The sequence below is a fragment of the Lampetra fluviatilis genome, chromosome 64, assembly GCF_964198595.1.
Source record: "Lampetra fluviatilis chromosome 64, kcLamFluv1.1, whole genome shotgun sequence".
Classification (NCBI taxonomy): domain Eukaryota; kingdom Metazoa; phylum Chordata; class Hyperoartia; order Petromyzontiformes; family Petromyzontidae; genus Lampetra; species Lampetra fluviatilis.
In genome coordinates this window covers 2,863,457-2,923,002 of record NC_136338.1, presented here as the reverse complement: position 1 = coordinate 2,923,002, position 59,546 = coordinate 2,863,457, and the positions used below count along the sequence as shown (strand labels likewise).

The following is a 59,546-nucleotide window of genomic DNA, read 5'->3' as shown; positions in this document are numbered from 1 at the left end:
CACTTCAGGAAGACATTAAACAATAAGACAGCCAATGGGCACATTCTATAGAATTGGCTCATCATACGGAGGTAAATCTATCTAGAGTTGATTTTGTTCATTTACCCGTGAAAGCGTCAAAATCTCAGGGGTAATTTTCAAGGCAGTGCTGCATTTTGGGACGGACATGGCTTGCGATAAGTGAAACCAAAACATCCCCAGGTCTTAGGGAGTTTTGAGATCTCGGTGGGAGTAATTTTTCCTCAATACTTAATTTTCGATATGGTTATTCTGATGAAGATTGCTTGTGTTGCAATCGAAACGTCGTGATTTGTTTTATTTTATTTCTAACTACGTGACTTTACCGAAAGAATATAAACTTTTTATTTTATTTTATCAGGTATGGCCCCACTAAGCTGTGTAGCTCTTCTTCTTGGTTCTTTCGGTAAAGTCACGTAGAATGGAAATAATAAAATAATAAAAATAAAACAATAAAATAATTCTCACGACGTTTCGGCCACAACGCAAGCAGCAGTCCTCAGCCTGAAGACCAGGTCTGTCGGGGAGACAGCGTCTGAATGAACACCACCACGCTTGGAGCGTATATTTAAGCTGGGTTGGAAGGAGGGAAGTGATCGCCTTGACAAAATAATTTGCATATCAAGAGGAATTTAGCATATTTATGGGAAATGCAGGTATGTGATTAGTACTACTGTGTAGCTCTTTTTCAGGAGCGACCTGGCTATCACAAATGACAGCTCAACGAATGTCGCTTATCATCATCACGTGCACATTTATAGAGGCAGCAGCGGCAGCAGCAGCAGCCAAACACTCTGAACGCACGTTGATTCTAAATGTGAAGGGAAAAATCGGAGACAAATCCACGTGACCATGGAGAGAGACACGCAAACTCCAAATATACAGCAGCAGCAGGCGTCAAGGTCGGGATCGAACCCACGACCTCCTGTACACCAGGCGAGGTAGTTAACATCTCCTAGCCACCGTGATGATGATGAGAGACACGAAAACTCCAAATATACAGCAGCAGGCGTCAGAGTCGAACCCACGACCTCCTGTATACCTAGCGAGGTAGTTAACATCTGTGGAGAGAGATACGCAAACTCTAAAAATACAGCAGGCGTTACGGTCAGGATCGAACCCACGACCTCCTTTATACCTGGCGAGGTAGTTAACATCTCATAGCCACCGTGGCCCACCTATGGCTTGCTGGTGAACAATTAAGAGACAAAACCCACACCCCCCCCAATCAGGTCCGTTTAAAAACATCAATAATTTAATGTGGCTCAGGTAAACCGAGTGTCAATAGTAATTAAAGGAAGGGTCCAGGTTTGGTATTGGCTACTCATTGCTGATGTTTACTAAAAATCACGAAATCTCATGGGACCTCCTTTGCCAGTACCAAAATATACTAATAGGGTTTTTCCCCTTTTTTTCTGGAAACAAAACGGACACCTTTTGCAAGAAATCATGCTCACATTAACCACAATACTTGCAGTCAAATGCAAACAAAAAAACAATACTCTGATAATTTATGCATTGTCTTTGAAACTGATTGGTCCACACCAGAGACAGCTTTGCATTTGACTGCAAGTATTGTGGTTAATGTAAGCATGATTCCTTGCAAAAGGTGTCAGTTTTGTTGCCAGAAAAAAGGGGAAAAACCCTATTAGTATCACGAAACCTGTTCTGTAACCTGCAATCCACAACAGCAGTTTGAATTAGGAACATTAACCGTGATATTACAGCTGCTTTATAATTATATTCTTACTTTATAGCGCGGCAATTTTGGCACGTAACACAACACTCACTACAGAAATAAGTTGATAAAATTGCATTCATTTGCTGAATATCGCAAAACACGGCGCTTCATATTTGTAATTTGCTCAGACAAAACACAAGATAACTTCAGCGAGTCTTTTTAACAACTACTTATATTGCGCAGAATAATGTACATACTGCAGTACAGTAAATATATTCAACAAATGCATCGTACCGAGGTGGTGGCATTTTCTCATAACTTTGACACAGATCGGAAAGGTAGCCTACATATTTACCTCAAAAAACTAAATTACATTTGATTAATTCATAATATTATGTTTTTGTTATTAACGCTAATTTACTGTGCCTTGGGCCGCCCACAAGGACTGCTGTCACTTTTGGCGGGAAAACATTTGAGCGGGAAAACAGGTCCGCGGCTCCTCATCGGCTGCGTTGCACTTTCGCTCTGACGTCATCAATAATTCACCGCCATAAGAACCCCTCCCACCACCACGACCACCCGCTAACATAAGGCAACCACGCACCGCACGTTAAATGCGATAGAAAACAAACAAACAAAATATCGCCGGCGTTATCTCGCACGGACTTCGTCGTGCCGCCTGCAGAAATGACGTTAAGACGATTTTTAAACGAGCCGAATTAATTCCGCTGCGAATCCGGTGACGAATCGGCAGTGCGGCAGCGCGCGGCGATCAAGCCGCTAGTGTTTACCCGAGATCATGTGTGAGTGTCGTGTGCGCGATTTCCTGTTTACCGTAATAATTTTAACATTTAACAGATTAACAGCTACCGTTTCTTCTTTAAACGTTCTAACTCTTTCAAGTTGCACATCGTCGTTACGTCGTTAATTGCTTTGGTGCTGCAAATGTTGGACGTTGCGTTAATTGTATTAAATTAACCGCGGCTTATTGTTTATTCGCCTAACTAACGACAGCCGCGACGAGGGAGAACACGCAAGCAGTGGTCGGTTCTGTGTACGCAACCGGCCATGGCAACGTGGAATTTTACTTTCCACCGGGTCAAAGGGCAGCTGCATTAGGGATAGAACCAACCCCGGCCATGGCAACGTGGAATTTTACTTTCCACCGGGTCAAAGGGCAGCTGCATTAGGGATAGAACCAACCCCGGCCATGGCAACATGGAATTTTACTTTCCACCGGCTCAAAGGGCAGCTGCATTAGGGATAGACACGACCCCGGCCATGGTAACGTGGAATTGTACTCTCCACCGGGTCAAAGGGCAGCTGCATTAGGGATAGATAACCATTCGGTTTCGACTTGGCCAAAGTACAGTATTACTGGTAGGAACCTCCAGGTTACACCAGCCCACAGGGGATTATTGTGTCCGTCGTGCAGGGAGGGGCTGGGTGGGGAGGGGCTGGTCACCCCGTGGTGCCCTTATAAAACTCAACGTTTAACCTACTCACGCCGGCTTGTGCCCGCCCTCACAGTCGGGCATATTTGCGGAATATACCACGCCGCCGTTGACCCTGGCCATTGACCGAGCAACCCAACGTTCCTCCCAGCTCCCTCCGCAGGAATGTGTTAATGGAATACGACGTTTCGATTACAGTATAACACAAGCAACCATCATCAGGTAAGAATAAATGAGAAAAAAAACATAGTAAACTTAGAAACACAATGCAACACAACACAGAGAGTCGGTGTGGTCAGTCTGGTGGGGTGTTGGCTGTTGTGTTGGCCAGCTCTCCGTGTTGTGTTTCTATGTTTACTATGTTTTTTTCTCATTCATTCTTACCTGATCATTGTTGCTTGTGTTGCAGTCGTAACGTCGTATTCTATTATTATTTTATTTTCCACGTGACTTTACCGAAAGAACCAAAGAGTAATTCCTGCAGTCACGAAAGCTTTGAATCTAGTTTACAGAACACACTTTAGAGGCTGCTGCTGCTGCAGACACGGTGGCTAGATGTTAACTACCTCGCCCGGTATACAGGAGGTCGTGGGTTCGACCCCGACCCTGACGCCTCTAAATTTGTAGATTGCATGTTCTCGCCTCTAAATTTGTAGATTGCATGTTCTCCCCATGGTCACGTGGATTATTCTCTAGGCACTCCAGTTTTCCTCTCCACTGGAAATTTATCGCATCCAAATACTCTTAAACGCACGTGTCAAGACGATCTAGTGATGGGTAAATGTCGTTTGTGTTTCAGTCGGAAGTGAAATTAATCTGCGAGCCATGTGAAATTTAAGTAGTGGCCCGTATCCATCGCACTGCCTGTGGGTTCCCCACCCTATGTGTTGAATGGTGGTACAGTATTCCCTTGTTATTCGGGAGGGAAACTATTCAGAGATGCTCGTGAACAGCCAATGTCACGGATAATGATATTGTCCTACGAATGAATTTCCTAAAACAAAAAGTGTAAACAAGCGATTAAATACATGGAAATTATCATGACATGAATTGGTTTGAATAAACAAAGTACATAAATGAACTTAGTTAATAAATTAACTTACCTTAAATTATGCTGCTAAGCATAATCACTTTATCTCGTCACTTTCTCACATCACATTCTCTCTCATCACTGTCTCACTCGTTGAAGTCATGTCGAGTTCCAGATGCGATTCACGGATAGCCAAAATCGCAGAGATCAAGTTGGCGAATAACGGAGGCAATACTCTACTCGCATCTTTGTGTAATGTGAGGATATATCCGGCTCACTGACGTATCACAACTCGTCATGATGATTGGCTCTGCCGGTCCTGGTTTACAGCCAATGGGGGGAAGCCTAGGGGCGTGGCCCTGACGTGATGGAAAGGTAACAGCTGTAAGGATTGGTTCTGCTGGCTTGGGCCACAGCCAATGGGGAGATGAGTCAGGGGCGTGGTCCCGGGAGCCTACGAGGGAGCCTGGAAGATTCCATGGAGGCTAACGAGGATTGGCGGAAACGTACCACGGGACCCGGGTATTAAATAGGGGTGGAGACGAACGACACGTGGTCAGAACGGGAACGAACAGGAAGGGGGCCACGCGGGAGCGGGGCTCCGGGTTGCCACGTGGCAGTGCGTCTCTCTCTGTCCCTCTCACGCTGCTGACAGGCAGCGTGAAGGAAATCTGTAATACAAGTTGAATAAAAGACGGATTCCAGAAGTCGCCTCAACGAGCTTTATTACATTTGTTTATGCGTGCGTGCCGGTGCGATAGAAGCTCAACGTACGTACGTACGTACATGTGCGTGCCCCCCTCCCCGTGTGTGCGTTGGACACTTAGGGGTCGGCTACACGAGCGCCGCCATGGGGGAGGATGTGCCGGGCCCCGTGGCCGTGGTGGACTTCACGTTCGCGACGAGGGACACTCCACCGCTGAGCGTCCCGGTCGGCCTCCCGCTCGCCTGCCCCATCAGTGACCTGCACAGTCGCCTTGTGCACAGCCACGCGCTGCCCTGCTATGCCGAGGACGGTGCGTGCCGGTTGGCACGGGCGTGCGTGCGTCGTAGTCCGTGAGACCTGGGACCAGATGTTTCGCTCTTCGGTACCCGCTCGAGCGATTCCCATTTTTCCGTGTGGTCTTTGACGGTCTTCATCTTCTTGGTTCTTTCGGTAAAGTCACGTAGAAGGGAAATAATAAAATAATAAAACATAATAAAATACAATTCTCACGACGTTTCGGCCACAACGCAAGCAGCCGTCCGAACATTCAGACGCTGTCTTTCCGACAGACCTGTTCTTCACCTGAGGACGGCTGCTTGCGTTGTGGCCGAAACGTTGTGAGAATTGTATTTTATTACGTTTTCTTTGTATTATTTTATTGTTTCTCTTCTCCGTGACTTTACCGAAAGAACCAAGAAGATGAAGACCGTCAAAGACCACACGGGAAAATGGGAATCGCTCTAGCGGGTACCGCTGTTGGCATGAATGACGCTATCTAAAATGAAAGTTGTTATTATACATGGGAAGTGTAGGCCAGTTGGAACTGGCGAGTCTTTCGAGAAGGCCTAATGAAACATACGGCATCCCCATCACCTCTTGACGTCTGCGTTACGCCGCTCCCCTCCCTCTCACCCTCGGCCTCACCCCGCCCCCCCCCCCCCACCCCTATCAGAGCTGTGGAAGGCGCTGGGGGAGTTTGTGCGCGACAAGACGCAGGAGCTGTACGACCAGAGCGGAGAGCGCGCGCTCGAGGGCATCGCCCTTGCCTCCGACGAGGAGGTGGACGGCCTCGCGCGCGCCTGGGAGAAGGCCTTCCGCGAGGTGCGTCGCCGGGGCCCCGTTGCTCGCGCTCGCCATCCGCCAGAGGTCGCAACCGGGTACCCGATACCCGTACCCTACCCGAAACCCGGCTACTCGTACCCAGCCGGGTACGGGTACCTGTTTGCGACCCTGGTGCGGCCGGGTACGGGTACGGGTAGGCCGTGAGTCACTGTTGAGTAACCGTTTGTCACTCATTTCCCAACGTCTTGTCTCTTCTCACAATTCAAGTTCCTAGAATCAACCCACCCGCGCCTGCAACATGGCTTCATCCCGGAGGTCGCAATCGGGTACCCGTACCCGTACCCTACCCGATACTCGGCCGGGTACGGGTAGCCGGGTAGGGTACGGGTACCCGTTTGCGACCCTGGTGCGGCCGGGTACGGGTAAGGAATCAAAACCCGTTTGTGACCTCTGCCTCCGCACCCCCGGTTAGCACGGTTGGCTACGTACGGTGCGAAAGAAGCTCAACATGCGTACGTGCTGTGCATTCTCGCCCGTTGCGGTCACCGCTACGTTTCCGACGATTACAAAGATGGGTTTTCACATCTCGCGCTTTCAGATGCGCTTCTGCGGCCGTCTGGAATGCTCTTCCTTACGATATTTGGAAGATGCTGGAGCTATGTACCTTTACACCTCGTGTGAAAACGAATCTTTTTAGAATTGTGTTTAGTTTGTTGTCAATCCACCGCACCTCCGGTTAGCACGGTTTGCTCCGGACGGTGCGAAAGAAGTTCAATATACATTACCGATTACGCTGGATGCTAATAATTATTATTATAATGCAATAATAATAATCTTTGCATGTACAGGGCGCTTGCTGAAATGCCCCAAAGCAACGTACATCAGATCTCATCTCAACCAGTGGCAGCTGTCCCTTTGTGGCACAAGGTGACTCCAGCCTGCAAAGTAGAGGCTCCTCCACCAGCAGTGGCCTGAGCAAGCAATCACAGGGCTGCATTGTTAACCTGATAAATTCACGGACAAGCAGTTGACCTGATTGCGCTTTGTGAGTGGTGATGGTGGTGGTGGTACCGTGCGGGGAGTGGTGGCGCAGTGGTTCGTGAACCGCGCTACGAACCCGACGAACCGAGTTCGATTCCCCGCTTGCTGCTATTAAGGGTGATGAACATTTGAACTGGCCCTGGGCTCCTGGGACCGTGTTGACTCAGCCTCAAGTGAGTAGCTGTAAACATCGAAAGGCAGTCCGGCGTGGGTGACTACCACCCAGCTCCTTCATCGGTGTGCCGTGCCGGGCTTCGTAGGAGCTCGCAAACGGCACTTACCCACCGAATGTCTGTTAGAGGCTAACGCGGTGGGGGGGATCTTTGTCTACGGTAACTTGCGGCGGTGCGCAGACCACGGTGGAGCACGTGGGAGTTGAGGAGGCGCGTGCGGACGAGGAGTTCTCGCGGGCGTACAGCGCTCTCATCCACTCGCCCGTGTCGCACACGCTGCTCACGTTGGAGCACCACTACTGCGTCAGCGCCGCCGAGATGCTCGCCGAGCGGGAGATGGCCCTGCAGCAGCTGCGCGAGAGGTCGCTTGCTCGCTCTCTCGCTCACTCTCTCTCGCTCTCTGTCTCTCGCTCGTTCTCTCGCTCACTCTCTCGCTCGTTCTCTCTCTCACTCTCTCGCTTGTTCTCTCTCACTCTCTCGCTTGTTCTCTCTCGCTCTCTGTCTCTCGCTCGTTCTCTCGCTCACTCTCTCGCTTGTTCTCTCTCACTCTCTCGCTTGTTCTCTCTCGCTCTCTGTCTCTCGCTCGTTCTCTCGCTCACTCTCTCGCTTGTTCTCTCTCGCTCTCTGTCTCTCGCTCGTTCTCTCGCTCACTCTCTCGCTCGCTCTCTCTCGCTCTCTGTCTCTCAATCGTTCTCTCTCTCACTCTCTCGCTCGCTCTCTGTCTCTCAATCGTTCTCTCTCTCACTCTCTCGCTCGCTCTCTCTCTCAGTCTCTCGCTCGCTCTCTGTCTCTCGCTCATTCTCTTTCTCACTCTCGCTAATTCCCTCTCTCACTCTCTCGCTCGCTCTCTCTCGCTCTCTGTCTCTCACTCGTTCTCTTTCTCACTCTCGCTCGTTCTCTCTCGCTCTCTCACTCTCTCGCTCGTTCTCGCTCTTTCTCCCGCGCTCTCACTTTCTTGCTCGTTCACTCTCTCACTCTCTCGCATCGTTCTCCTTCTCACTCTCGCTCGTTCTCTCTCTCACTCTCTCTCACTCTCTCTCTCGCTCTCTGTCTCTCGCTCGTTCTCTCTCTCACTCTCGCTCGTTCTCTCTCTCACTCTCTCGCTCGCTCTCTCTCGCTCTCTGTCTCTCGCTCGTTCTCTTTCTCACTCTCGCTCGTTCTCTCTCTCACTCTCTCGCTCGCTCTCTCTCGCTCTCTGTCTCTCGCTCGTTCTCTCTCTCTCTCTCGCTCGTTCTCTCTCTCACTCTCTCGCTCGCTCTCTCTCGCTCTCTGTCTCTCGCTCGTTCTCTCTCTCACTCTCGCTCGTTCTCTCTCTCACTCTCTCGCTCGCTCTCTCTCGCTCTCTGTCTCTCGCTCGTTCTCTTTCTCACTCTCGCTCGTTCTCTCTCTCTCTCACTCTCTCGCTCGCTCTCTCTCGCTCTCTGTCTCTCGCTCGTTCTCTCTCTCACTCTCGCTCGCTCGCTCTCTCACTCTCGCACTCTTGCTCATTCTCTCTCTCACTCTCGCTCATTCTCTCACTCTCTCGCTCGTTCTCGCTCTTTCTCCCATGCTCTCACTTTCTCGCTCGTTCTCTCTCTCTCTCGCTCTGTCTCTCACCCTCTCGCTCGCTCTGTTTCTTGTTGGCCCTGCTTGGCCTCGAGCAAACATTCAGATGTCTAGTGAGGCCAGCGTATCATTAGAGTCAGAAGAATCAGAAGTTTATTTCCCGAGTAAAACCCATTGAGCTATGTAGCTCTTTTTCAACTGCGACTCGGCCGGTATGTCTGTGTGTACGTTGAACTTCTTTGACACCGTACATAGCCAACCGTGGCTAATTGGAGGTCCGCGGGAAGGACAAAAACGATGGGTCTCTGTGTTAGTTTATGGGTCTACGTGAGTCTACGTATGTTAAACTTCTTTCACATGTGCTAATCAGAGGTGCGGGTTGGAAGGGCAACAAACTGAACTGCAAAAAAGCATCTTCTTGGTTTTTTCGGTAAAGTCACGTAGAAGGGAAGTAATAAAATAATAAAAATAAAACAATTCTCACGACGTTTCGGCCACAACGCAAGCAGCCGTCCTCAGGTGAAAACCAGGTCTGTCGCCTCGACAGACCTGGTTTTTCGACAGACCTGGTTTTCACCTGAGGACGGCTGCTTGCGTTGTGGCCGAAACGTCGTGAGAATTGTTTTATTATGTTTTATTTGTATTATTTTATTACTTCCCTTCTACGTGACTTTACCGAAAGAACCAAGAAGATGAATCCCTGCAGTCACGAAAGCTTTAAATCGAAATCTTAGCACCTGTTTTATTGGCAGAAAGAGTAAACACCTGTCATGTTTTTTTCATACTTTCATGACTGCAGGGATTCATCTTCTTGGTTTTTTCGGTAAAGTCACGTAGAAGGGAAATAATAAAATAATAAAAATAAACCATATAAAATAATTCTCACGACGTTTCGGCCACAACGCAAGCAGCCGTCCTCAGTTGTGGCCGAAACGTCGTGAGAATTATTTTATGATGTTTTATTGTTATTATTTCCCTCCTACGTGACTTTACCGAAAGAACCAAGAAGATGAATCCCTGCAGTCACGAAAGCTTTAAATCGAAATGCAAAAAAGCAGTTGTAGAGAAATTCGTTCTCAATCGCGGTCTAGTTCCGGCTCGGCACGGTCGAAGAGCCAATGGAAAAAAAACGCACCCGTTACCACGAGTGGCCACCCGCGCCGGCCTGGCTCGGGTACGCCAGTGGAGAAAGAAAGGGAAGCGTGCGTGGTGAGCGACGGCCGCTATTGTTGATGACGTTGTCGTCGCTGTCGTTGCTTGCCACCCGCAGGCAGCGCGTGGAGATGGAGCGAGCTATGCAGGAGCTGGGCAAGTCCCTGAGGGACGAGGATGTCAACGTTCTGGCTGTGCAGCACTTCGAGACTCAGCAGGTCTCGTGGGGGGGAAGGCGAGCGTTGGGGCGGAGGGGTTCAACACATTACAGTCGAAAGACACCTCGTTTAAATGCCACGGCAGGTCAAAAAGAGACGTGCGTCGCATCTCATCTCAGCCATTCGGAAAGAAACCCCTCAGTGGCAGCTGTGCCTGAGTGGCACGAGGTTGACTCGGCACCGTCCTACAAGTGGCCATTCGCTTGGCGGCGGTGGTGGCTGAGCACGTGGCCTGTGATCCAGCTCTTTGGAGCCAGCGAGGGTTGGTGGGTCACACGCAGATTGGCTGTGACACTCCCTTCGACGTCGGCGTCGATGAGGTGCCGTGCCCCCGGCTCGCCACGAGAATGCGCTCCGGCAGAGTGCGGCCGAATATCATCCGTCTCTTCTGTGTGGGATCGAGTGTTGTTCCCTCGCACGCACCGTCTCCGGGTGATGTGCCTTTCCTCCCACATGTAAACTCTAATTGGCCCATTACACCTTGACACATAGAGGACTGGCAGAGCTTGGAGGTGGGGGGGTGGGGTAGGGATTTGGCGCGTCGGCTCAACGCCTGGCTGCTGCCCTTCCCGCTCGTCCGTGGTTCCTTGCACCTCCGAGTCGTCCTCTCTCTTTGGGAGCGAACGAGTGCAGTGCGGACAGTTCTGCCATAGCGCGCTTAATGACGCAAATTGGATAGAGCGCGATGAATGTATTGGAGAACTCCGTTATTATAATGATAATTGGTTTTTTACCCTTTTATCTGGCAACAAAACTGACACCTTTTTTTACAAGGAGTCATGTTTGCATTGACCATAATAACTGCAGTCGGAATGCAAACAAAAAACACAACTCTGATAATGTATGCACTGTCCTTGAAATTGATTGGTCCACACCCGAGACAGCTTTTCTTACAGCCTAGTCTCACATGGTGTTGGACCAGATGACGCCAAAAGGCGCACAACTCAAAGACAACGCACCATCAGAGTATGAGAGCTCGTGGTAAGCATTTACACCATTGGAACCTCCTTTTTTATAACGCGGATGCGAATTGGATATAACCTGTTATCTTGTAACGCGGTTGAGTGAACGAAACTACGTCGCGCGAGTTGGAAGGCGGGATTCTGCTTTGTTGATCACAATGAGTGGCTTCGCGATTAATGCTGCAACATGCATCTGTCACTCATTTTCATGTTTTTATTTCATTTACTAATCGACGGTTATTAAAACGCGATGTTTCTCATCACGCTGTGTTCTTCAGAAACGCGACTGCCGCGTTTAGAAGACAACGGATTTGGAACAAGTTTCAGTTATACTTTGTAGTCTTGGAACCTCATTTGCCAGTAAAAAATATGATAATTGTTTTTTTACCCTTCTATCTGGCAACAAAACTGACAACTGTTTTACAAGGAGTCATGTTTGCATAGACCACAATACCTGCAGTCATAATGCAAACAAAAACATAACTCTGATAATGTGTGCACTGTCCTTGAAGTTGATTGGTCCACACCCGAGACAGCTTTCCTTAGAGCCTAGTCTGCGCCTTTTGGCGTCATCTGGTCCAACACCACGTGAGACTAGGCTCTAAGGAAAGCTGTCTCGGGTGTGGACCAATCAACTTCAAGGACAGTGCACATTATCAAAGTTATGTTTTTTGTTTGCATTATGACTGCAGGTATTATGGTCTATGCAAACATGACTCCTTGTAAAAAAGGTGTCAGTTTTGTTGCCAGATAGAAGGGTAAAAAAACAATTATCATCTCTTTATAGTCTTATTAGTAGGGGCCGATCAGGGGGGGAGCGATCATGCTCTCGTTTGCACATTCCCACCCTGCAATGCCCTGTAACCGACTAAACCTCCGACGGCCTTGGGCTGTGATCCTTCTCGTAACAGAGAGCCGCGTAGCTCGATGGGACCCTACCGGCGGATAAATTATAATAAACATCCCGAGTCTCGAGCGAGGCTCTCCGTGGGTTCACGCGTGTGGTAACAACGCGTCGGCCGTCGCACGCCGTCCTGAAAATGCAGCGTTTGGCGCACCCGCGTTGCCCACGCAGGCGGTGGAGAGCAAGTGGAACGTGGAGCTGAAGCAGCTGATGGAGCTGCAGAGGCTCGAGTACCGCGATTGGGTCATGAAAGTGCACCAGGACTCGAGTACGCCGGACGGCAAGGCCGGCGGGTGAGTGACGAGATGTTAACTACCTCGCCTGGTATACAGGAGATCGTGGGTTCGATCCCAACCCTGACGCCTGCTGCTGTATATTTGGAGTTTGCATCTCTCATCATCATCATCACAGTGGCTAGGAGATGTTGGCTACCTCGCCTGGTATACAGGAGGTCGTAGGTTCGATCCCAACCCTGACGCCTGCTGCTGTATATTTGGAGTTTGCATCTCTCATCATCATCATCACAGTGGCTAGGAGATGTTAACTACCTCGCCTGGTATACAGGAGGTCGTGGGTTCGATCACGACCCTTTGCTTGCTGTATATTTGGAGTTTGCATCATCATCATCACGGTGGCTAGGAGATGTTGCCTACCTCGCCTGGTATACAGGAGGTCGTGGGTTCGATCACGACCCTATGCCTGCTGCTGTATATTTGGAGTTTGCATCTCATTATCACGGTGGCTAGGAGATGTTAACTACCGCGCCTGGTATACAGGAGGTCGTGGGTTCGATCCCGACCCTGACGCCTGCTGCTGTATATTTGGAGTTTGCATCTCTCATCATCATCACGGTGGCTAGGAGATGTCAACTACCGCGCCTGGTATACAGGAGGTCGTGGGTTCGATCCCAACCCTATGCTTCCTGTATATTTGGAGTTTGCATCTCATCATCACGGTGGCTAGGAGATGTTAACTACCTCGCCTCGTATGAAGGAGGTGGTGGGTTCGATCCCGACTCTACACCTGCTGTATTTTTGGAGTTTGTATATTCTCTCCATGGTCACGTGGATTTTTCTCCGGGTTCTTCGTTTTATTCCCTTCACATTTGGAATCAACGTGCGTTCAGAGTATTATGATAAGCCACTTCGTTTAGTTGTCATTTGTGGTGGCCAGCTCGTTTATGAAAAATAAGTTCATACCTCAGTGGGCATTGCCTGGTAGGATGGGGATGGTTTAATTTATTTGCATGTGTTTGGGTAATTTGTTTAGCTCTTTTATACTTTGCACTATTATCGTGTTTTTGTATTGTTTGTTGTTGCAATTTTCTCTTACCTGCCGCTACTGGCCATCTGTGAAAAAGAGCTTTACAGCTTATCGGATTCCTCCGGCATCGGTAAATATTTTCATTCTGCCTTCGTCGTCCTCGTCGCCCGCAGCGACGACGTGGCGGGGCTGGCGGGGCAGCCGCCCGACGCCGAGATGGAGGAGGGAGTGGCGTACGAGGAGCACCGGCGGCTAGAGGAGAGCTTCACCATCCACCTGGGTGTGCAGCGCTGCTCGTCATCGTGCCCCGCGGCTGCGATTTTTTAAGCGCCGCGGTCGGGGGGGGGGGGGGGGGACGGTGGTGGCGGCGGTGGTGGTGGTGACGGCATGTTGAGCCTGCCGGGCTGCGTCCCGTCTGGAACGCTCTTCCGATATCGCTGTGGGCGCCACGGTGGCCAGATGTTAACTACCTCTAGATTTGAAGCTTTCGTGACTGCAAGGATTCATACTCTTGGGTTTTTTTTTGGTAAAGTCACGTAGGTAAAAATAAGTAATAATATAATAATAATAATAATAAATGAAAATAACTACATTAATTTAGTTATTTTCATTTATTATTATGTTAACTACCTCGCCTGGTATACAGGAGGTCGTGGGTTCTATCCCGACCCTGACGCCGGCTGCTGTTTATTTGGAGTTTGCGGTGTCTCTCTCTCCCCGTGGTTGTGTGGATTTTTGTCCAGGTCCGCAGGGTTTTCCCTCCACATTTATAATCAACATCACGCGTTTAAGAGTATTTGGGGGGTGGTCGGTCTGCCGGTTTTCTCGCGACGAGTTTGACCCCCGCTCGACCTGACTCGCTTCTTTCTGGTTGGGGTCGCGTACGCAGGCGCTCAGATGAAGACGATGCACAACCTGCGGCTGCTGCGCGCCGACGTGCTGGAGCTGTGTCGCCTGCGCGCCGGCTCGCAGGGCGACACGCGGCCCCGCCGACTGCACATGGCGCTATCGCTCTACTCCGCAGCGCTCTCGGGCCTCGTGCTACTCGTGGACAACCGCATCAGCTCCTACAGCGGCATCAAGAAAGGTGGCGGTGGTGGTGGTGGCGGTGGCGGTTTGTGGCGGTGACGGTGGTGGCGGCATGTTGAGCCTGCCGGACTGCGTCCCGTCTGGAACGCTCTTCCGATGTTACCGTGGGCGCCACGGTGACCAGATGTCAACTACCTCGCCTGGTATACAGGAGGTCGTGGGTTCGGTCCCGACCCTGACGCCTGCTGCTGTATATTTGGAGTTTGCGCGTCTCTCTCTCTCTCCGTGGTCGCGTGGATTTTTCTCTGGGTCCTCCGGTTTTTCCCTCGACATTTAGAAACGTGCGTTGAGGGTATTTGGCTGCTATTAATTTCCGTGTAATGAGCCACTTCGCTGAACTATGTAGCTCAGTGGGATCTTACCTGCGAAAATAAAAAAATTAGTAAGAAAATAGTCATTAGGAAGCCACTGGAGCTCTGCAATTTTAAATTGAAAACCTTTTTTTATGACTGCTTTTTGTGTTTAATTTGTTGTCCTTCCCCCGCCCCTCCGATTAGCACGGTTGCATAACGTACGGTGCGAAAGAAGTTCTCCATACATAGGTGCTGCTCGTTAACAGCACTCGCCCCCCATCGGCTGTCTTGTTGCAGGCTAAAACGGGGTTGCCTACCTTACACCTTTGTTTTCCCGACAGAATTTGCGACGGTTTGCCAGCAGTCGACCGATTTTCACTTCTTGGAACTGGAGCAGCAGATGAACGACGTTCAGGAGGTGGTGTTGGCCGTCAACACGTTTCACGGCAAGGATAAGAAGAGCACAGGTGAGGTGGGGGTGGGCACCGTGGATTTTCTGTTTTCTATTTTCTGTTTGCACTTTTTTGTTTGTTGTAGTACGGCGTTAGACTGAGGGCTTTAATCTAAGTTGTCTTGTGGTTGTTGTTGTTTGACTTGCATTCCACTGTGATTTTTGCACACAGCGTTGGTGAACGGTGCTTATTCTGCAATATTTTGCTGTCTTTTCTTGGATTTTCTGTTCACACTCAGTCACATATTCACTTTAAGATGTTTTTTGTTCATGTTTTTGTTTTTTGTTTGTTGCGGTTGCACCCGATTCAAGAGCTGAATGGCTCACAGGGCTATACCTAATAAATGAACTTGAACTTGAACTTGAAGACAATTTGAAAAAAGTGGCTGTTTTTTCTTGCTGTGTTTTTCACGCCTGATGATGATTGCTTGTGTTGCAGTCGAAACGTCGTGAGAATTGTATTTTATATTTTTATTATTTTATTGTATCCCTTCTACGTGACTTTACCGAAAGAACCAAGAATATGAATCCCTGCAGTCACGAAAGCTTTAAATCGAAATTTAGGTGTTAAGATGTTCAAACACCAAATAGATAGCTTTTGCAAGGTATCGAGTCTGCATTAACCACAACTACCCGTGGCAAAACATGCAAACGAACATGGCCCTGATAATTCACTGGTCAACACACTTTTTCTGGCATAAGGTATTCCAACGGTTTTAGGGTAATTTTGGGGTGCTGATTCCAAATCTATCACATCAGGTTTTTGAGATATCAAATATAGCATTTTCAATCAAAACTGCAGAATAAAAATATTAAATAAATGTGGATATCTACATAAAATGATATTATAAACACACTATCCTAAAAATACAGCACCATATTTTAACACAAAAGCAGTCACTGAATCGCAACAACTTGCAATCATAAGTGACAAGAGTTAATTTCGGGTAAAATCAATGAAAATGGGGTATGCCGATAGCATAAAAATGAGATGTGATAGAGCAAATCTGAGATCAGATTTGGAATCTGCACCCTGAAATTAGTCTAAAACAGCTGCAAAAGTCCAGGCCAGAATTTTTTTTTTTGACCAGTGTAATCTCTGGGCATTGTCTCTGAAACTGATTGACCTACATCAGAGACTTCAGCCTTCTTTACGGCCTAGTCTCACCTGTGTCAAACCAGAGAATGCCAAAATGTGTCACCGACTCGTTTGTATCGCGTTCGTTCGTTTGCGAAATTCCCCCCTTTGATTGTTTTTGTTCCTTGAATTTTTATTTTTTTTATTGAACAAGAAGCCCATCACATACTATAGATACATAGACGAAGGAGACGCATTGCCTGTTTATTTTATTTTGTTACTTGCGGTCTCCGCAACGACGTTAAACGGTCGCGGATTGTGTCCGGTTGAATTTCAAGAGTCCTTTGCCCGGAACGGAGGCGCGGATGACAAGAAAATCTCGGAGAAGAATCCACAAAACATCTCGCCAGGTGCAGTCTGCCAGCAGGGGGCTGATGTTCCTGTGTCGTTTTACCTCTTCATAGAGTAATTTTTCCGTAATTATTCCGTAATTTTTACGTAATTTTTACGTAATTTTTCCATAATTTTTCCATACATTTTCCATAATTTTTCACACGGTCAGCGCAAACATTTTGACGGCGATGCCGACACGCGTAGAGTAGGCCCGCCCTCTTTAAAAAAAATAACGTCACGAGATCTTTCGCATCAGTTATTAACCGGTGGCGGCCTCCCGGTTTCGACCGCGACCCCTCGGCAACAAGCAGCGAACGACCGGCCACTGGGATTGGGAGGGGGGCCGAGTGTCGCCTCGTGCGATGCCAGTGCCCCCCCCCCCCCCCCGGTGCCTGTGCCGTCGTGATGGCGCGACCGCGAGGTGCCTCTCCTCCGCAGGGGAGTTCTACATCACGCGGCACTCCAACCTCGCCGAGGTGCAGGTGGTCTTCCACCTGTGCGTTGACGACGGCGCTCGCTGCAGCGCCATCACGGCCCGGGACCCGGCCATCATGGGCCTGCGCAACATCCTCAAGGTGAGCCGGGAGGGCGGGTGGGTGGGTGGGCGGACGGTGGAACGGCCCGCCCAACGGAGGGAACGCTTGGAGGCGTTGAAGACGCGGCATGGTTGGCTACGTACGGTGCGAAAGATGTTCAGCGTACATGCATATGTAGACTCACACAGAGACCCATAGATTCACGCAGAGACCCACAGACTCACACAGAGACCCATAGACTCACACAGAGACCCAGACTCACACAGAGACCGATAGACTCACACAAAGACCGATAGACTCACACAAAGACCCATAGACTCACACAGAGACCGATAGACTCACACAGAGACCCACAGACTCAAACAGAGACCCACAGACTCAAACAGAGATCCACAGACTCAAACAGAGACCCACAGACTCAAACAGAGACCCACAGACTCAAACAGAGATCCACAGACTCAAACAGAGACCCACAGACTCGCACAGAGACCCACAGACTCACACAGAACCCACAGACTCAAACAGAGACCCACAGACTCGCGCAGAAACCAATAGTTTGTTGTCCTTCCCCCGCACCTCCGATTAGCACGGTTAGCTACGTAGGGTGCGAAACAACTTCAACATACACACGTACATACGACGCAGGGTGCCGCGTGGATACGCATTCGCCGCTCATGTTCTGACGGCGATGCCATGCTGCCCCTCCGCTGTAGGTGTGCTGCCACAACGACATCACCAACATCACCCTGCCCCTGCTGCTCGTCCACGAGATGTCCGAGGTTAGTCTTAGCCAATGGGAGCACACAGGGATCACGGGGTGTGGCGGGGCAGGGTGCGGGCGGCGTGGGTAAAGCTAACGGTTAATACAATGAAGAAAAATAAGAATATGCTCTACCCTTTTTGGCAATAAAGCAGTAGGTGTTAAAATGCGCACGCACCAAATAGACGCACACCTGTTTCAAGGCATCAAGTCTGCATTAACCAAACATACGTGTGGCTAAGCATGCAAACAAGCACACTCTGATAATGTATGCATTGTCTTCGGAACTAATTGGCCTACACCAGAGACAGCTTTCTTTATGGCCTTGTCTCACTAGTTCGACCTGTACAATGCCACTGCAAATATCAAAGGATGAATTGCTCGGGTTGAAAAGTTAAATCATTTTGATACTGGCAAAAAATAATTTCCATACTGGCAAAAAAGGTCCCATAGGTTTATATTATGGTCGTTAAAATCTTTTTTTTTGGCATTTCCGCTAGCAGAATTGAAAAATACATCAAGAAAACGGTAAGATAACGGTTACCGGTTTTGCCGCACGCATCAGAGTGTGGTGTCAACTTGCAACGCAATGCGGGGCCGCACGCAAGCCACTCCTCGCTCTCGCAGACAGAGAGGGAGAGAGGGCGACTGAGGAGCCGGGAACGAGGAACCACGGACGAACGTGAAGGCAGCAGCAGAAGCTGCTACTCGCTAACAGCCCTTGCCCCAACAGTCTGTTAATGTCTTTTGTGTGCGTCGCGGCTTAGGAAATGACCGTCTCGTGGTGCCTGAAGAAGGCGGAGCTGGTCTTCAAATGTGTGAAAGGTGACACGGATGCACTCGGCATGCGGAATCGTTGGGACATTTGTTTTTATTTTATTTTATTCGAGAACCCAGAATGCAAAGTAGATTTCGAAAAGGACAGGAGGTGGGGATGGGGTGGGAACAAACCCAGGCGCTGATGAATTTCCACGTGGTGATGATTCTCTCTCTTGAGCAGTGGTTCTTAACCTTTACAGCAGCCTTGCATCACTTTGGTTTTCAATCGTAAATAAAAGTACAATTCTAGACTTGAAGTTTTCGTGACTGCAAGCTCTTGCCCACTCCAGCAAATTATTTCTTGCTGTGGCTGTCCTACCTGATGACGGAGGCTTGTGTTGCTTCCGAAACGTCGTGATTTAATTTAGTTATTTTATTTTCACCTACGTGACTTTACAGAAAGAACCAAAGAGTATAAAAAGTACATTGTTAATAACTACAAAGGGTTTCATCTTCTTGGTTCTTTCGGTAAAGTCACGTAGAAGGGAAATAATAAAATAATAAAAATAAAACATAATAAAATAATTCTCACGACGTTTCGGCCACAACTAAATTTCTTCTACTTCGAATGACCCCGTTTGTCGCGCTGTTGCTCTGCTGCCCTGCAGGGTTCATGATGGAGATGGCCTCGTGGGACGGGGGCGTCTCGCGCACGGTGCAGTTCATTGTGCCGCAGGTAACCACACCGATCGGTTTATGCCGCGCTTCAGCGTTGACCGCGTCGATTGCCGTCACGTATTTGCCCGCCAATACGTTTTACTGTCAAATGTTTTTATTTGTACCAGGTAATAATGCCCACTGAGCTATAGTACGAGCTCTTTCTCAGAAGCGACCCGGCTATCACAAATGATAGCTCGACAAAGTGGCTTTTCATCTGGAAATGTATACGGGCCCAAATACTCTAAAACGCACGTTGATTCTAAATGTGGAGGGGAAAGCCGTGACCACAGGGAGAGATAGAGAGAGACGCAAACTCCAAATATACAGCAGCAGGTGTCAGGGTTGGGATCGAATCCAAGACCTCCTGCGTACCAGGCGAGGTAGTTGACATCTCCTAGCCACCGTGATGATGATGAGAGACGCAAACTCCAAATATACAGCAGCAGCAGGCGTCAGGGTTGGGATCGAATCCAAGACCTCCTTTATACCAGACGAGGTAGTTGACATCTCATAGCCACCGTGATGATGAGAGACGCAAACTCCAAATATACAGCAGCAGGCGTCAGGGTTGGGATCAAACCCACGACCTCCTGCATAGCAGACGAGGTAGTTGACATCTCCTAGCCACCGTGATGATGATGAGAGACGCAAACTCCAAATACACAGCAGCAGGCGTCAGGGTCGGGATCTAACCCACGACCTCCTGTGTACCAGGCGAGGTAGTTAACATCTCCTAGCCACCGTGATGATGATGAGAGACGCAAACTCCAAATACACAGCAGCAGGCGTCAGGGTCGGGATCTAACCCACGACCTCCTGTGTACCAGGCGAGGTAGTTAACATCTCCTAGCCACCGTGATGATGAGAGACGCAAACTCCAAATACACAGCAGCAGGCGTCAGGGTCGGGATCTAACCCACGACCTCCTGTACACCAGGCGAGGTAGTTAGCAATTCCTAGCCACTGTGGCGCCGTTCTTATTAGCCGCGCGGCGGTGGCTACGTGCTGCGAGTGGCCGCCTGTAATCCCGCAACTGCGGAGGGAGCAGCGAGGGTTGTAGGCTCGTCGGCAGAGGCGACGTACCCCCTCTCCCTGGCTTGCCAGGAGAAGGCAGTGCAGAAAAAAATGCGGACTAAGATCGTCTGTCCCTTCTGTATGGGATAGTGTTGCCCCCGCACCCCCACCTCTCGTGCGTGGGTTTTCTCCGGGTGCTCCGGTGTCTTCCCACTTGTAAGCGCTTCGTAATTTGCTGAAGACATCTTAAAGTAAAAACCCAGGTCGCACACCCGATGAAAAACGGTTGGCTACGTACGTTGCTACAGAACGTACATGGACTCAGGCAGAGACCCATAGATTCACGCGGAAACCCATAGACTCACACAGAGACCCATAGACTCACACAGAGACCCATAGACTCACACAGAGACCCATAGACTCACACAGAGACCCATAGACTCACACAGAGACCCATAGTTTGTTGTCCTTCCCCCGCACCTCAGATTAGCATGTTTGGGGACATACAGTGCGAAAGAATTTCAACATACGTGTGCAATTTGAGAATGATTGAGGCACCATTCATTTTAATTTGCGGTTTTTTGTGAACAACTTCTGTGAGTTAAAGTTCCAGCAACTGGTCCCGCTTCTTTGCCGATGTCCGCCGTGACAACCGTCTGGCCGGGGAGTATTCCCCCCTTTCGCACTGCGAAGAACCGAGTTACTTGAAGGGTGACATCCTCCTGCCTCTGCATCTGATAAATGGTCCGATTCCTGTATTAATGTGCGTACGTACGTATGTTGAACTTCTTTCGCACCGCCGTACGTAGCCAACCGTGGCTAATCGGGAGGTGCAGGGTTAAGGATGGCAAACCGAATGCAAAAAGCAGTTCATGTAAGTTAATTAATTATGTTAAGTTTGATTGGTTTGGGCAAAAAAAACCTAGTCCACTTTTTTTTCACCCAGGCGACTTTGGAGAGGAATCATCCCTTTTGCGACGGGGGAGATCTTCGCACGACACTAATTCTAAGGTGGTCCGTGGTGTCACGTTGCAGGGCCTGTCGGAGGAGGTGTTCTTCCAGCTGAGCGCCATGCTGCCCCAGATCTTCCGCGTCTCCTCGGCGCTCACCCTCACCTCATCGCGGCAGAAGTGACGGAGGGCCTCCGTCCGTCCCTCGGATGTGTTTTCGTGGGTCATGCCGCGTGTTGTTGTTCGGCACGACGTCCGACGTTTCGCTCCACGTAGCTCGTGTGTATGTACGTCGAATCTTTCGCGCCTAACGTAGCTGACCGTGGCTGATCAGAGGTGCGTGGGGAAGGGCAACAAACTAAACAAAATTATGTTGATCTTTCGCACCACCATACGGTGCCGACTGTGGCTAAACGGAGGTGTGGGGGGGAAGACAAAAAACTAAATTATGTATGTTAAACTTCTTTCGTACCGTACGTAGCCAACCGTGGCTGATCAGAGGTGCGCGGGGAAGGACAACAAACTAAAAAAATTACGTTGATCTTTCGCACCACCATACGTTGCCGACTGTGGCTAAACGGAGGTGTGGGGTGGAAGGAGAAAAAACGAAACAATGTATGTTGAACTTCTTTCGTACCGTACGTAGCCAACCGTAGCTAATCGGAGGTCTGGGGGAACGGACAACTAAACACAAAAATACGACCTCCCTCACCTGGCATGCAGGAGGCCGTGGACTCGATCCCGACCCTGACGTACATTTGGAGTTTAATTTCGATTTAAAGCTTTCGTGACTGCAGGGATTCATCTTCTTGGTTCTTTTGGTAAAGTCACGTAGAAGGGAAATAATAAAAAATAAAACAATAAAATACAATTCTCACGACGTTTCGGCCACAACGCAAGCAGCCGTCCTCGGGTGAAGAACAGGGCTGTCGGAAAGACAGCGTGGCTTTACCGAAAGAACCGAGAAGATTTGTATGTAAATGTATGTTGAACTTCTTTCGCGACATGCTTAGACAATTGCAGGTTTGTACCACGTTCACCGCTGGCGGCGTCGATTCCTCGGCACGCGATATGCCACGGGCAATCGACTCTAATGAATTGGCAAACTGAAACGGATCGATCGACGCATGGCTACCTGCCTGCGCTGGGGATGTGAGCGTGCGTCTGCAACGCGAGGAGCCGGTGGCATCCTGCGGGCTGCTGTGGGCTGCGTCTTCCTCCTCTTCAAAGGGCGACCTCTCCATGGCAAGCGGCAAAGCGGAAGCCATGATGAACCGGAACACTCGGCAAACAAATTCGGCCGGCGGTCCACCCCCCGGAGGGTTTAATCCTCTCAAAATATTTAATTGACAGGTCATCAACGTCGTCGTCGTCATCATCACATGCTCAAAACATTCAATAAATAATTTTCAAACGAAAACGGCAAGGACAAACTTGTTTTGTTTTCGACAGTGCAGAAGAGATACCTTCATAAACGCCAGACTAGCTTTATCACAGCCTGATGAAGCTGGTTGTAATTACTGGCGAAACATCGTACTCGGATTGTAAATGTTGTGGATTTGCTCTCCAAACACAACCGGTGTAGCCGTGCTAGTGACGAATTGGCCACGTTCTGTTTACGTGACAAACCCCTTAGTAATTGGCTGTGCCCGGTGTTGGCGGGTTTAACGACACATTTTTCTTTACGCGATCTCACTCAAAACAACCTGTATTGTGGATGATATTGGTCGCGAAAGCCTCCTGCGTGTTAAATCGTTCATCCCGTTAGGGGAAGCGAGTGGGGGGCACTTGGGCAGGACGCGTCTCGGCTAAAATGGACGATGATGTACGTGTGTGTGTATGTTGAATCGTACATAGCCAACCATTGCTAATCGGAGGTGTGGGATGGTCGATGGTGAAGACTAACAACGTAATGGCAGCCGGGGAATGGAACTCGGCGTCTGAGAGCCGTAATTCTTTTGGTTCCCCTCCCCCATGGCCCCCGGTAAATAATCTGGGGGGGGGGGGGGGGGCGCGGGATTTGCAGCTTGAACCTCCACTTAAAAGCAGCGAATGCCCAACCGTCCGACGGCGCCACGATCCAGCAACAGCGTCAACAACAACAACAAATGCCTACTTCCGGAGCTTCGCGTACAAATAACAAAAACACATTTTCAAGTCTTTCAGCCAAAGCGGGGCTTCCAGACTCGTGTTAAGCCAGCGACCATTCCGTTTTAAGCAACTTCCTAGGCAATTTGCCTTTTTTGAGGTCCGACTTTAAAATATCTCTCCGTTGCCCCCTCCATTGTCAACACCTTGTGCCACAACGGCGGGTAATTTGCACGCGCGAAATGGGAATTCGCTTATTCTCGTCCGGCGCGTGCATCGCGAGCGTATACGGATACCCAGATGTCGTGGGGACCCGGGTTAAGAGGATGCGCGCGCGCCCAGGAGTCAGGGGGGTGGGGGGGGGGTGCTGAGCAATGGCACGTGGGGGAAGAAGACGCTGCCACTACTGGTCGTGTGATCGTCGATTTGTACCGGCCGATATTGCACAGATTTCAGAGACTCGGCGAGTGATGCCCCCTCTCCCGCGCAGTGCATCGTCGTCACGGCTCGTCACTCCGAACGTCACGGTGACCTCCTCGCCGTTAACGAGGGCTCCGCAGCGACGCAGGAGCGAGCAAAACCCGTTACGCGAAAGTCGAGTGACGAAGAGGTCACTCGTAATGAACGTGCCGGCGAAAACCACGTCGCCAAAATAGTTTCAAGTTTGATTCTCGCCTTGAACAGCCCGACCCATGTGCGTGCACTCGCTCCACGTGCCTCACATACATACACGCGTATAAATATATAGAGCGGTTTCTGCGATTGATATACTCTCCAGCGTCATCTGCAGAAGCCAGTCGGGGGGTCCACTGACGTCTCACGAAGGCGACCGCGGTAGAAGGGGAACGTAGCCCGGATACGATAAGGGGGGTTGCTTTGTTGAGAGTGGAAATTTAATTTAATAATCGATTATTAGGTTGTTTTTTTTGCCACTGGCAAAATCCGGCAACCCTCTAGGGTTGTGGCTGCAGGGTTTTTGATCCGAACAATCTGCCTCGGCAGCTGATCACGCTTTCACACCTGATGACGGACGCTTGTGTTGCGCCCGAAACGTCGCGATTTATTTTATTTTATACCCACGTGACTTTACCGAAAGGACCAAAGAGTATGGATAATTTTGGTTGTTAAACTGAAATGGATTTTTTTTTAAGTATTCCAAATGTTTTGCCAACTGCTGTCCATACGGAAAGCAGTTCACCAGCCCGTGTTAGAGAACGGGCCGCAGATGCAGATATTAAAACTAAAACCAAGATATTTTTTTATTTTACCAAGTAAGGCCCACTGAGCTACAGAGCTATTTTTCTAGAAGCGTCCTGGCCACAAATGATATCCTCAACGAAGTGGCTCATCATCACGTGGACATTTATAATAGCAGCCAAATACTCTAAACGCGTGTTGATTCTAAATGTGGAGGGGAAAAACAGGAGAGCCCGGAGAAAAATCCACGCGACCACGTGGAGAGAGAGAGAGAAATGCAAACGCCAAATGTACAGGTGTGAGGGTTGGGATCGAACCCACGACCTCCTGTATAGCAGGCGAGGTAGTTAACATCTCACCACCTCGGCACCCACACAACTCCTTCAAGTGACCCGTTTTTAACCACACGCTCGGGTGGTGGCGGGAGGCAACACCAACCCACACACTCTGCTACAGAGAGCGATTTTCATCGCAAGGCAGCAAAACCGTTATTTGTAATTTCAGAGTTTCAGTTACATTTAGGCGACGTAGCAAGTGGCGATCGTCGCCGTTGCCTCGCGAGAGTTGCCGAAGCGGATCGTGATCGACGCATTGCTTGGCGAAGGCTTCCAGCAACTGCCCATAGACCAGTGGTGGGCAACCTACTGCCCATGGGCTTGCATGCTGGCCTGGTCTCGGTGCGTCTAGGGTTAAACGTGGGGGTCACGATGTTACGCTCGCAGGCCCACTAAGCTGACGGAGGGGCCCGTTCACGTGGCCCACCGACTCGTTCTGCGTTGCCCGTCATTGCCTGCCCTAGATGGATCGTGACCTTTATACGCTAGTGCTCTGGTTGCGGGCGGGGGGAGGCTTCCAGCAACTGCCCATAGACCAGTGGTGGGCAACCTGCTGCCCATGGGCTTGCATGCTGGCCTGGTCTCGGTGCGTCTAGGGTTAAGCGTGGGGGTCACGATGTTACCCTCGCGGGCCCACTAAGCTGACGGAGGGGCCCGTTCACGTGGCCCACAGACTCGTTCTGCGTTGCCCGTCATTGCCTGCCCTAGATGGATCGTGACCTTTATACGCTAGTGCTCAGGTTGCGGGCGGGGGTGGGGGGTGGGTGGTGGTGCGAGCGTGTGAAGCGGGCTTGACCCGCAGTTGAACTCGATCATTTTTTTTTCTACATCGCCGGTGGCGGCTGCACCTTCGCCGGGGAGAGGTGGGAACTGCTGTGCAGCTGCAGGCACTGCACAGCGGTGGGGAGGAGCGAGCCAGCGGCGGCGCCGTCGGGCAGCGAGACGAGGAAACGCGACACTCCCGTGTTGGGCGACACGACCAGCAGCCGCTGCCGCCACTCGGCGGGCACGGGGCAGCCCAGGTCCTCGGTGAGGTAGCGAACCCACTCGCGGATGAGTCCGCCGTGGGTGACTACCAGGACGTCCACCGCCGGGTCCACCGCGGCGTCGGATTCGCTTTCTGGGTTCGGGGGAGGAGACGGTGGGGAGGGTGGGAGAACGTGTTCAGGTGACGGCACCGAAGGTTGCGAGGATGATAGCCGGCGCTAGCACGGGCACCACCTCAACTAAAGTGTAAACTATTTTAACACGCTTTTATTTAACTCACTCCGTCTGTTGTTGTATCCTAAAATCTTGTAACTCTATTTCAACCGTACTCCCAATGTTGTGTCGTATCGTATCGTATCGACTGCAAACTTGGTATAGGTATGTCATACTGATGACAATACTATATTCTATCATTAAAAATTTAAAACATTTTTAAACGATCTTTTTTACAGCTACAATTGTCCACGCTCAACTCACGTTGCCTGTAAATCACCACGTGGTCCCTGACGTCACGGCAAGCCTCGGGGAGCCACGCCGAGGGGCGGGGGATGTGGAAGGAGGGGGAGGGGCGATGGGGGAAGGGGGCAGGGGGAAGGGCAGCTCGGACAGTACATTTCATTAAAGCGTGGTTTTTTTTAATATTTTAAAATATTTTATTTTTATTGTAACCAGGTGACGCCCCACTGAGCTGCGTAGCTGTTTTTACAGGAGCGGCCTGGCTATCACAAATTATATCTCAACGAAGTGGCTGATCGTCCGAGACATTGATAGCAGCCAAATCCTCTAAAACGCGTGATTTTGATTCTTAATGTGGAGGGGGAAAAACCGGAGAAAAATCCACAAGCCACGGATCGAACCCACGACCTCCTGTACACCAGGCGAGGTAGTTAACATCTCCTAGCCACCGTGGTGATGATGATGAGAGAAAGCGAAAATGCAAACTCCAAATATACAGCAGCAGGTGTCAGGGTCGGGATCGAACCCACGACCTCCTGTATACGAGGCGAGGTCGTTAACATCTCCTAGCCACCGTGGTGATGATGATGAGAGAAAGAGAAAATGCAAACTCCAAATATACAGCAGCAGGTGTCAGGGTCGGGATCGAACCCACGACCTCCTGTATACGAGGCGAGGTCGTTAACATCTCCTAGCCACCGTGGTAATGATGATGATGAGAGAAAGAAAATGCAAACTCCAAATATACAACAGGTGTCAGGGTCGTGATCGAACCCACGACCTGTATACCAGGCGTGGTAGTTAACATCTCCTAGCCACCGTGATGATGATGATGAGAGAAAGAGAAAATGCAAACTCCAAATATACAATGAACGCTCTCACGGTCGCACGCTGCTATAAATACCGAGCACAGTCATGAGACCCCGTGAGGCTTTCCTGGGTAAACAAGCATATCAACAATGATTATTATAACTCCCATCAACCACTACCTTTACTGCCATTACCATCACTATTACCATCATCACCACCACCACTAACAATGAAGACAAAGACCTCTCTCACAGCCTCAACAAACTGTTGGGGCAAGTGCTGTTAGCAAGCACCTATGAAGGCCGGCACGACGCACGAGAGGGTGGGTCACCCTCGACTCCCCAGTGACGATGTTTACACACCGCACCAGGTACTCATGTGAGGCCGAGTCGACCTAGGGGAGGCCCAGGACCGGTACAGATAAGAGTCACCGGTGCTGGTGGCCGTGAGCGGGAATCCAACTCGGGTCGCCGGGTTCGTAGCGCAGTGCCGCTGACTGCTCCCAATATCAGTTTCAGTTTATTTATTAGGTATAGACCTGTCACCACCATCACCGTTACCACAGTGGTGGTGGCAGTGGTGGTGGCAGTGGTGGCAGTGGTGGCAGTGGTGGCAGTGGTGGTGGCAGTGGTGGTGGGTAGTGGTGGCAGTGGTGGCGGTGGCCGTACCTGCCCGGCAATCCGAGGGCTTGATGCCGTTGCACGTCTCCGCGTGCCGAGACGCCATCAGCGAGCAGAGCTCGAGGAAGAAATCCACCAGACGCGTCTTGAGCTGCGGTGACGAAGCAAAGAAAAATGCAAAGGTCCCCCACGCACCCGTGTAGCCTCTTAACAGGCTGCTGCTGCTGCTGCTGGGGGCAAGTGCTGTTAGCGAGCGCGGCATGGCGCTAGAGCGGACGTTGCCGCCACCCTTTGCCTCCCCGGTTTTGCCGATGTTTTCGCACCGCACCAGCTACTCATGTAAAGGCCAAGTCGAGCCTAAGGGGGAGGGCCCAAGCAGCAGTTCAGATATTTTGCCACTGATGTTGGCCGTGAGTGGGAATCGATGGGGGTTGGGGGGAGGGGTCACATTGGCCTTAGGGAATTTTGCGATCTCGGTGGGAGTCATTTTCCTCAATGCTTCATTTTCGATATGGTTATTCTGATGAAGATTGCTTGTGTTGCGATCGAAACGTCGTGATTTGTTTAATTTTTCTTTAATTTCTAACTACGTAGCTCTTGTTAAGAAGCTAGCTGGCCGTCAACAATGATAGCTAAACGAAGTGACCTAACAACACGTGCAAATTTAGAGCAGCCAAACACTCTAAACGCGTGTTTATGAGTGTGGAGGGAAAAACCGGAGGACCCGGAGAAAAAATCCACGCAACGACGGGGAGACACGCAAACTCCAAATATACAGCAGCAGGCGTCAGGGACGGGATCGAACCCACGACCTCCTGTATACCACGCGAGGTAGTTAACATCTCATAGCCACCGTGATGATGATGAGAGACGCAAACTCCAAATATACAGCAGCAGGCATCAGGGACGGGATCGAACCCACGACCTCCTGCACACCAGGCGAGGTGGTTAACATCTCCTAGCCACCGTGATGATGATGAGACACGCAAACTCCAAATACACAGCAACAGGCGTCAGGGACGGGATCGAACCCACGATCTCCTGCATACTAGGCGAGGTGGTTAACATCTCGCACCGCCAAAATCCCAGGTTCGAGCCCCGGGTCTGGGGCGTCTCGTCGCCACGGCTACGAAGCCGTGGCGTTGAGACGCGCGCCATAGCGATGAGGTGCAGGTGCGGGCCAGCCGGCAGTTTGGTGACACTGCGTGGAGGTGACCCCCCTCACCTGCTCCAGGGTCTCTCCCCCGGGCGGCGTGAAGTGGGGACACCGCTGCCCGGCCTCCTTGGCCAGGGCTCTGAGCTGATCCACGCTGCAGCCCTCCGACGCTCCGAAGGACTGCACAAAGAGAACGATTCACCCCCGTGTGTAGCCTTTAACAGACTGTTGGGGCACACGAGAGGGTGGGTGGCCAGCACCACGCCCGACCGCCTTTGTCTCCCCAACGGCGATGTTTACTACACATCAGAGGTCGCAAACGGGTTTTGATTCCTTACCCGTACCCGGCCGCACCAGGGTCGCAAATGGGTACCCGTACCCGTACCCGTACCCGGCCGGGTACGGGTTCCCGTTCCCTACCCGTACCCTACCCGAAATGAGTGACAAACGGTGACTCACCAGTGACTCACGGCCTACCCGTACCCGGCCGCACCAGGGTCGCAAACGGCTACCCGTACCCGGCCGGGTACGGGTAGCCGGGTATCGGGTAGGGTACAGGTATCGGGTACCCGGTTGCGACCTCTGCTACACATCGCACCAGGTACTCATTTGAGTCGACCTAGGGGAGGCCCAGGGCTGGTTCAGATATGAGTCACCGTCGTTGGTGGCCGTGAGCGGGAATCGAACCCGGGTTTGCCGGGTTCGTAGCGCAGCACGCTGACCGCTACGCTACTGCTCCCCAATGCACACACACGCACATACACACACACACGCGGGACACGCGGAATCACACCGGCACGTAGACACACGAGTCTGGGCGTCTCTCTCTAAATCATTCGTGGGGTGGAGTGGGGGAGAGGGTTCACGATGCCCTTGGCGCAGGCACTGTTCCAGCACTGCTGAGAACACGAGTTCAAGCCCTGCGATGGGAAGGTTTCCTCCCTCCGATTCATAATAGCTGCGTGATAAGACACCGAACCAGCGATGCAGAGGTGATGCATCTAGCGCTGGTTGTCGACGTGTCTCTCTCCAAGCAGTTACCACGCCGGGGCCATTATCAACGGACAGCAAGGGTTGTATCTATGCATGCAGGTACGTTGAACTTCTTTCGCACCGTACATAGCCAACCGTGCTGATCGGAGGTGCGGGGGGGGGGAAGGACCAGGCTGAAACCATCAACTCACTCCATTCCAGTTTAAGCATAGTCTGTGTAAGTCTATGGGTCTTGGCGTAGGTCTATAAGGTGTCTGTACAAGTCTATGTGTCTCGATGAATATGGGTCTCTATGCGAATACATGGGACTCTATGCGAGTTCTAGATTTGAAGCTTTCGTGACTGCAAGGATTCATAATCTTAGTTTTTTTAGCTGTGACGGTCCCACCTGATGACGGAGACTTGTGTTGCCTCCGAAACGTCGTGATTTATTATTTGATTTTTTTTCCATTATTACTTTTATTAATTTTCGATTTAAAGCTTTCGTGACTGCAGGGATTCATCTTCTTGGTTCTTTCGGTAGAACATAATAAAATATGTTCTATTTTTATTATTATAATAATAATAATAAATATGTTCTATTTTTATTATTATAATACAATATGTTCTATTTTTATTATTTTATTACTTCCCTTCTACGTGACTTTACCGAAAGAACCAAGAAGATACTTTTATTAACTTTTAATTTTATTTTGTTACCTACGTGACTTTACCGAAAAAACCTAAGATTACTCTATGCGAGTCCATGGTTCTCTATGCGAGTCTATGGGTCTCCGTGTAAGTCACCATAAACCCGCTACACTTGCGAGGCAGGTTTTATCACAGCACGGTCTACGTATAAATGTAAATTATTATTGTCGTTCTCTGTGTAAGCCACCGATGACCGGGGCTGAGACCATCAACTCCGCCACACTTGCGAACCCGTTTATTTTTTTTCACCACGGGAAGCGGGCTAAAGAAAACACCCGGATTCGAACCCAGGCTCTCAACGGCGGCGGCCTTAGCATCGCTCGACGCTCGAGCCAACGCCAAACAATTTTGTTGTTGTAAGAAGCGATGTTCGGGTCCCCCCCTTGGGAGTGGGGGGGGGGGGCAGTGAGCCCACTTTCGGCAAATAATGTCGGCAAATAATGTCGGCAAATAGTTTCGGAAAATAATTTCGGCAAATAATTTCGGCAAATTATTTCGTCGCCGGAATTTGGCGCGGCACGGCGCGGGCACGGTGGTGGCGGCACGGTGGTGGCGGCACGGCGCGGGCACGGTGGTGGCGGCACGGTGGTGGCGGCACGGCGCGGGCACGGTGGTGGTGGCACGATGGTGGCGGCAGTGGCGGCGGTGTCGGCAGGGAAACTTGCCCTCTCGCGCAGGCGCTCCTCACGCTGCAGTGGCCGGTCCCGGCAGTGATGGTTCCGCTTCAGTATCTCCTCCGCCGTCTAGACCACGAACCACGTGACGCACGGGGGTCGCGGACAGCAACACGCGGCAGGCAGAGGCAGTTATTCTGTTAAAAACTAAAACTATATTTCGATTTAAAGCTTTCGTGACTGCAGGGATTCACCTTCTTGGTTCTTTCGGTAAAGTCACGTAGGAGGGAAATAATAACAATAAAACATCATAAAATAATTCTCACGACGTTTCGGCCACAACTGAGGACGGCTGCTTGCGTTGTGGCCGAAACGTCGTGAGAATTATTTTATATGGTTTATTTTTATTATTTTATTATTTCCCTTCTACGTGACTTTACCGAAAGAACCAAGAAGAACTAAAACTATTTTATTTTATTTTACCACTGAGCTATGTAGCTCTTTTGCAGAAGCGACCTGGTCACAAATGATAGCTCAACAAAGTTGGGCTGATCGTGTGGAAATTCAAAGCAGCCAAAATACTCTAAAACGCTTGTTTGTAAGCGTGGAGGAACAAAACCGGAGGCTCCGGAGAATATTCCACGTGATCACGGGGAGAGAGGACATGCAAACTCCAAATATGCAAGTGTCAGGGTTGGGATCGAACCCACAATCTTCGTGACCACCGTAGCGCCGACCGTGATGGTCGGATGTGCGACGTTGCTCTGCATGGCTCTGGTCACCCCTGGGCCCAAGGAGCCCAGCAGCGTGTCCCTAGGGAAAGGGCAACTGGCTCGGTCGATGATTTGCGAGTAAGAAAAACCACGCCTACGCATGGATTGCGTGGTATATTTTAGGCGCGTTTTCGTTCAGAACTATTTTACGAGCAGGTACGGATGCCGACGGGAGAGCTGTATGGACGTTGAACTTCTTTCGCACCGTACGTAGCCACCGTGATAATCTGGTGAAGGGGAAAGGGCCCCCCCCACCTCCAAACCACCTCCACGTATGTTGATTTTATTTGGCACCATATGTAAGCCAACCGTGCTAATAGGCGGTGCAGGACACCCCCACCCCACCTCCAACCCCACCCCACCCCCCACCGCAACCCCACGCCACCGCACCTTCAACACCACCGCACCCCCACATCCAACCCCACCTCCAACCCCACCCCACCCCACCCCACCCAACCCCAACCCAACCCCACGCAACCCCATCTCCCAACCCAACCTCCAACCCCACCCCACCCACCCCCACCCCACCCAACCCCACCTCCAACTCCACCCCACCCCACTCCAACCTCCAACCCCACCCCACCCAACCCCACCCACACCTCCAACCCCACCCCACCCCCACGTCCACCCCACCCCACCCAACCCCACCCCACCCCACCCCAACCTCCAACCCCACCCCACCCGAACCTCCAACCCCACCCCACCCAACCCCACCCCACCCATCCCCACCCAACCCAACCCCACACCAACCTCCAACCCTACCCCACCCAACCCACCAAACCCCAAGGCACCCCCACCCCACCCACCCCCACCTCCAACCCCACCCCACCCCAACCTCCAACCCCACCCAACCCCACCCCACCCCACCCAACCCCACCCCACCCAAACCCACCCCACCTTACTCCCACGGCAGCCCCACCCGACTCACCTGCTGTGCCCGCAGCTGGTCACTGCTGTAGACGCAGGTGAAGGGGACGTGCTGCAGGGCAGTGCCGACAGCTGCCGCTTGCTCGAAGCCCACGTCTGACAGCGGCATGTTGATGCCCTGGCCTGCACCACCAACAAGGCACCTTCAGATCAGCCGCACCTAGCTTACACAACAAAGGCTCATTCTATTCTTAGGTTTTTTCGGTAAAGTCACGTAGGTAAAACATCAAAGCCAGATTAGCTGCAGCTAATCTGGCTGTGATGGTCCCACCTGATGACGGAGACTTGTGTTGCCTCCGAAACGTCGTGATTTTTTGTTTTTATTTTATTTTCCTTAATTTTGATGTTTTATCTACGTGACTTTACCGAAAAAACCTAAGAATATGATTCCTTGCAGTCACGAAAGCTTCAAATCTAGAATTAAAGGCTCATTCCTAACAGCGTGCTTCAGCCGCACCGAACCTCACGAAAATAATACTCAGGGCCTACCTTGGCTCCTCCCACCCTCAACCAGTATATGTACAAGGACTGTTTTCATGGAATTTCTCTTTACTTGATACAGCAGTCGTGCTGTGACGGTTCCACCTGAAGACGGACGCTTGTGTTGCCTCCGAAACGTCGTGATTTTTATTTTATTTTTTATTTTACTTTTATTAATTTTACTTTTGTTTACCTACGTGACTTTACCGAAAAAACCTAAGAATAAGGCAGATTCCCAACCATGTAAGTCTTTGAGCGGACTCTTGTTGTAATTGTATAGATGGATAAGATTGTGATGGGGGGGAAAAAAGAATAGGCTTTAGGGGCCGCCCATAAATGACGTCACGCGATTTTGGACGATTTTTGACCCCCCCCCCACCCCTTAGTTACACGGCGTCACAAAAAGTCAGAACCCCCCTCAAATATGACGTCACAAAGCTCTGCCCCGCGCCCCCCCCCCAAAAAAAAACATGCTTCAAATCGCTTTAACCTATTGTCATTGTAGTGCGTATTTAATGTGGCGCTGCACTCTGATGTTGTAGGAGAAAACATTTATTAAAAAGTATATTTAATTAAGTAGAACGTGTTGCCTATATTTATTTAAAGTTGCGTATTTTTACGTGACGTCACATTTCTAAACCCCCCCCCCGTCACACATCGTCACAAATATCTGACCACCCCTCCCACCCCAAGGTGCGTGACGTCATTTATGGACGGCCCCATAGAAGACTGGAGCCACCCGGAGCCGTCGCGCCTAGGAGTTGCCACCCGTCCTCGCTGTCACCCCCAGGACCGCGCCAAACATTTCGTGGCAGCAGCTCCAACCTGCACCGAAGCCGTCGACGATTGCCCGGGAACGTCTACAAACCAGAGGTCGCAAACGGGTTTTGATTCACTATGAGACATCTCCTTTACCAGTGGTAAAATATAGTAGTAGGTTTTTACCCTTTCAACTGGTACAAAAACTGACACCTTTATACAAGGCATCATGTTTGCAATAACCACAACACACGCAGTCAAAATGCAAACAAAAAGAAACAACTCTGATAATGGTAATGTATGCATTTTGACTGCTTGTGTTGTGGTTATTGCAAACATGATGCCTTGTATAAAGGTGTCAGTTTTTTACCAGTTTAAAGGGTAAAAACCTACTACTATATGGGTTTTGATTCCTTACCCGTACCCGGCCGCACCAGGGTCGCAAACGGCTACCCGTACCCGTACCCGGCTGGGTACGGGTAGCCGGGTATCGGGTAGGGTACGTGTATCGGGTACCCGGTTGCGACCTCTGCTACAAACCCACGCTTTCGTCGGGTTTTGGAGAGGGGGGGGGGTGGGTAACCGATGGGATTCATCAAGTTTGGCTCCTCCGCCTCTCGCCGGTATCGTGAGATGTTCTCCTCGTTCTGCTGCTTCCCACGATGTGTGTCCCCCACCGCTCCCCTCGGTGATTTTTTGCATCACGGGAAGGTGGCAACCTCGGATCGGTCTGACGTCTAAATCGGGCGCTGCTTGGGCTGAGAGAACCTCGGTGACGGCCCCCCCCCCCTTCTCTCCCCGCCCCCCATTGCCCAACTCCTTCCCCACCTACTCCCCACCCCCCCCAACTCCCTACTCCCCCAAATCCCTACCCCCCCACCCAACCCCCCCCCACTCAACTCCCCCCCACCCCTCCACCCAGCTCCCCCTCCATACCCCAACCCCCCCTCCAACTTCCTCCCCCCCCCAAACAACTCCCCCCCCCCCACTCGACTCCCCCCCCCCCCACTCAACTCCCCCCCCCCCCCACTCAACTCCCCCCCCCCCACTCAACTCCCCCCCCCCTCAACTCCCCCCCCCCTCAACTCCCACCCCCCGCAACCAACTCAATTCCCCCCTCACCGATTTCGCCCCCCCCCACCGCTCCTTCTATTCCGAGCCCTCTGAGGGGGGGTTATCCAAGCTGCTGTAAACACGACACCGCTGCACCACCACCACCCACCACCACCACGCAGGCCACGTGGTCACAAGCCCGAGTGGGGATATTCTTAGCAGATGCCTTTTATCCACAGCCGGGGGGGGGGGGGGGGCTGCAAAGATGGCCGATGGCAAGCGAGCGATTTTACATTTTTTTTTTAAATGCAGCTTTCGATCACCGGGGCGGCGGTTTCGTTTAAAATCCCTTGACGCGTGTGCCGATAACACCGCCGCACGCGCGCGTGTGTGTGTGTGCGGCCTGAAAAGTATAAAATATATCTAATATCGGCGACGTTTTGAGCAGTGGTTCCTTTTTCGAAGCGCATAAATGCTATGAAGTTTTATGGGCTGTGGATGGCCATTGCCTGGAATGTCACCCCTTGTATGTGTGTTATGTGTATGTGTTGAACTTCTTTCGCACCATACGTAGCCAAACGACAATAAACTGTGGGTCTCTGTATGAGTCTATGTGTATCTGTGTGAGTCTATGGATCTCCATGTGATTCTATCGGGCTCTGTGCGAGTCTATTGGTCTCTGTGCGAGTCTATGTGTCTCTGTGTGAGTCTATGTGTCTCTGTGTGAGTCTATGGGTCTCTGTGTGAGTCTATGTGTCTCTGTGTGAGTCTATGGGTCACTGTGTGAGTCTATGGGTCTCTGTGTGAGTCTATGGATCTCTGTATGAATTTATGGGTCTCTGTGCGAGTCTATGTGTCTCTGTGCGAGTCTATGTGTCTCTGTGCGAATCTATGGGTCTCTGTGTGAGTCGATGGGTCTCTGTGTGAGGCTATGGGTCTGTGTGAGTCTATGGGTCTCTGTGCGAGTATATGGGTCTCTGAGAGTCTGTGGGTCTCTGTGTGAGTCTGTGGGTCTCCGTGTGAGTCTATGTGTCTCTGTGCGAGTCTATGGGTCTCTGTGTGAGTCTATGGGTCTCTGTGTGAGTCTATGGGCCTCTGCGAAGTCTATGGGTCTCCGTGTGAGTTTAAATACGTATGAACTTTTTCACACCGTACGTAGCCAAACCGTGCTAATCGGAGGTGCGGTGTCGTGTTGTTATTTTGGTGCTTTTGCACCACTGCCAACGCAACAGCAGCAGCAGATTCAACTGATAATTAGAGACCCATATGGTGGTGTGGGTGGTGTGGGTGGTGGGGGTTGTGGGGTGGGTGGTGGGGAGGGGGTGGTGGGTGGGGTGGGGTGCATCTTATTATCCAGTAGCCGTGTACGAGGCCCAAATGTGTACACGGGAGCGCTAAAGACAAGTTATGGTTGTGTGTGATGCCGCCGCCACGAAGCCGTTCGGCAGGCGCCCAAACCCCCGACTTCGCCACCACCAAGCAACGGAGCCAACCCCGCGTCCCCCTCACCTCACCTCACACGAACACACCCGCACGCATTCCCCCCCCCCCATAGAGCTCCGAGGGGAGGTCACCTGGCCGACCGGTTTTTATCCGAGAAACCCCTATCGGGGTTAACTCTCACGGTTTCCGGCGATCAGGGAATTGGACGACCTCCCCCGTGCTACGTTGCGCCGCGGCGCTGCGACCAGCCGTAATATGGTGTGGTCGCGGCATGGGGCATTCGGCCACCGCGGTTGAGGTGCATTTTCCCCCCACACACACCCCCACGGGTCGACGGGGCAAGCAGGGGAGGGACGGGACAGCACGAATAGCGGGACCGCAGGAGCTGTTGCGCATAGTCATGGAGGGTTGGGATAATTACGCTTGAGCGCGCAGGCACCATTGTTAGGGGAGTTTAAGGATAAGGCTATTAGTATAAATAATTGGGAGAGGGGAGGCGCGCGAGGAGCCATGCACAGCTTCCCACGACGGGCCTTTGTGATGGACACCGCCGCATAAACTGCGATAATGGGGGGGGGACCTGCGTGAGAAAGGGATTGATTGGAATTTGCGCCGCGCAGGTTGAGCATTAATTAGCATATCAAAAGCGCCCGGAACGGCGGTGCGCATGCGAGAGGGTCGCGAGCCTATTGTCCAGAGTCGCATTCCCTTTGAGGTGGGGAGGGTAAATGGGGAGCGCAAAGGGGAAATCGCTCTCTTGCTCCGAGAAGCCAACGTCCAGGACTGCCCCAGCTCTGCCCTCCGGACGTCCGTGCGACGTGTCGAGGCGAGCAGCGAGGAAAACCCACGGAACGTCGAGTGCCTCAAACCGTGAGTAAGGAGGTAAAAGTGTTTCGTGAACGATAAATAGGGAATAGGTTCCGGGTTAGTAGAGTAGGCAGCCTCGTCGATTCATACTGACTCAACAACCAGTCCCACGTAGCAGACAATAAATCATTAATAGCTGATCGTGGCCTCGTGTGATCTCGTGTTATAAGTGTGAACGCGTGTGGTACTGTGTATGCGTAAGCTCGCGGCGTGCGTAATCAGCGTACCCCCGGTGCGCGATCATAACGTGAGCGGCGAGGGTTGAGTGAGTGCCGCGCAGAGCTGTGTGTGGGTGTGCGCGTGCGTAATTAAACATGCCTACTACGCGGACCCGCGGGGGAGGGGAATCCTGGAGCGACGGCTCTCACCCCATGGGTGAAGAGCGCAGCAGCGGTTCGCCTAGCAGCGAGGGGGCGAGTAATGAGGTTAACCCGGCCGTTAGGGGTACCGAGGGAGGGATCGCGGGGGCTAGCGACCCTCACATATTGGTGTCAGAAACGGGACGATCCCCCGCACCCCCAAGGGAAAGAGGCCCCCCAACCCAGATTAAAATCAAATGCACATTTACGGGCAAAGGAATTCCAACATGGAAATCGTTTGCCCGCAGCATCAGGGGGGCGAAAAAGGTTAATGGGTGGTCAGATGAGGAGGCGTTGCAGCAGTTAGAGCTACATTTAGATGGGCGGGCAGCTGACTTTGTGGAAGCTTTGCCCGCAAGCGCACAAAATCAGTGGGAAAAATTAATGTGCGAACTCGAACGACGCTTCGGCGCCTATGACGAGGAGGATGCGCAGACGGCCTTAGAGGCACGCCGCCGCCAACCCGGCGAAGATCTACGAGATTACGCCGAGGATGTGCGCATGTTGACCCAGCTCGCGTACCCAGAGTACGAGGCAAAAATAATTGAGGGCCTCGCCGCCGGTAAAATCCAGCGATATTTGGCACGCACCCCGTGGTGGCAGCCAAATGTAGACGGTGCACGACTCTCCTTTAACACCCTCGTCGAGCGCGCGCGCAAATGCGAGAAACTCTCGGGTGAGCGCGCGCAGCCTCGAGGGAGGGGACGAGAGTGCGCCGTAGCGAGCCTACTCTCCGACGAGGAGGAAGAGCTCGCCATTGCAGTAAGGGGACGGGCAAGGGAGCCCCAGAGACCCAGCGAAACAACTCCGGGGTGGGTAGCTGGGTTACAGACCGGCATGGGAGATATTGCTAGCCAGGTACACCAAGTACGCGAGGAAGCAAATAAAAATGTGAAGACCCTCCAGTCTGAGATGGGTGAACTACGCTCGACAGTAGGGGGACTAGCCGGGAGGGTGTCCCAATTAGAGTCCGATGTGGGGCAACTGCGTACTGGGGGAGGGAGAGGGAGCGGACAGGGGACCCGCTACGGAACCGCCCCCCCTCCCCGGGCATGTTATATGTGCGATCGCCGAGGGCATCTAGTGAGAGACTGTCCTGAAATCACCCGAGCTCGGCAGGCGCGGGGGTTAAACTCCAACGCCTCCTAGTGAGCGGACCAACTAGGGGTGCAATCGACGCGGTCCCGATACAAATAGACGATAATGAGAATAATGGCGAGCGAGTGATCTCCACACAGGTTCCAGCAACAACGCCCACGGAAACGGTGACTCCTGGCGACTGGCTACGGGAGCTGGTGGCGGGGATCACGGGGGCCACGTCGCTGGTGGAAGGGGAGGTTAACGGAGTGCGTACCCGAATCCTGCTAGACACGGGGGCGGTGGCCTCGCTCGTGAGCGCAGCGCACTGCAGCGCGATCGGGGTCGACGTGCGTCACCTGCAGGCACCGGACCGCGCGCTGCACACGGCGAGCGGAGCCGGAATGGGGCTGCTGGGGAGAGCCACCCTAGAGGTCCGCATAGGCAGTCAGGTGTGCACCCAGGAGTTCTACGTGTCGAGTGCGTTGTGTCACGAGTGTATCGCAGGTACCGACCTCTTAGAACGGCTGGGACTCAACGTGCAACCCCGCCAGCGATGCGCCACCATGGAGAGCAACGGCGAGCGGATACCGTTCTTGGGACGAGAACCGACGCGCCCCCGCTTCGCACCTGTGGCCGCTATCCTGGCGACGGCAGTCACCATCGGCCCGCTCACCGAGATGCTGGTGCCGGTGGCAACATTCCCCACCGACCCCGCGCTCCGACCATCAGGAGAGGTAATGCTAACTCCTCACCCGGAGTTGGCAAAACGGTATGGGATAGTGGGATCCGCCACGTTGGTAAACGCAGATGGGGACCGATTGTTTATGCGGATGTTTAACCCCCACAATACCCCAGCGATACTGCGACGGCGCACCCCGATAGCCACCGTACACCCCCTGCACGCACGCCACTCTAACGACTCGGTATTCGCACTCTGGGCGGAGGACCCCGGGCGTTCTGAGGGTGACCAGGACCTGGCCTGGCGAGTCGGCCCGACTCCCCGAGCCGAGGTCGTTCCCCTGCTCGACGCGTTACATGTACCATGGGCGGATGTACCTAAGGGATAGGCCGATCGGCTGCGCGAGTTACTGCGGGAGTATGCCGACGTATTCAGTGAACACGACTCGGACGTGGGTCGGACCGATCTTGTTAAGCACCAAATTGACACCGGTGCAGCCCGACCCATCAAACTCCCTGCATACCGAGTGGGCGCACCCGAACGCACCCAGATCAAAGAGGCGGTTGAGGACATGCTTCGCGATAACATAATTCAGCCCTCGGCGAGCCCCTGGTCAGCCCCAGTGGTACTAGTAACGAAAAAGGATGGGTCAACCCGGTTCTGCGTCGATTACCGTAAACTGAACGCAGTCACGCTCGGCGACGCCTTCCCCATACCCCGGATCGACGACACTTTTGACAGCCTCGCCGGAGCGCGATATTTTTCCACCCTCGATCTCGCGTCCGGGTACTGGCAGGTGGAGATGGCGGAGGAGGATCGGCCGAAAACCGCATTCACCACCCCGATGGGACTATTCGAGTTTCGAGTACTCCCGTTCGGACTCACCAATGCACCCGCGACGTTCCAGCGGCTGATGGAGTTGGTGATGCGGGGTTTGCAATGGGAACAGTGCCTGATTTACTTGGACGATGTGATCGTGTTCAGTAGATCTTTGTCTGAGCATTGGTCCAGGCTACGAGAGGTGTTCCAGCGACTGCGAGCGGCTCATCTCAAGCTCAAGCCACGTAAGTGTTACATCGCACAACGCGAGGTGGGGTACCTCGGGCATCGCGTCAGCGAGGCAGGCGTGCGTACCGATCCGGAGAAGGTACGCGCCGTAGTGGAGTGGCCACGGCCAAGGAATCTGACGGAGATCAGATCATTTTTGGGGCTCGCCACCTATTATCGTCGATTTGTAAAGGGATTCAGCGAGATTGCACGCCCCCTCACCCAACTCACCTCCCCTAAGCACCCCTATCAGTGGACGGGGGCCTGCCAGACGGCCTTCACCACTCTCAAAGACCACCTCACCCATGCCCCCACCCTCGCTTTCCCCGATTTTACCACCGATTTTATTTTGGACACCGACGCCTGCAGCAGCGGGCTGGGCGCGGTGTTGTCACAGGTACAGGATGGGACAGAACGTGTCATCGCGTACGCCAGCCGGACCTTGAGTGGGGCCGAGCTGAACTATTGCGTGACCCGCCAAGAGTTGTACGCCGTGATTTTCGCATGCAAACAGTTCCGGCCGTATTTGTACGGCAGGAGATGTCGCGTACGCACTGACCATTATGCTTTGCAGTTCCTTCTTACATTCAAGGAGCCGCGGGGGCAGATGGCCCGGTGGTTGGCGCAGTTGCAGGAGTACAACCTGCAAATCGAGTATCGGGCTGGCCGGACGCATGCAAACGCGGACGCCTTGTCGAGGCGACCCACGGTGTACGCCGAGACAAGGGCGGAGGAGGCCTGCCCGTGTTTCACGGGGGGACGCTGCCGGCAGGCAACGGACCCCCGAGCGGCCGCGGCCACTGACCCCCCCCCAGCGAGAGAGAGTGCAGTGTGCGCCACAGAGGCCCTCACAGGTGGCACCGAGGATCCCGTCGACCGCCCGGCAAGCGCGGGACCCGCGGCTCGGGACCCGATCGGACGGATCCAGGAGGACGTCGGCTGCGCCTTCCCGGGCCTGAACGACGAGCAGCTGAGACAGACCCAGCAGCGAGATCCCGATCTGGCGGCAGTGGAGGCGGCCCTCCGGGAGGAAAAGAGCGCCCTACCAGGACCCTGGAGCGGTTTGTATGCCCGGTTGTGTGTGCAGAACGGAGTGGTACGGGAGTTAACCGAGGCCGGCCAGCCGGGGTGCATCTGTGTTCCTGCCCAGGTGCGACCCCAGCTGCTACGGCTGGTGCATGACCACCCACTCGGGGGCCACGATGGGGAACGACGCACGCGAGAGACCCTGCGTCGCCAGTATCTCTGGCCCAAATTGGCACAAGACGTGGCGGCCTGGGTACAGGGCTGCCGCGCCTGTCAGCAGTGCGGGCCGAAACCGGCACGATACCAGGTACCCCTAAGGCCGTTCCGCGTCAGCCGCACGAATCAGCTGGTCGGGATCGATCTACAGGGGCCATTCCCACGATCCCATCGAGGCAACCGGTATATTCTAGTCGCAGTAGAGTATTTCACCCGCTACCCCGTGGCAGTGGCCATCCCTGATAAAACGGCCTTGGTGGTGGCCCGGGCATTCGTGGAACATTACGTACTCAAGCACGGGATCCCAGAACGAGTCCTCACCGACCAGGGTAGCGAGTTCGAGGCCGAGCTGTTCCAGGCACTGTGCCGAGAATTCGGAATCCAGAAGGACCGAACCACAGCGTACCACCCCCAGGCGAATGGTATGGTAGAACGCATGAATCAGACCCTAGCGGGGAAACTCAAACGTATGGCGGCTGCAAATCAACGGGATTGGGACGAACACCTCCCCTACGCCCTTTTCGCCTACGCCACCACCGTACACACGTCGACGGGGCAAACCCCGTTTTTAATGATGTTCGGCCGTGAGTCTCGTTTACCCGCAGATCTGCTATTCGGCGTCCCTTCCCCCCAGCCGGAGGAGGGAAGCCGCCCCGTGGAACACCTGTTGGAGACCCTGCGAGAAGCCCGAGGCCGAGCATACCCGCAAGGGGAAGCCGCGCATCGGCGGCAGGAACAGGGCACCCGACCCCGCATGGAACCCCCCTTATTCCTGACAGGTGCTAAGGTGTGGCTACACACCCCTCGCATCGGGGCCGGGCAGGTGGGGAAACTGACGACCTACTGGCGGGGACCCTGGACCGTGGTGCGGCAGATATCCCCCTGGACGGTACTAATCTATGGCGGGGAGAGGGATCGAGAGACGGTGGTCAACGTCCGCCGCTTAAAACCGTGGAAAGCGGCCCCGGCGAGAGAGGACCCCGTCACCCGAAGGCCCCGAAATCCCGGAGTACCCGCACCCCTCGTGTTGGGGGGCCTCGCACACTACATGGGCCCCGTCGGGCCCCCGAGACGCCCCGATCCAGTCCGGAGAAGACGCGGACGACGGCCACTAAACCCTTCCGCTGCTGAGTTTGTGCCCCAGCCCACAGGTGCCGGAGGACGGGGAGAGCCGCTGGAGTGGAGGAGGAGACCGCCGCAGGAGCTACAGAGGACGGAACCACCCGCCCCGAGGCCAGCCACCAGGTCCGGACGGATCCCCCGGACCCCGCAACGTTTCCTCGTGGGCGCGGCCCAAGCGAGGTGCTCCAGTCAACCCGGGACGGGGACTGGCACCTCGGGGGGCTATGTGATGCCGCCGCCACGAAGCCGTTCGGCAGGCGCCCAAACCCCCGACTTCGCCACCACCAAGCAACGGAGCCAACCCCGCGTCCCCCTCACCTCACCTCACACGAACACACCCGCACGCATTCCCCCCCCCCCATAGAGCTCCGAGGGGAGGTCACCTGGCCGACCGGTTTTTATCCGAGAAACCCCTATCGGGGTTAACTCTCACGGTTTCCGGCGATCAGGGAATTGGACGACCTCCCCCGTGCTACGTTGCGCCGCGGCGCTGCGACCAGCCGTAATATGGTGTGGTCGCGGCATGGGGCATTCGGCCACCGCGGTTGAGGTGCATTTTCCCCCCACACACACCCCCACGGGTCGACGGGGCAAGCAGGGGAGGGACGGGACAGCACGAATAGCGGGACCGCAGGAGCTGTTGCGCATAGTCATGGAGGGTTGGGATAATTACGCTTGAGCGCGCAGGCACCATTGTTAGGGGAGTTTAAGGATAAGGCTATTAGTATAAATAATTGGGAGAGGGGAGGCGCGCGAGGAGCCATGCACAGCTTCCCACGACGGGCCTTTGTGATGGACACCGCCGCATAAACTGCGATAATGGGGGGGGGACCTGCGTGAGAAAGGGATTGATTGGAATTTGCGCCGCGCAGGTTGAGCATTAATTAGCATATCAAAAGCGCCCGGAACGGCGGTGCGCATGCGAGAGGGTCGCGAGCCTATTGTCCAGAGTCGCATTCCCTTTGAGGTGGGGAGGGTAAATGGGGAGCGCAAAGGGGAAATCGCTCTCTTGCTCCGAGAAGCCAACGTCCAGGACTGCCCCAGCTCTGCCCTCCGGACGTCCGTGCGACGTGTCGAGGCGAGCAGCGAGGAAAACCCACGGAACGTCGAGTGCCTCAAACCGTGAGTAAGGAGGTAAAAGTGTTTCGTGAACGATAAATAGGGAATAGGTTCCGGGTTAGTAGAGTAGGCAGCCTCGTCGATTCATACTGACTCAACAACCAGTCCCACGTAGCAGACAATAAATCATTAATAGCTGATCGTGGCCTCGTGTGATCTCGTGTTATAAGTGTGAACGCGTGTGGTACTGTGTATGCGTAAGCTCGCGGCGTGAGTAATCAGCGTACCCCCGGTGCGCGATCATAACGTGAGCGGCGAGGGTTGAGTGAGTGCCGCGCAGAGCTGTGTGTGGGTGTGCGCGTGCGTAATTAAACATGCCTACTACGCGGACCCGCGGGGGAGGGGAATCCTGGAGCGACGGCTCTCACCCCATGGGTGAAGAGCGCAGCAGCGGTTCGCCTAGCAGCGAGGGGGCGAGTAATGAGGTTAACCCGGCCGTTAGGGGTACCGAGGGAGGGATCGCGGGGGCTAGCGACCCTCACATGTGTATCTTTCATTCCCAGAGATGCCTTATAATCAACTAGCTTGACTACCCGGCTTCGCACGAGACTTGGATTTTTGTCTTGGATTGATACATGGGAGGGGATGCGTGACGTCAGCAGGCACACATTGTGTACAGTCTGAAAACTACCCACAAGCCAAATTTAAAGTTTGTTGCATGGCGGGAAGTATGCTAAACATTTCGAACAGACACACATATTCACACATTTCCCTTTTATATATATAGATAAAATAAAATAACGGTGACAGAGCTTCCCCGACACTGCCTACAAACCACGTACCTTGGATGAGACGCTTCCTGTTGTACGTGGTCTCGCCACTGCAAGAGACACAAAGACAAAGATCCCCCCCAGTGAGGCTGAGTCGACCTCGGTGATAATCGTCAGTGGCGCCGGCCGCGAGCGGGAATCGCACTCAGGTCCGCCGGGTTAGAAGCGCGGCTAGCATAACCGCTGCACCACCGCTCCCTACTACAGGTACAACACCCCCCCCCCCTGTATAGCCTTAACAGATGTTTTGAGGCAAGTGCTGTTAGCGAGCAGCAGCGCCTATGAAGGCCGGCACTGTGGCACACCTGGGGGTTTGAGGGGTGTGTACAGCCCCACGCCCGGCCGCCTTTGTCTCCCCAGTGGCGATTGTTTACACACCGCACCAGGTACTCTCCCGACGGTGAGGTAGACAGGCAGGCGTGCATGTGGGCAACTACAGTAAAACCTTGGATTGCGAGTAACTTGGTCTGCGAGTGTTTTGCAAGACGAGCAAAAATTTGTAATTAATTTTAACTTTCGATTTAAAGCTTTCGTGACTGCAGGGATTCATCTTCTTGGTTCTTTCGGTAAAGTCACGTAGACTTTACCGAAAGAACCAAGAAGATAATTTTAACTTGATAAACGAGCGAGGTCTTGCAATACGAGCAGTACGTACACAGTCTACGCGTTGTCTGCCGAGCGTCACGTGATCACAACTGAGCCGATGGTTCTTCTCTCTATCTCTCTGCTGCGGGATTGTGGGTAATCGTCTCCCATGCTCGGTCTCAGTCGGCGTGCCTCACTCGTATAGTCAACATCCGTGCGAGCGTACACTGTTTACTACAATACAGTGTTGTGACCACGTGTGTGTGCGTAAAGCATGTTTTTATTTTGTGTCCAAGTGTAGTGACTGTTCTTTAGTAACTTTACTGCAAGTGAAAGTCGTCCTACACAATAACCCTCCTCAATTCTAGATTTGAAGCTTTCGTGACTGCAAGGATTCATATTCTTAGGTTTTTTCGGTAAAGTCACGTAGGTAAAAAATTTAAATTAATAAAAGTAAAATAAAATAAAAACCCTCAACTCTCTCGTCTCCATCACACCAGCCACGATTAAATGTAATCAATAAATTTGATTACTTTAAATTAAATTTAAATCATAAAAATATAAAAAAATTTATTTTGTATTAATAATTTTTATATGAATACAGTATTTTTTAGGTTGTGGAACGAATCATCCGAGTTTCCATTATTTCTTACGGGGAAATTCGCTTCGATGTACGAGTGCTTTGAATTACGAACACATTACCGGAACGAATTATGCTCGCTAATCCAAGGTTTTTACTGTAGAAAAGTATGTGGGACAGACGGGCAGACTGATAGACTCTTTGGTCAGACAGGCGGACAGACATTATATATATCCAGGAAGGTAAACACATACTACGTGGACAGATAGGCAGATTTGCGGACAGCGAGAGAGACCAGCACTCCTGTACGTGAGCGGACACCACACCAGAGGTCGCAAACGGGTTTTGATTCCTTACCCGTACCCGGCCGCACCAGGGTCGCAAACGGGTACCCGTACCCGGCCGGGTACGGGTAGCCGGGTATCGGGTAGGGTACGGGTATCGGGTACCCAATTGCGACCTCTGGCGGACAAGCAGGCAGTCATATACTTTGGTTTCTTCGGTAAAGTCACGTAGGTAAAACAATCAACAAAATAAAATAAACGAAAACAACTAAATAAAATCACGACGTTTCTGAGGCAACACAAGCTTCCTTCATCGTGATTTAATTTAGTTGTTTTCATTTATTTTATTGTTTTACCTACGTGACTTTACCGAAGAAAACAAAGAGTATGAAGCCTTGCAGTCACGAAAGCTTCAAATCTAGAAGCAGGCAGTCGTGTGGGTTTATTTGGCATGTAGCGGGAGGGACAAATAATTGTTGAGGCAGACAGACAGACAGGCAGACAGACACGCAGAGAGAATCAGGATCAGAAAATTTTCAACTGCAGGAGGAATCCGATGAGCTGGAAAGCTCTTCATCGCAGATGCCCAGGTAGAGGCACGGGGCTAATATCGTTACACCAACAAACAGTACAGAAACACGACGGCCGTGCAAAGTGCAAGAAAGGTAAACAAAGCACACAAATAAATACAACACTAAACCATCTCCCATCCTACCAGACGAAGACCCGCTGTACTTTCATGTGTGCACCGCATGTGCTGTGGTGGATGTACTGTGTACTGCGGTTGTACGTATTGTGTGCACCGCCTGTGATTGTGTGTGCGGCGTGTAGTTTGTACTGTGTGTACTGTTGTGTAGCGTGGTGCATGTACTCTGTGTGTACTGCATGCGCTTTGCTGTGATGCATGCAGTGCGTACTGCACGTGCAGTGTGTACTGCAGTGTGCACAGTACACGCAGTGGGCACTGTACGTACAGTGTGCAATGCATACACTACTGCACGTACTGTGTGCAATGAATGCACTGTACTGTACGTACTGCATGCAATGCAAACACTGTACTGTACGTACAGTGTGTGCAATGCATACACTGTACTGTACGTGCTGTGGGCAATGTATACACTGTACTGTAGTACTGTATGTAATGCAAACACTGTACTGCGTGTACTGTGTGTACTGCATGTGCTGTGTGTGTGTGCTGCGTATACAGCATGTACTGTGTGTACTGTGTGTACTGTGTGTACTGTGTATACTGTGTGTACTGTGTGTACTGTGTGTACTGTGTATACTGTGTGTACTGTGTGTACTGTGTGTACTGCGTGTACTGTGTATAGAGCATGTACTGCGTGTACTGTGTATACAGCATGTACTGTGTGTACTGCGTGTACTGTGTGTACTGTGTGTGCTGTGTGTACTGTGTATACAGCATGTACTGTGTGTACTGTGTGTACTGTGTATAGAGCATGTACTGTGTGTACTGTGTGTACTGCGTGTACTGTGTATAGAGCATGTACTGTGTGTACTGTGTGTACTGTGTGTGCTGTGTATACAGCATGTACTGTGTGTACTGTGTGTACTGCGTGTACTGTGTATACAGCATGTACTGTGTGTACTGTGTGTACTGCGTGTACTGTGTATAGAGCATGTACTGTGTGTACTGTGTGTACTGCGTGTACTGTGTATACAGCATGTACTGTGTGTACTGTGTATACAGCATGTACTGTGTGTACTGTGTGTACTGTGTATACAGCATGTACTGTGTGTACTGCGTGTACTGTGTATACAGCATGTACTGTGTATACTGTGTGTACTGTGTATACAGCATGTACTGTGTGTACTGTGTATACAGCATGTACTGTGTGTACTGTGTGTACTGTGTATACAGCATGTACTGTGTATACTGTGTGTACTGTGTATACAGCATGTACTGTGTGTACTGCGTGTACTGTGTATACAGCATGTACTGTGTGTACTGTGTGTACTGTGTATACAGCATGTACTGTGTGTACTGCGTGTACTGTGTATACAGCATGTACTGTGTGTACTGCGTGTACTGTGTATACAGCATGTACTGTGTGTACTGTGTATACAGCATGTACTGTGTGTACTGTGTGTACTGTGTATACAGCATGTACTGTGTATACTGTGTGTACTGTGTATACAGCATGTACTGTGTGTACTGCGTGTACTGTGTATACAGCATGTACTGTGTGTACTGTGTGTACTGTGTATACAGCATGTACTGTGTGTACTGCGTGTACTGTGTATACAGCATGTACTGTGTGTACTGTGTGTACTGTGTATACAGCATGTACTGTGTGTACTGCGTGTACTGTGTATACAGCATGTACTGTGTGTACTGTGTGTACTGTGTATACAGCATGTACTGTGTGTACTGTGTGTACTGTGTATACAGCATGTACTGTGTGTACTGTGTGTATTGTGTATACAGCATGTACTGTGTGTACTGCGTGTACTGTGTATACAGCATGTACTGTGTGTACTGTGTGTACTGTGTATACAGCATGTACTGTGTGTACTGTGTATACAGCATGTACTGTGTGTACTGTGTGTACTGCGTGTACTGTGTATACAGCATGTACTGTGTGTACTGTGTGTACTGTGTATACAGCATGTACTGTGTGTACTGTGTGTACTGTGTATACAGCATGTACTGTGTGTACTGCGTGTACTGTGTATACAGCATGTACTGTGTGTACTGTGTGTACTGTGTATACAGCATGTACTGTGTGTACTGTGTGTACTGTGTATACAGCATGTACTGTGTGTACTGTGTATACAGCATGTACTGTGTGTACTGTGTGTACTGTGTATACAGCATGTACTGTGTGTACTGCGTGTACTGTGTATACAGCATGTACTGTGTGTACTGTGTGTACTGTGTATACAGCATGTACTGTGTGTACTGTGTGTACTGTGTATACAGCATGTACTGTGTGTACTGTGTGTACTGTGTATACAGCATGTACTGTGTGTACTGCGTGTACTGTGTATACAGCATGTACTGTGTGTACTGCGTGTACTGTGTATACAGCATGTACTGTGTGTACTGTGTGTACTGTGTATACAGCATGTACTGTGTGTACTGTGTGTACTGTGTATACAGCATGTACTGTGTGTACTGTGTGTACTGTGTGTACTGTGTATACAGCATGTACTGTGTGTACTGTGTGTACTGTGTATACAGCATGTACTGTGTGTACTGTGTGTACTGTGTATACAGCATGTACTGTGTGTACTGTGTGTACTGTGTGTACTATGTATACAGCATGCACTGTGTGTACTGTGTGTACTGTGTATACAGCATGTACTGTGTGTACTGTGTGTACTGTGTATACAGCATGTACTGTGTGTACTGCGTGTACTGTGTATACAGCATGTACTGTGTATACTGTGTGTACTGTGTATACAGCATGTACTGTGTGTACTGCGTGTACTGTGTATACAGCATGCACTGTGTGTACTGTGTGTACTGTGTATACAGCATGTACTGTGTGTACTGTGTGTACTGTGTATACAGCATGTACTGTGTGTACTGCGTGTACTGTGTATACAGCATGTACTGTGTATACTGTGTGTACTGTGTATACAGCATGTACTGTGTGTACTGTGTGTACTGTGTATACAGCATGCACTGTGTGTACTGTGTGTACTGTGTATACAGCATGTACTGTGTGTACTGTGTATACAGCATGTACTGTGTGTACTGCGTGTACTGTGTATACAGCATGTACTGTGTATACTGTGTGTACTGTGTATACAGCATGTACTGTGTGTACTGCGTGTACTGTGTATACAGCATGTACTGTGTGTACTGTGTGTACTGTGTATACAGCATGTACTGTGTGTACTGTGTATACAGCATGTACTGTGTGTACTGTGTGTACTGTGTATACAGCATGTACTGTGTGTACTGTGTGTACTGTGTATACAGCATGTACTGTGTGTACTGTGTGTACTGCGTGTACTGTGTATACAGCATGTACTGTGTGTACTGTGTATACAGCATGTACTGTGTGTACTGTGTGTACTGCGTGTACAGCATGTACTGTGTGTACTGTGTGTACTGTGTATACAGCATGTACTGTGTATACTGTGTGTACTGTGTATACAGCATGTACTGTGTGTACTGCGTGTACTGTGTATACAGCATGTACTGTGTGTACTGTGTGTACTGTGTATACAGCATGTACTGTGTGTACTGCGTGTACTGTGTATACAGCATGTACTGTGTATACAGCATGTACTGTGTGTACTGCGTGTACTGTGTATACAGCATGTACTGTGTGTACTGTGTGTACTGTGTATACAGCATGTACTGTGTGTACTGCGTGTACTGTGTATACAGCATGTACTGTGTATACAGCATGTACTGTGTGTACTGCGTGTACTGTGTATACAGCATGTACTGTGTGTGCTGCGTGTACTGTGTATACAGCATGTACTGTGTGTACTGTGTGTACTGTGTATACAGCATGTACTGTGTGTACTGTGTGTACTATGTATACAGCATGTACTGTGTGTACTGTGTGTACTATGTATACAGCATGTACTGTGTGTACTGCGTGTACTGTGTATACAGCATGTACTGTGTATACAGCATGTACTGTGTGTACTGTGTGTACTGTGTATACAGCATGTACTGTGTATACAGCATGTACTGTGTGTACTGTGTGTACTGTGTATACAGCATGTACTGTGTGTACTGTGTGTACTGTGTATACAGCATGTACTGTGTGTACTGTGTGTACTATGTATACAGCATGTACTGTGTGTACTGTGTGTACTATGTATACAGCATGTACTGTGTGTACTGCGTGTACTGTGTATACAGCATGTACTGTGTGTGCTGTGTGTACTGTGTATACAGCATGTACTGTGTGTACTGCGTGTACTGTGTATACAGCATGTACTGTGTGTACTGTGTGTACTGTGTATACAGCATGTACTGTGTGTACTGTGTGTACTGTGTATACAGCATGTACTGTGTGTGCTGCATGTACTGTGTGTACTGTGTGTACTGCGTGTACTGCGATGATTGTGCGTCGCTTACTGTCGAACAATGGTGATCGTGAACTTCATGCTGATGATGCTGCTGATGATAATAAACTCGCCTTCCCAGTGCTACATACACACACACAAAGATAAAGGTCCCCCGTGTAGCCTTAACAGACTGTTGGGGCAAGTGCTGTTAGCGAGTAGCACCTATGAAGGCCGGCACTGTGGCACACGAGGGGGTGGGTGGCCAGCACCACGCCCGACCGCCTTTGTATCTCCAGTGACCATTTTTACACACCGCACCGGGTACTCATTTGTGGCTGAGTCGACCTAGGGGAGGCGCAGGACCGGTTCAGATAATCGTCACTGGTGTTGGCCGTGAGTGGGAATCGAACTCGTGTCGTCGGGTTCATAGCGCAGCGCGCTAACTGCTGCACTATCGCTCCCCACACACAGGTACACACACACACAGGTACACACACACAGGTACTCACACACACAGGTACACACACACAGGTACACACACACAGGTACACACACACACAGGTACACACACACACACAGGTACACACACACAGGCCGCTACTAACTGAAGCCCGCGACTACTCGTGGCCAATTAACCGCGAGATCACCACCACCACCCACCGCCACCCACCACCACCCACCACCACCACCCACCACCACCAACACCCACCACCACCACACACCACCACCCACCACACACCACCAACACCCACCACCACCATCCACCACCACCAACACCCACCACCACCACACACCACCACCCACCACCACCCACCACCACCACCACCACACACCACCACCCACCACCAACACCCACCACCACCACCCACCACCACCACCCACCACCACCACCCACCACCACCACCACCCACCACCACCACCACCATCCACCACCACCAGCACCCACCACCACCACCCACCACCACCACCACCACCCACCACCACCACCCACCACCACCACCACACACCACCACCCACCACCAACACCCACCACCAACACCCACCAACACCCACCACCACCACCCACCACCACCACCAACACCCACCACCACCAACCACCACCACCACCACACACCACCACCCACCACCACCCACCACATACCACCACACACCACCACACACCACCACCACCACCCACCACACACCACCACACACCACCACCACCAACACCCACCACCACCAACCACCACCACACACCACCACCCACCACCACCCACCACACACCACCACCCACCACACACCACCACACACCACCATCCACCACCATCCACCACCACCTACTACCACTATCCACCACCACCGACCCACCACAACCACCCACCACCACTACTCACCACCCACCAACCCACAACAACCACCACAACCACCACCAACCCACAACCACCACCAACCCACAACCACCACCACCAACCCACAACCACCACCACCAACCCACAACCACCACCACAACCACCGCACACCAATCCACAACCACCACCACAACCACCACCAACCCACCACCACCACCACCACCACAACCACCACCACCACAACCACCACCACAACCACCACCACCACAACCACCACCACCACAACCACCACCACCGACTCACCCTGGGGCTGTCTCCGCACTGTGCCGAGCCGGCGGAGCCGTCAACGAACACGGCGCCCAGATGACGTCACCGGGCAATTCCCCCCGCCCCCCTCTCGGCCCCGCCCCCCTCTCGGCCCCGCCCCCCTCTCGGCCCCGCCCCCCTCTCGGCCCCGCCCCCCTCTCGGCCCCGCCCCCCTCTCGGCCCCGCCCCCCTCTCGGCCCCGCCCCCCTCTCGGCCCCGCCCCCCTCTCGGCCCCGCCCCCCTCTCGGCCCCGCCCCCCTCTCGGCCCCGCCCCCCTCTCGGCCCCGCCCCCCTCTCGGCCCCGCCCCCCTCTCGGCCCCGCCCCCCTCTCGGCCCCGCCCCCCTCTCGGCCCCGCCCCCCTCTCGGCCCCGCCCCCCTCTCGGCCCCGCCCCCCTCTCGGCCCCGCCCCCCTCTCGGCCCCGCCCCCCTCTCGGCCCCGCCCCCCTCTCGGCCCCGCCCCCCTCTCGGCCCCGCCCCCCTCTCGGCCCCGCCCCCCTCTCGGCCCCGCCCCCCTCTCGGCCCCGCCCCCCTCTCGGCCCCGCCCCCTCTCGGCCCCGCCCCGCCCCTCGGCCCCGCCCCGCCCCTCAGCCCCGCCCCGCCCCTCGGCCCCGCCCCCCCTCTCTGCCCCGCCCCGCGGAATCGATCCAAGGATCTCTTTGTGTTTTTGGTCGGCGACTTCGATTCCGAAGGTTTCGGTATCGTGGGGTCGTGTTGGGGTTGAATCGATCCAGACATTTGGCAACCGATTCGATCCGCGAGAGGTGGTGAAATTGCGGATCTCCGGCGATTCGATTCGTGTCGCTTCTGCGTCAGGGGCCATCCATAAATGACATCACGCACCTAGGGGGGGGGGGGGGTCAGACATTTGTGACGATTCGTGACGAGGGGGGGGAGAAATGTGACGTCACATCAAAATGCTGCAACTTTAAATAAATATAGACAACACGTTCTACTTAATTAAATATACTTTTTAATAAATGTTTTCTCCTACAACATCAGAGTGCAGCGCCATATTAAATACGCACTGCAATGACAATAGTTTAAAGCGACTTGAAGCATGTTTTATTTTGGGGAGGGGGGCAGAGCTTTGTGACGGCATATTTGAGGGGGGGTCTGACTTTTTGTGACGCCGTGTGACGAAGGGGGGGGGGGTCAAAAATCGTCCAAAATCGCGTGACGTCATTTATGGACGGCCCATTGTGTCGCTGGACGGGAGGTGAATGGACATCACCACCTCCACCACAACTGTCAGATTTTGTTATCGCTGCCGACGACTGAATGACTAACGTATGGCAGTTAAATTTCGATTTAAAGCTTTCGTGACTGCAGGGATTCATCTTCTTGGTTCTTTCGGTAAAGTCACGTAGAAGGAAAATAATAAAATAATAAAAATAAACCGATAAAATAATTCTCACGACGTTTCGGCCACAACGCAAGCAGCCGTCCTCAGGTGGAGAACAGGTCTGTCGAGTAGACAGTCTGAATGTCTGTCTCTGTCTACCCGACAGACCTGTTCTCCACCTGAAGACGGCTGCTTGCGTTGTGGCCGAAACGTCGTGAGAATTATTTTATTATGTTTTATTTTTATTATTTTATTATTTCCCTTCTACGTGATGACTTTACCGAAAGAACCAAGAAGATGAATCCCTGCAGTCACGAAAGCTTTAAATCGAAATTTAATTATTTTATTACGTTTTATTTTTATCATTTTATTATTTCCATTCTACGTGACTTTACCTAAAGAACCAAGAAGATGACGTATGGCACTTTGTAGGATGAACGTTGAGATGTATAAGGGACACGGGGTGATCAATAAGGTCGATGATAAGGTAGGGCACTGATAAGGGGTTGACAGGTGGATTGTATGACCTCACCTGGACGCTTGTGTTGCGCCCGAAACGTCGTGATTTATTTTATTTTTAAATCCTTTATATTAAGTTCGCTTGCTTGCTTGCTTGCGTGCTTGCGTGCTTGCTTGCTTAGGACCGTGCAAATCTTTCGGTCGTTTTTTAACCCACTTCCCGTGATCCAATCGAGCTGACATTTTGCACACAGACTCGTTGTGCGTGACGATGCATTTTGGTGAAAAAAAATTCCAAAATTTTACACTGTTTAGTGAAATTTTTTACAATATTTAATTACCAATTGTTTAATGCTGCCAGACAATCATCTGACCCATAGGTGGCAGCCATCTCAAGCCAGAGGACGAGAGGACTCTAGCCGCCCCGATGCCACGCATATAAAGGATTTATAGTGAAAAACTTTGTTTTTACGGGTTTACTTGTTCTACCCTACGTGCCTTTACCGAAAGAACCAAAGAGTATGGATTCCAAGATTATATGACCATACTTCACCCCGCTGGTTCATAGGGGCCGTCCATAAATGTCGTCACGCGATTTTAGACGATTTTTGACCCCCCCCCCATCCTTCGTCACACGGCGTCACAAAAAGTCAGACCCCCCCTCAAATATGACGTCACAAAGCTCTGCCCCCCCCCCCAAAAAAAAAAACATGCTTCAAATCGCTTTAAAATATTGTCATTGCAGTGCGTATTTAATGTGGCGCTGCACTCTGATGTTGTAGGAGAAAACATTTATTAAAAAGTCTATTTAATTAAGTAGAACGTGTTGTCTATATTTATTTATAAAGTTGCGCATTTTGATGTGACGTCACATTTCCCCCCCCCCCCGCCGTCGTCACACATCGTCACAAATGTCTGAACCGCCCCCCTCCCCTAGGTGCGTGACGTCATTTATGGACGGCCCCATATGCGGGATTGTGGTGAGGGCGGACGGTCGTCAGAGGAGTGGCAACACAATACGTAAGGGTGCTGCCCTCTGCTGACCATATACGCAGCACCCGGCAGAGGTCGCAACCGGGTACCCGATACCCGTACCCTACCCGATACCCGGCTACCCGTACCCGGCCGGATTTTTGACCCCCCCGGGTACCCGTACCCGGCCGGGTACGGGTACCCGTTTGCGACCCTGGTGCGGCCGGGTACGGGTACGGGTAGGCCGTGAGTCACTGGTAAGTAACCGTTTCTATTTAAAGCTTTCGTGACTGCATGGATTCATCTTCTTGGTTCTTTCGGTAAAGTCACGTAGAAGGGAAATAATAAAATAATAAAAATAAAACATAATAAAATAATTCTCACGACGTTTCGGCCACAACGCAAGCAGCCGAAACGTCGTGAGAATTATTTTATTATGTTTTATTTTTATTATTTTATTATTTCCCTTCTACGTGACTTTACCGAAAGAACCAAGAAGATGAACCTTTATTGTGATATTTTCCTTAATTATACGGATTTTTTTTGGGGTTAGATCACGTAAATATAAATGTGTCGTTAAACCCGCCACCACCCGACACGGCCAATTAGTAAGGTTTGTCACGTAAACAGAACGTGGCCAATTCGTTGTTCATACAGCCACACCGCTGTGTTGGAGAGCAAAGCGACAACATTTACCATCTGAGTACGACGTTTCGTCAGTAATTACAACCAGCATCATCAGACGGACAGCAAGATTTATTTACGCCGTACAAGGCCCGCAAAAGCATTTGGTCTGGCCCTGCCAAAGCAACTGCACAACTCAAAATTCAATAAATCTCGGAGCTTTTGTCATAGCAACATAAATTCAATTGTGTATGGCCCGCGAATGATGTTATAAATATCCAAATGGCCCTTGGATCTACCCCCCCCCCCCCAAAAAAAAAAACCTGTGTTGTGGATGATATTGGTCGCGAAAGTCTCTTACGTGGTAAACTTTTGCTTAAACTCCCTGAATTCCTGGAGCGCTGCCAAACTTCGATTTCAGCTTTCTCCCTCCCCTCCCTTCCCTCCCTCCCCTCCCTCCCTCCCCTCTCTCCCTCCCCTCCCCTCCCTGCCTCCCCCTCCCTCCCCTGCCTCCCCTCCCTGCCTCCTTCCCCTCCCTGCCTCCTTCCCCTCCCTCCCCTCCCCTCCCTCTCCTCCCTTCTCTCCCTCCCATCCCTTCTCTCCCTCCCTTCCCTTCTCTTCATCCCCTCCCCTCCCCTCCCTTCTCTCCCTCCCATCCCTTCTCTCCCTCCCTTCCCTTCTCTTCATCTCCTCCCCTCCCTCCCTCTCTCCCCTCCCTTCCCTCCCTCCCTCGACCTCCTTCCACCAACATCGCGTGAGAAGAACATGACAACTCTCCTACGATTCGCTCGCAACAAGAGAGAGAGGGCGAGCGAGCGAGCGAGAAGTGGTGGCGGCTTGCTGTTGGTTGGGGTCGTGCTCGGGGGGGGGGGTGGTGATGTAACGTTGCCTCCTCGTTCATTACAATGCACAATACTGCAAACCTCCCCCTCTCCGTCTATGCGTGGTGCCGTCGGGGAACCGGAGCTTCTCAAGGACCTAGCCCCGTATCGTCGCTCGCAGACGGACAAGCGCGCGCGCGTGCGCGTGCATTATTAAGAAGCACGGTTGGCTACGTACGGCGCGAAAGAAGTTTCGACACGCAAGTCACACGTTGCAACGACCCATTTCTTTTCTCAGACGGACAACATTCGCCTTGAGATTTTTGTTTTGGGGGTGTTTTGAGAAGATCTTCGCTTGGCGCCGCGCCTTTCACCGTTGAAGCGATCGTTTAGCGCGGGTGAGATTTTTCGACACTTTTGTCAATGCGTTCACAGGGGGGTGGTGGGTGGGGTGGTGTGAGTTTGCGAGTGAGCGAGAGAATGAGCGAGAGGTGGGGGTTTACATAAAGCAAAGTTTAAAAATGTAAAAAAAATTTTTTTTTACGAAATGATGAACGAAGCAAAGTGCCGACTACACCGAGCATCTTCTTGTTTCCACTGATCGTAAAAACAAAAAGAGCGTGGGGGAGCGGTGGTGCAGCGGTTAGCGCGCTGCGCTATGAACCCGGTGACACGGATTCGATTCCTGCTCAAGGTCAACACCAGTGACGATTATCTGAACCGGTCCCGGGCCTCCCCTAGGTCGACTCAGCCTCAAATGAGTACCTGGTGCGGTGTAAAACATCGCCACCGGGGAGACAAAGGCGGTCAGGCATGGTGCTGGCCACCCACCCTCTCGTGTACCGTTCCGGCCTTCATAGGTGCTCGCTAACAGCACTGCCCCCTACAGTCTGTTAAGGCTATACGGGGGACTTTTGTCTTTGTGGGGGAGCGGTGGCGCAGTGGTTAGCGCGTTGCGCTACCTAAGCCAGGAGGATGGGTGGGTGGGGGGGGTTCGATTCTCGCTCACGGCAACCGACACCACCGGTGACGATTCTAATCTGAAGCGGTCCTGGGCTCTCCCCTAGGTCGACTCGGCCTCAAATGAGTACCTGTCGTGGTGAACATCGCCACTGGGGAGACAAAGGCGGCCGGGCGTGGTGCTGGCCACCCACCCCACCCCCTCGTGTGCCGTGCCGGTTGTAAATGTTTTGGATTTGCTCTTCAAACACAATCGGTGATGCTGTACCAGTGACGAATTGGCCACGTTCTGTTCACGTGACAAACCCTTTACTTTGCTGTGTCGGGTGGTGACGGGTTTCACGACACGTGTTTATATATTTACGCGATCTAAGGGGCCGTCCATAAATGACGTCACGCAGCTAGGGGGGTTGGGGGGGGGGGTGACAGATATTTGTGACGATGTGTGACGAAGGGGGGGGGGGGTTTGAGAAATGTGACGTCACATCAAAATGCGCAACTTTAAATAAATATAGACAACACGTTCTACTTAATTAAATATAATTTTAAAATAAATGTTTTCTCGTACAACATCAGAGTGTTTAAAGCGATTTGAAGCATCTTTTATTTTCAAAATGTAAATATGGTTTTTGGGGAGGGGGGGGTGCAGAGCTTTGTGACGTCATATTTGAGGGGGGGGTCTGACTTTTTGTGACGCCGTGTGACGAAGGTGGGGGGGGGTAAAAAATCGTGCAAAATCGCGTGACGTCATTTATGGACGGCCCCTTATGCTGTTCCTAAGTGGGCCGTGTTAGTACGCACTCTGCCCATTGTCACGAATGTCCAAACGAGGAGGTGGATGGGTGGGGGGGTCCCTGGGTAGGTGGGTGGGGGGCCCACGTTCTCGAAGCGGCTACGTCATTCATGATGAACTGGGTCGCTTTAAAAAACAAACTAAGTTCAGGGGATGGTTGAGTGTTGTATTCGTGCCCGTGTTGTGGCTGATTCGTTCACTCACCCCATCCTGTAGTTTGCACCGCTCTCGCGAGCTTGTCCTGCTTACAACAACAACAAACAACACGACCAAAGAGCTTGATGGCTCATCGGATTCCGCCTGCAAACTTTTCAATAAATAGTTCTGATTTAAAGACCCCCTCCTCCCCCCACTCTCTCCCGTTGTGCGTGGATGGGCTGGGTAGGAAGCCTGGGGGTGGGGTAGTGGGTGGGTGGGTAGTGGTGGGGGGGGTAGTGGTGGGGGGGGTAGTGGTGGGTGGGGGTAGTGGTGGGGGGGGTAGTGGTGGGTGGGGGAGTGGTGGGTGGGGGAGTGGGGGGTGGGGTAGTGGGGGGTGGGGGAGTGGGGGGTGGGGGAGTGGTGGGTGGGGTAGT

At 52.0% G+C, this 59,546-nt stretch overlaps 3 protein-coding genes across 5 annotated transcripts in view; 2 read left to right on the top strand and 1 right to left on the bottom strand.

The window, feature by feature from the left end:
* Nucleotides 1–2,394: 2,394 nt before the first annotated feature.
* Nucleotides 2,395–22,672, top strand: FERRY3 (FERRY endosomal RAB5 effector complex subunit 3). Its single transcript, XM_078882219.1, has 15 exons — nucleotides 2,395–2,502; nucleotides 5,011–5,199; nucleotides 5,842–5,990; nucleotides 7,346–7,527; nucleotides 9,981–10,080; nucleotides 12,118–12,239; nucleotides 13,383–13,489; nucleotides 14,099–14,296; nucleotides 14,933–15,058; nucleotides 16,459–16,530; nucleotides 16,952–17,088; nucleotides 17,763–17,828; nucleotides 18,577–18,634; nucleotides 19,237–19,304; nucleotides 21,338–22,672. The coding sequence occupies exons 1-15, from the start codon at nucleotides 2,499–2,501 to the stop codon at nucleotides 21,434–21,436; spliced, it is 1,677 nt and encodes a 558-aa protein (XP_078738345.1). The 5' UTR covers nucleotides 2,395–2,498; the 3' UTR covers nucleotides 21,437–22,672.
* On the bottom strand, nucleotides 22,016–53,087 carry TIGAR (TP53 induced glycolysis regulatory phosphatase). Its single transcript, XM_078882220.1, has 8 exons — nucleotides 53,000–53,087; nucleotides 51,439–51,509; nucleotides 44,931–44,968; nucleotides 32,900–33,021; nucleotides 31,250–31,327; nucleotides 28,971–29,081; nucleotides 27,794–27,896; nucleotides 22,016–25,992 (listed from the first exon to the last, which is right to left on the bottom strand). The coding sequence occupies exons 2-8, from the start codon at nucleotides 51,465–51,467 to the stop codon at nucleotides 25,697–25,699; spliced, it is 777 nt and encodes a 258-aa protein (XP_078738346.1). The 5' UTR covers nucleotides 51,468–51,509; nucleotides 53,000–53,087; the 3' UTR covers nucleotides 22,016–25,696.
* A 4,130-nt stretch (nucleotides 53,088–57,217) lies between these two features.
* LOC144951948 (sulfotransferase 1B1-like) overlaps nucleotides 57,218–59,546 on the top strand; it is a 14,430-nt gene continuing 12,101 nt past the window's right edge. Inside the window, exon 1 of one of the 3 annotated variants that reach the window (XM_078882316.1) lies at nucleotides 57,218–57,619. The gene's annotated coding sequence lies outside the window, so the exon portion shown is untranslated. The remainder of the gene's footprint in view (nucleotides 57,620–59,546) is intronic. The other 2 variants (XM_078882315.1, XM_078882314.1) reach the window with 2 other exon arrangements.

Bases quoted from the DNA above. Each gene is read 5' to 3' on its own strand.
- TIGAR (XM_078882220.1), bottom strand. From the start codon at position 51,467: ATGAAGTTCACGATCACCATTGTTCGACA. The intron at 33,022-44,930 runs GTACGTGGTTTG...TTGGTGGTGCAG, and splicing joins CAGGAAGCGTCTCATCCAAG to GCCAGGGCATCAACATGCCG. The intron at 29,082-31,249 runs GCAAGTTTCCCT...CTCTTTGTGCAG, and splicing joins AGGAGCGCCTGCGCGAGAGG to TCCTTCGGAGCGTCGGAGGG.
- FERRY3 (XM_078882219.1), top strand. The intron at 15,059-16,458 runs GTGAGGTGGGGG...TTGAATTTCAAG, and splicing joins CAAGGATAAGAAGAGCACAG to AGTCCTTTGCCCGGAACGGA. The intron at 16,531-16,951 runs GTGCAGTCTGCC...TCTCCTCCGCAG, and splicing joins TCCACAAAACATCTCGCCAG to GGGAGTTCTACATCACGCGG.